Below are 72,089 nucleotides of genomic sequence, written 5' to 3'. Positions count from 1 at the left end.
GTCTTTGGTAGTTGTGTTGACCATTTTTTTAAGGTTTAGACGATTGTCTATTATTACCCCAAGGTCTCTAACGTGCGTACAGGTGATGTGAGCATTGGGCGGTGAAGGTGGAGGAAGATTGTTTTCATTTGAAGAGATGAAGAGAAGTTCCGTCTTTGAGGCGTTGAGGACCAAGTTTAAGCTGTTGAGTAGATTAGTAATGGATAGAAGACAGTTATTCCAGTAGGTGAGAGCTTTTGAGATGGATTCTGATATTGGGATTAGAATCTGTACATCATCTGCGTACAGATAGTGAATTAGGTTGAGGTCTGTCAGTAGTTGGCAGAGGGGGAGGAGGTATATATTAAAGAGGGTTGGAGATAAGGAGGATCCTTGTGGTACGCCAAGGGAAGATTTTGTTAGAGGTGACTCCTTGTTATTGATTTTGACTTTAAAAGTCCTATTGCTGAGAAAGGACCTGAACCAGTTGTGGGCTGATCCGGAGATGCCGATATCCTCAAGGCGATCCAGGAGGATGGTGTGGTTGACTGTGTCAAATGCCGCCGAAATGTCTAACAGAACTAATAAGAAGGAATGTCCTTTGTCTAATCCCATTATAATATGGTCTGTAAGCGAAATGAGGAGGGTCTCCGTGTTGCGTGATTTCCGGAAGCCATATTGCGAGGGGTATAGGATCTTATGGTCCTCTAGATATTCTGAAAGCTGGGTGTTTACCAGTTTCTCTGTAAGTTTGGCAACGAATGGTAGATTGGAGATGGGTCTAAAGTTGGCTAGTACATTAGGGTCTAGATTGTGTTTCTTGAGGAGGGGCTTAAGAGAAGCAGTTTTTAGGCTGTCTGGGTAGCTTCCTTGAGTTAGAAGGCTGTTAATAATATTTGTTAGAGGTCCTGAGATCGTGTCTGGAATAAGCAGCAGGAGTCTTGATGGGATATTATCAGCCGGATGACTAGATGGTTTCTGTCTTTTTAGAATGGATTCAATCTCTTTGGTGGAGATTAATTCGAAGCTGTCCAACCTAGGTTTAGCGAACAAATTGAAATTCTCATCTGATTTGAGAGGTGTTGTATTAGGAGGAAGGAGGGCGAGAGTATTTAGGATCTTCAGTTGAAAAAATGAGGCGAGTTCATTAGCCTTGGATAGAGCTTGTTCGTCTGGAATAGGTGGCGGGGTTGATTTAGTTATTTGTGTTACATAAGCAAATAGGGCCTGGGCGTCATACTGGTAGTGGTGTATTTTGTTGGCGTAATATTCCTTTTTTTTTTGTAGTATGCAGGTCCTATAGCGATGTAAGAAACCCTTGTATGCTGAAAGGGTAGTTGAGTTGGGGGTTTTTTCGCCATCTATTTTCTTTATGGCGTAAGTCCTGTTTCATCTGTTTTAGTTCGGTGCTGAACCAAGGTTGATTCCCCCTTTTTTTTGGATTGATTGTTTTGGAGGTTATTGGGCACCATTTGTTTGCGACTGCTTCAGTAATTGTTTGCCAGGAAGATAGGGCTGAGTCGGGATTAGACAGGTCCAGGTTGGAGAGTTCCTTGGAGAGCTGCTCGCTGAGTATATCAGATGGACATGATTTCCTGAATTGAATGGTGGAAAGGTGCGGAGAGGTGCGAGTCTGTTTGTATGTGGAGAAGGATGATTCTATCAAGAAATGATCTGACCAAGGGATTGGGGTACATGTGGGATCAACCGTGCATGTGAATTTAGAGTTAATGAATATTAAATCCAGGATGTGACCAGCTTTGTGTGTGGGGCTGTTGATAGTCTGAGAGAATCCCATAGCAGTGAGGGTGGTGAGGAAGGCTTCGCAGTTCGCAGATTGATCAGGATAGTCATCATTCTGTTGAACGGAAGGCATCTCTTGAAGAAACTGTATATCCATGACCAGACAAAATACTATAGAGACAAAATCAAACTCGATGACTGCAATTGTTCATTGCCCTTTGGTACACCAACTAGGTGCAAGAATGGAACCGAACTTTACACAAAGAACCAAAAATCCTACCTAATGACAATAGAGGGGAGAAGATAGCACAGAGCCCTGCGGTAAATGATTCCTGCCCAAACTGGAACAGAAAAACCCCAGGAAACAGCAGGAGAGTGAAAAATGGCGACCGGTGGACTCTGTGGAAAAGAAGAACCTGGGGGCCCATGTGAATGTGTGCTGTCATGCCAGCCTGTACATGGTCAGTAGGGCACAAAGTTCTAGAAACCTTCACAAAAGAAGTTTCAGGCCAAGTGCAGAAGAAGGCACCTAATGTAGGGGAAGTAAGACTGGTCCAGCTCAAGTCACCAGTCAAAGAGGAAAGCCTTTGTCATGGTCTTTTATTACAGTATCTAGGGAGAAGGCCCAGCCGAATAGCCAAGCTTGGACTTTCTGCCCGCTAGTGGGAGGGAGGATGGGGAGAGGGGGAGTATTATACTACAATTGAACCCTGCAGCCAGTTGCAAGAAATGGGGCAGTTGGCCCTGATTTCTTCGAACCCATGGCCATCAAGTACAGGTCTGCATGCACTGGAGGGGGTGTAGACTTTCTGTAGCCCCTGTAGATGAGGCCTTTGTGCTAAGGCTACAGCATAATAGGCATCATTTGTACAGTGGTGGCATTAGTGGCACAGCCAGAATTTAACTACCACAACTGGGACTTTATTAAAAATAACACTTTTTTCCATTAGTAACTTATATGAGCATCCAGCACTGAAGAGCAGCACCCAAATACTCCTCTTATGGAGACGCAGTGGCAACCAGAGAGATCCACAGGAAAGAGTGTTGTAACCTGGGGCCATTCAGAGTTCAACTGTCGATATTTCAAGAACTTTGTGGGATTCTCAGGAGCTGAATGCAGGGTCTGAAAATGTGAGACAAGAGCAAAATGCAGAACATGGAGACTAAATTCTTACAAGCTTTCCTGAACTTCAATACACACTAAATACTCCATAAACCATTTTTGCCTGATTCCCTATACATTCCTTTAATCGAATTCCGTTTTCTCAATTTTTTATTACGCTTTTACTTTATTGTCTTAATTTGTATTTACATTGTCAAGTCATGTATTTTGTTTTTATTATGTATTTTATTATGGTTGTTTTATTGTAACCCGCCCCGAACTTTGGAGAATGCAGGAAATAAATACCTTTTAAATACAAAAATAAAATACAGAAAAAATTCCAGCAAAATGCAGAGAACATGGGAGCTGAAAATGTCAGAGACTCCAGCAGCATATCAGTGCATTTCTCACAACTTATACACATAAAAAAAACCTAAGACGTGCTAGCAGGCACGACTATAACCAAGTCTGTCTGGCAGGCCACATGCTCTTCATGCTGATTGAATCTATGCAGCAGGTAACCATTTGGAAAGGCCCAGGGGACCTAAAAGGCCAGATGATCGGCCAACATCTGTGCTGGTATTCATGGCTGTTTGGATTACTGTGGGACTTTTTGGTTAGAAATGGGAAGGGAAGACTGCTTGCTGTAAACTAAAAAGGGGACTGGGAGGCCAGTCTACGGCTGGCCACTCAGATATATCTTTGGCAGCATGGACAGTTATAACTGGGCACATTGAATGGAGCAATTGGCCTTTTTTTGTCATGATCTACTTTGTTACCATACAGAATACAGGAGTGTGTGAGAAAAACTGATGAATTCCAGAGGCAACAGCAGCTCAATGAAAAGAGGTACAGGAAGAAGTTTTGAGGGAAAAGAAATAATTAGGCTCAAATAAGGAAGAATAGAGCAAGCCCGGCAGCTTGATGCATCCTGTGGGGGGGGGGGGGGGGGGGGGGGGGGGGGCAGAGCAGATAACCATTGAAGCTAGAATTGTGTGTAATGGGCTCGGGTAGTGTTGTCATTGGTCATATTGTAATAAAATTGCAGTCTTTTGATCCCATGTTTTGTGATTGTGACTTATTGTGTCATATGTGTGTTCTGAAGGGAGTTGTGGAGGGAGAGGCTTTGTTGCCCATTTTATGTAGAATTAATGTGTTGGATATTGCACATAGGTTCGGTTGTTGCCACTGGCCGTTTTCTTATTCATAGTGAACTTCTGGTCCTTGCATACTGACAATATAATGTGAAAGCCTGTATTTTACTGCACAGACGCTGCAAAAAACAAAAAGATCCTTATTAGCAGCACCTCAGCATCAAGAGACACATGTCTCACCTGGGGGTGGAAGATTAACTTGATGCACCTTCTCCATTTAGCACCGATCTGCTGGTCCATATCCTTTAATTCTGTTCCCATCAGCAGCCTAGATAACGTTTGTGCCCCGTGCCCGACCTGATGAACTTCCCAAACTGTGGATCCAAAAGACAGGCAGGAAGACCACAAAAGCTGCCTGGCCAATGAAGAGTCAAGAGAGACCTCCCTCAACTCCCCCACATTGCTACAGGGCTTTACCCCCTCCTAACCTCATCATATCTCTCCAGAGACTTCACCAACATTTCAGCCGTCTGGGTTCGTTGGGAGAACCGTCCGAACAGCTGCGGCAGATCACGGGACAGATTTATCAAGTGTTTCCTGTCTATGGAATAAACCTTCTGGGTCCTGAGGACAGTACAGGGGCCAGACTTACGAGATGAAGCACTGTCCTTGCTAAGAAAGGCCGAGTCTGATGGTAGCAATCAAATTACGCTAAGGCAGTGACACCTGACCAGTTTTGAAGTCAACCCATATAAAAATCCACCTTTACTAAGGAATCAATGCAAAGAACATATTTATTATGGAAACAAAGCTACGAAAGTGTCACAGACTCCACTTAAATGGACAGGCCGATGCAATATTGGCGGGCAAAAAAAAAAGACAGGCGCTCATGATTGAGCTCCCGCTTTCCTAATGTACGACCATCCGCCTCTTCCGGGCGCGCGACGCAGTTTTCTAATGAGCGGCGGCATTAAAAAGGAGGCCCTAGGGGAAAGTGTGCGTCCCTAGCACCTCCTCAGCATTGGGCGCCCAGGAGACCTGACGGTCAGAGTAGGTCAGGAAAACGGATGCTCAATACGAGCGCCCGTTTTCTCCCACTACCAGCACAATATACACGGCCTGGACCGTGTATATCGTGCATGTATAAGTGGGCTCCCAGAATCTTTTTTTTTCAAAGACTTTTGATGTTTTGCACGATTCTGTTTTCTGTGGTTCCTCCTGCTTCGTATTAAGGCCATACTTTTAGGAAGAACCACAGAAAGCAAGATTTGTGGGTTTTTTTGGTTGAGCCCTTGAGAGCGGCATGCCCTAACACCAGCTCCCGGGCTGTTGTTAAATTTGCCGCGTTACAATGGGCGCATTTGGGGGGTAATTTTCAAAAGGAGTTACATGCGTAAATGTAGCTACTATTGTAGCAATTTTCAAAAGCCATTTACTCAAGTAAAGTACACTTATGTGAGTAAATCCTATAGACAAGTCAATGGCATATATTGTAGCAATTTTCAAAAACCCACTTACTCAAGTAAAGTGAATTTACTCCAGTAAACCTGGTTTTTACTCTAGTAAATGCTTTTGAAAATCAGGCCCTTGCTGCACGGGGCTTTTTTTTTAATTGCAGAGTAATAGCTAATAGCCTCATCTACATGGAATTTACATGTGATGAGCGCTATTAGCTACATGCGAGTTTGGACCCGTGTTTTAGACACGCTAATCCAAGTATTACATCGGGCATAAGTCTAGCGTGTCTTAAACGCGCGTCCAACTGCGCATTTAGTGGCACGCTGACCCGAGCACCCGATATTGCATCAGCCTAAGAATATGTAATACTCAGGGAGCTTTCCTCTGTGAAATTCACTAGTTCAACTGCAGCAAGCAGGCTCCACACTTACGGTGTCATGCTGCCTCTCACAGACAGGGAGAAACCTGCGTCTTGATCAATGCTCACATGCGCACATTCTCAGGGCACGGAACCAGCTCACACAGGAAAACATAGTATTTATTTATTTGGTATCTTTTAAATACCGAGGTATAGCAATCTGCCTTCACTCCGGTTTACAGTTTAACAACTTATTACAAATAAAGAAACAATAAAAACCAAGTAACTTATTAACTGAACGCCTTGTACGTTCTATAGACTTCTATGGACAAGTTAATTGAGCAGGTAGTATAGTGAGTAAAACAGTGTACAAACAGGTAATGATACACATGTTACGTAATAACATAAGTTACGTGTGTTTAGAATTCTCTTGCTAGGGTATAGTTAGGATTGAAAGGGAGGGTATGCGCCATAAAAAGGAATATAGCATGCGCCATAAAAAGGAAAACGTTTCAAAAAACGCTGCACAAAACCTTGGACGTCACGTTGAGCACAAGAACTTTTTTTTTTTTGGGCGCACGGCCCACAAAATATTAGAGGGAAGACTGGCCCCCCGGATCACACACTCCGCGGGAACACTGTAACAGCAGAACTAACCATACAGGTAACAGAAAGAGCAGCCTGTCAGGACCAGCCATAGCAACACTCCTAACCCAGGCTGCATCAGCTCCTGAGGAGGGGGGGAGGTCACAGAGAGTCCAGCAGCAGCAGCACAGCGGTAAAGCCACTCGCCCAAGCCGACTGCACAGCAGCACCTCATAATCCAGTGAATTAAGTTAGCAGGGCACTGGGGACTGCATTTGTCCGCCATGCATAGGGCAATCCATCAAAGCCCCTGACAGCACTTACAGCTACGGAAACAGGAGCGCAACAGCACTTAGCGTCCAGAGAGCTAAAGCATTACGGAGCCCAGAATGTTATTAAGCAAGGGATGCTCACACTTGAGCTGGGAGTCCAGCCCTGCCACTCCACAGCAGCCTCCGGACCTGGGGGGGGGTAAGGGACGGGGAGATATGGTGACCATTAAAGGTGGCGCTTTGCTTTTCAGAAACTAAAGGAGTGTGTGTGGGGGGGGGGGGGGGGGGGGGGAGGGGGGGAGGTTGGGAAAAAATGAGCCTCTCTCCTGCCAAGGCTTTTAATGCATTCTGCATTAGGGGGTGGAAGTGGAGAGAGAGAGAGACCTCTGGGACTGGAAAGTTTATCCCTTCCTCTTTGTTCTACAGGCGTCAAAAGCACCGTCCATTAAGCGGGGTGAAGCCCATTAGCGATGTTCTAACACATCATTCCAAAACTATTAATTTTTTTTTTTGCCTGCTACTAAACACACATAAAAACGTCTATTATATTCTGAATTCATCTATGTGATAGGCAAACCAAGCATATACATAACAATCCATTTTATGCAAAATAAACGAGAGAGAATTTTAGGCCCTGTATAAAGAAGGACCAGCCTGAAATAGGTATAGCGTAAAGAATTAATGAACACGTTTCCCTCCCTTACCCTCACAGCTCTGCCAATGCGCCTCAGTCCTGCTGTTCCAGTCCTAAGACCCACACACCCAGCCAGCGCTGCCAATGCACTTCACTCCTGCCCTGCGGCACCCCCCTGCTGTTCTGTTCAGTATTCGGGGTGAATAACTAATAGCGCTCATCAACATGCATTTGCATGTGATGAGCGCTATTAGTTTCAGGGGGGGGGGTTGTTGGCCGCGCGCTTTCCACGCGCTTTTACCCCTTACAGTATAAGGGGTAATAATAGGGCGTCTAAAATGCGCGGCCAAATGGGGGCTAAATAGTCCGCTCGGCCGAGCGCACCATTCTATACCGGCCTGTTGGAAAGTTAACGAAAGGAGCAAGCCAAGGACAAGAAATATGACTTGTAACCAGAAAAAAAACCCCAAAAAAACACTCTGAAGGAAGTGGAAGGACAAAACCAGGGACACAAAGCGGCAAGTAAACCTCTATTTTCTGAATCGTTACAGAATCAGCCTACAAAAATACAAAGTGAAATATGTGGCGGGATCCCACTGTCTAGGGGCGTGCGTTACAGTACTTCTTGGTTAATCTAGACAGCATTTGAAATTTGTGTTGGAGATTTTTTGGCTCAGTTCTGCGGCAGATGTGAGATCCAGGGATATGTGACTGATAAAAAGTCTTTTAAATCTGTACATGCAGCATTTCCATATCTAGAAGAATGTGTGTTTCTAGTGGTGGTGGGAGAGGGGCATGGTGAGCGTCCTGAAGTCAGGAGGAGAGATAAAGTGGGCCCACTGCTGCTAATTCATGTCAGTATGAGAGGGGGGCTTGCGTTTGCCCTTCTTCCACCTCCTTCCAATCTGACTTCCTTACCCTTTGCCCTTGAGGAGCAGGGATCAGTTGGGGGGGGGGGGGAGGGAAGTACCCACACCATCAACATTTGCACAGGCTACCATGTGCCCTAGAGGCAGCCCTGCTTTTAAGTGTAGCTCCACTGTAAATATGTAAAGTGTGGAAGATGAGAACAGATTGGCCATACCAGTGCCAAGTACACTGAGTGAGTGTAAGGCAACCTATGAGGAACAGGGCCACATGTTTGTGCATTATCCTTATGCATAATTGCCCCCTCACACTGAATGACCTCTGGGGGGGGGGGGGGGGGGGGAGTCCCTGGTGATACACAAGACAACTAGGACTCCAGCCAAAGTAGGAACTCACTGCAAGCCAGCTGTTCTGCCAAATGGAGAAGCTGCTGCGAGCCAGCCTACACTTCAGCCAGAACAAGCAGCAAAAGCTGCAGTGCTGATCAGAGCATTACATTTCCCAAACAAAGATACTAACTCCCAACAAACCTCAGCCAAACTATTCCCACTAACTGACTTCAGGAAAGCACCCCATAAGTAACAGAGAAGATCCTCCAAAGAATCAATCAATCCACTAGATTCCATTCCACCTAGATTCATCTACAACCTGAAGTAAAAGACTTAACCTCATGGCAGTCAACTATTGTAAATGCCATTCTATCTCAAGGCACCTTTCTCCTCTCATTCAAAAGTGCAATCATCAAATCAATTCTGAAGAAATCTGGGTCAGATATAAAAAAAATATTAGAGACGCTATTACCCAGGCTCTAACATCCCCTTCCTGTTTGCGCTAATAGAAAAAGTAGTTTATCTCCAACTCCTCAACCACCTCGAGGAAAACAACATTTGATATTGTCAACAATCCGGCTTAGGAAACGTCATAGAATTGAATCTGTTCTCCTAGCCATCACTAATAGCATCCACTTGCATGCTGATCAAGGTGGCGATTTCCTCGTCTTGCTAGATCTCTGCTGCCTTCAACACAGTTGACCACCAACTTCTGATCCAGCACTTACACAACATTGGCATTGAAGGTACTGCCCTAAACTGATTTGAATCCTTTCTCTCTAACAGAACCCTGTCTGTGACTTGGGCCAATAAACCCTCAAAAGCTCGAGCTATCATGTGTAGAGTCCTCCAAGACTCAGTTCTCTCCCTAGTTCTTTTTAACATTTACATTTGTCTGATGTACGACCTAATTTAGGCCTTCAACATTACATTGACAACACTGAATGCCATCTTTTTGCAGATGTTGAAACGTCTTAAACCTTTGCTTTCCCAAAAAAATTTTAGAACAGTATTACAGGCCCTGATACTTACAGGTCTAGACTACTGCAACACAATGTTACTGGGCTTGCCAAAAAGTACTTTACGACCTTTGCAGATTTTACAAAATACCGCCGCACGTATATTAACGAATAAAAGAAAGAGGGATCATATTACTCCAATTTTGAAAGAATTACATTGGCTCCCGAATGAACAGAGGATAATCTTTAAAGCTTTATGTATTATACACAAGATTCTGTATGGAGAAGGGACAGACTGGCTGAATGCAGCAATAAGATTACACATACCACAACGTAATCTGAGATCATCAAACAAAGGTCTTCTCGTGATTCCGAATATTAAATCTGCCCACTTATGCGAAGTCAGGGAGCGAGCGCTATCAATCGCAGGCCCCAAATACTGGAATGAAATGCCCACTAACCTGAGACTACAGCAAGACAAGAAGAAATTTAGGAAAGATCTGAAAACATGGTTATTCCAGCGAGCATTTGATGCGGAATAAATGGCAGGGTTCCCACCAAAGCAAGTAGAATCTCTTGAAGGGCAGCACCTTTATTTTATTTTTTATTCTACTTTTAATTTTTCTTTTAACTATCTTAACTATATCTGTAAATTATAATTTTATATTCCTAGGGGCGGATTTTAAGTGCCCTGCTCGCCGGTGCGCCTATGTTCAATAGGCCTACCGGCGCGCGCAGAGCCCCGGGACTCGCGTAAGTCCCGGGGTTTTTCGAGAGGGCGTGTCGGGGTGTGTCGGGGCGGGGCCGATCGGCGCGGCGTTTTGGGGGCGGGATGCGGCGGGCCCGGGGGCGTGGTTTTGGCACGGGGTGGTCCGGGGGCATGGCCGCGCCCTCCGGAACCGCCCCCAGGTTGCGTCCCGGCGCGCTAGCGGCCCGCTGGCGTGCGGGGATTTACTTCTCCTTCTGGGAGGCGTAAATCCCCCAACAAAGGTAGGGGGGGTTTTAGACAGGGCCGGGGGGGTGGGTTAGGTAGAGGAAGGGAGGGAAGGTGAGGGGAGGACGTTAGCGAATTCCCTCCGAGGCCGCTCCGATTTCGGAGCGGCCTTGGAGGGAACGGCGGCAGGCTGCGCGGCTCGGCGCACGCCGGCTACACGGAATAGGCAGCCTTGCGCGCGCCGATCCAGGATTTTAGCGGCTACGTGCATATCTACTAAAATCCCGCGTCCTTTTGTTTGCGCCTGGAGCGCCAACAAAAGTACACGAACGCGCCGTTTTTGAAAATCTACCCCCTAGGTTTTATAATTCATATTGAGTTGCATTTTAGAAGTTTAATTAATTTATTGTCTTTTAGTGAATTTTATATTTATGAGAAATTGTAATTTTTCCTTTCTCTCTATGATTGTAATGTAGAAATTGTAAACCGTAGAGATGGACTTTGTCTAATCAACGGTATATAAAAACTGTTTAAATAAAAATAAATAAATGACATTCAACTCTGCATCAAAATCACAGCCAACCAATCACCCTCTATTTCAAATCTCACTAATTGTTTTATGTCAGTGGCACAATGACTCAACAACCAGAATTTAAATTGAAGCCAACTAAATCGGAACTTCTCTTGAATTAGCTGCCAAGGTCATCCCTTATAGTCATCACCATTAGAAATTGTTATATTCCAAAGAATCAGTACAAAGCTTAGTGGTCCTATTTGTTCACAACATCAGTATGGAAACATACATCTCCAAAATAGTGAAAAACTCATTCATGCACCTGTGTCAGATCCAACCATGGAAGTACCTAGACAAACACAATCTGGCTATAGTAATCCACACACTAATCACCAGTAGAATAGGCTACTGCAATTCTTTATTCAATGAAGATTCAACACCTGGCTTCACAAAACGTTATATCAGCTACAACTCAAATAATCAAAAAATGATATAACCAAACCTTTCTTCACAACTTTAATTATCACAATTTCTCACATAGCACATAAATTATATAAATTATATGGTGAAATATTCTTGGAGCATGGTTATCCCTGGAAGGCAGGCATGGTGTCCTCTCAATCCCTTGGTTCCACCCCTCCCTCTCCCCCCGACTCAGTTAAAAACTGAGGAAGACCTCCCCCCCCCCCACACCTCTCCCAATGATCTGAAATGTCCTATGATGTGGCCCTTTTCTTGAAAATTTTGGGAACCCCTGACCTGATGAGATCTAAATCCCTTCCTTTTCTAAGTGCAAAGAAAGGGAAGAGGAAAGCCAGTAAAATACTGAAAAAAAAAATCTCAAGAGTCCAAGAAGAAAGAGGAAACAGAGAGCACTGAAGCCTCTCCAGGACCTGAAATTCCTACTCCCATCTATAATTACTTGGAAGCATTGCAAATAGGGAAGACAATCCCTGCTGAGCTCCTGAGGGCAGCGCATTAGGCCCAGATCTGGATCACAGTCTGCGCTTGTGTGAACATGTATGTCCCTTCTGTAGCCTTCAAGAGGCACTCATCCTTACTACAGGATGAAGCTATATGGGGGGGATGGAGTAACGTGAAGAAATAAATGACCTCTGCTGAAATTATGTGAACACTGAAGCCAGGGAAGTAACCCCCCCCCCCCCCCCCTTTTCCATTGCCACATGGAATGTTAACAGTATAAAGAACAAGCAAGTCATGAGATGCGGTGTATCACTGCCCAAGGAAAGAGATGGACTATAGGCTTCTTGCAAGAGACCGGGCTGCGCAGCCTGAAAGAGATCTCCGTTGCTACGGGGACGTGGAGAGATGGCCTCTCAAGGTGGTCCATTAGGCAGAATGCCTACAGTGGGGTGGCAATTCTGTTCACCTCCACCAACTTAACTGTAGTGAAAATGGTGGATGCGTCCTGATGAATGTCAAACTGGAAGGGATGAGCTTAAGCTTAATAAATATCTATAGCCCTCAAACCAAAGGAGAAAGGATGGAACTGTTCTAGAAAATGAAGCCGTTTCTTGTAACATCCAGGCTCCTGGCGTTTAGAGGTGATGCCAGCTGAGTGTAGAGCAGTCTCCTAGATATGATGCAACTACTTTTACAGCTATGATAAAACAGATCAACCTAACAGGTGTCTACCGACAGCACTTTTCCAGACACATTGGATATTCACCAGTGGTATACAGAAAAAGTTGGATTGACCTTTACACGGAAGCATCTGTCTACACAGCTTAGGTACAGCTTGCACACTCTGCGTTTTTTGATCATTGTATAATAAAGTGCTTATTGAACATTGAAATCACCCAGTTTTGAAGAGGAGTCTGGAGGCTGAGTAATGATTCCCTGCAAAACCCTGAAACAGAACATGGAAAGGTTTTATGAAAACCACAAGCTGTGAGCACTCTTCTATAACTCACCTCATGAGTTATGGGACAACATCAAGAGACCGCCTCTGCTCTCTTCAGAAAAAAAGCAGCTTGGAGAACAGGGAAAGAAAAGAGAAGGGACTCCTACAGCTCATCAGACTGCACTCAGATATGAGCTGTGGGAAACACACAAACCAGTTTGTATACAACCGGCTTAATGCAGAGATGAGAAAGCTACATGCTGTTACCAAACGAGTACTGGAATTCTTGGAGAGAAGAGGAAATAGCAGTCCTGGATTCTCTCCAGAGCTGTACGGAGTCTTTAAAGGATAGAGTTAAATGCAATCTCATTATTTGTCTACAGGACTCGGAGGGCAATATGTAGAACTCTCTGGAAGGCATAGTAGGATACATTACAGAATATTATAAAGACTGTTTAACGCACACAACATGCCAACTCAGGTGATTCAGGCCTTCCCAGGAAAGATCCCTGTACCCAGACAGTCAGGACTGGAATCTCTGTCCCTCATGGCCTTGATCACAAAGCAAGAGGCCAGTGACGTCATCTCCAGCATGAACTACAAGAAATCTCCAGGGAGTGATGATCTGACGGCAGAATTTTACAAGACATCCAAAGCTAGAGCGGCTGGCTAGCATGTATAATCTCTATTTGAAGAAAAGCTCCTGGCCAGACTCTCTGCAGAAATCTCTTCTGCTTTTTTAAACAACAACTATCAAATATTAGCCAAGATTTTGTTAAATCATTTGTCTACAATTGCCCCCGTCCCTCATCTTCCCAGGAGAGGCCCTGAGCTGCAAAAGGCAGGCAGCTTGCAACGAGCTAGCATGTGCAGCTAGGAGACAAGGGATTCCTTTCTACTTGTTGAGTCTGGATCAGAAAAAGGCCTTTGACCCCATTGACCATAGCTACCTTTTCGAGAATCTGAGAGACTGTGGTATCCCCGGGACTTTTGTTAAACGGTTATCTTATCTTTATCACTCTGAGCATGGTGCCTCAATCATCAGAGCATGGTCGGGAGAGGATTTTAAGATCCAGTCAAGAGTTAAGCAATGCTGTCTGCTGAGTGCCTTGCATGTGTCTTCTCCATAGACCACTTACTAAGGGCAGTTCAGATGTATAAGGCCATCCAGGGATCTCTGTCCCCACTGGCGGGGAAGACATGTATGGGCGCCATTAATGTGATGGCATATGCAGGTAACATTACTTGCTTCGTTCCAAAGGCCAGGTTTGAAAGAGCTCTGTGGAGGACAGCAGAGAAGTTTGAAAATTGACACATTAAAAAACGAACATAGGAAAGTCAAATGCCTTGTGGATAGGACCCGAGGAGGCCCATTTCCACTTAAGAAAGGGATTCAGATGTTAACATGCTAGAAACATAGAAATGATGGCAGAAAAGAACCAACTCGTCCATCCAGTCTGCCCACCAAGCTTATGTTGGGGGTCTCCTTTAATGATGGGGTAGACCCAGACTATAGAAACTGATAAGCAAACATTTTAAAGGACAAGCATTGGATGTTCAAACAGAAAAATGTGAAATGTGCACTCTGTGTAAAACTTCGTTATTAAGATTTTTTTGTATTTATATATCTGCTAACCCAGACTTTGGTCCGTTCACGGAGAGTCAGTGAAGAGACCGATCCTTGTTCCAAACGGGGACTGATCAGCTGTTAGCGAAGCAACCAATCCTGGCTGGAGTACAGTGAATGAATATCTAAGTGCCAGTACCTGGCAGCCGTACCAGCAATTAAGACATTCACCACCTCCTCCTGCTGGGGTGCTGGAAGGCTTTTGAGGGTTCGGGGTGCCCCACTTTTTAAGAAGCGGACATTTAAAAAAAAAAAAAAAATTCAACACATTTTTAAAAAGTTTAACAAAGAAGGGAAAATTTTGGGCTGCTACAGCTTGCAGCTTTTTTATTTTTTAATTACCCCGTAAACTTTGACTTCGATATTCAGGGGCAAACAGCTCTCATTAAATATACCTGCTTAGGTTTAACATTATTCAGGTAAACTTACCTGGCTAGCTTTAGACCTGTTCACCACCACGACCAGACTGTTGTAGCTGGGTAGTGTTGAATATCAGAGCTACCCAGCTAAGCTGAAGCCTCATGCCATCTTTTTGATTCAGGTAAGATTTAGCCGAGGAATGACTTACTCCTCTAAAACGTATCCAGTTAGTGGGATTGGGAGAGGTGAGGCACATTTCAAATCCCAGCTTCTTCTGGCTAAGTCTTGAATTTAGCTGGACAAACCATGTTGAATACTTGATCCCTTAGTGTCCGCATAAACATAACTGCCCTTGTCCTGGCTCAGTGTGCTGCGGCAGTAAAAAAGCAAACAGAATGTTGGGAATTATTAGAAAGGGAATGGTGAATAAAACGGAAAATGTCATAATGCCTCTGTATCGCTACATGGTGAGACTGCACCTTGAATACTGTGTACAATTCTGGTCACCACATCTCGAAAAAGATATAGTTTCGATGGAGAAGGTACAGAGAAGGGCTACCAAAATGATAAGGGGAATGGAACAGCTCCTCTATGAGGAAAGGCTAAAGAGGTTAGGGCTGTTCAGCTTGGAGAGGAGACGGCTGAGGGGGGATATGATAGAGGTGTTTAAGATCATGAGAGGTCTAGAACGGGTAAATACAAATTGGTTATTTACTCTTTCGGATAATAGAAGGACTAGGGGACACTCCATGAAGTTAGCATATGGCACATTTAAAACTAATCAGAGAAAATTATTTTTCACTCAACACACAATTAAGCTCTGGAATTTGTTGCCAAAGGATGTGGTTAGTGCAGTTAGTGTAGCTGGGTTTTAAAAAGGTTTGGATACATTTTTGGAGGAGAAGTCCATTAACTGCTAGTAATCAAGCTGTCTTAGAGAATAGCCACTGCTATTATTAGTAACAGTAGCATGGGATAGACTTAGTTTTTGGGTACTTGCCAGGTTCTTATGACCTGGATTGGCCACTGTTGGAAACAGGATACTGGGCTTGATGGACCCTTGGTCTAACCCAGTATGGCCCTTTCAGTGATACAGTGTAGACGAAGGCCACAAAGCCAGGCATACAGTTATATATTTACTTTATTTAAAAGATGTATAATCCACTCACTCCAAGGTTACTAGCTTTCAGAATAGAATGTAAGGAATCAGGCAATGTCCCACACCCTGTGGCTAATCGCTACAGTCATATAACATAAAATATGGTTAGCCAGGTGTGCATTAATATTGAGGAAAAATTTGTGTCCCGATCAATGAGGCGGTGTCTTCAATAATGAGCACAATCTGGAAAAGCAGGAATGTGAAAAAAGAACGTTATTCCCCACAAGACTGGGGAACATTCTGGGAAAACCAGTCGGTAACTGGAGCTAAAAGTATAAGAGTTACACAACGCAATGATTTCAGCCTGTTTACATTCATTATATATATCTTTACAGGACAATGTACGTACGTGGACATCTTGTTCATTAATACATTTGAAGTACCCTGCTCTTCCAGCCCCGAGTCCCAACTCTGTCAATGCTGCTCAATCCTGCCCTGCAGCCCTGTTATTTAATATAATGTAATAATATAACACAGTAAATGTGATTTTCTTTTCAACTGTAAAAGTACCTTCTAGGTACACCTGGCCAGAACCTACATCACTAAACATTTGTGCGTATTTTTATGATTTAATGTAACCGAAACTTAATGGCACCTGTTAGAATGTACAATAGTACGTTTACTCCAAACTTACTTGGGTGCCTACATGTAAACCGTTGTGATGGTATAGAAAAGACTATAAATAAATAAATAAATAAATAAATAAATAAATAAAATAAATAAATAAATAAATAAATAAATAAATAAATAAAATCCAGCAACTCTGCTCGGGGCAGTCAGGGTTCAAATAATTTTACTGGCATCACAATTTGTACAGGAGTTGCCAAAGTAATAATACACAGTGATACAAATGAAAAAGAGAAGAACAAATTATTTACAAAACAGTAGCAATAACAGTAAAATAAAATTACAGGGTACGGAAAGGCCAGCAACAAGGCCAAGCCCCAGATTTTGGGGTTGGCCCACATTGTCCCCGGTCTACATACATTTCTGACCTGGCGAGCTCTCTGCACAGGAGGAGACAGAGGCACCTGCCGATTGGCAACTGCAGCTTGAACTGATCCAGTCCTCTCCGGCCCCACTGAATGGCAGAGCAGGCCCAAAAATCTTACAGTTCAAGTAAAGAAAAGTAAGAGAAAGCAGAGAGATATATCAAGGACAGGAAGGATAAGAGTCCCTACAGTGGCTGATGAGGGTAGGATCTGCATTGGAGGGAGGGGGGGTGGTCCCCAAATTTCACACAGGCCGATGCAATAAGACACACGTTAAAATGAGCGCTCATTCTCCTAATGCAGGCACAGCCACATGTCTCCTGGGCGCCCAGTGCAATATTTAAGTGTCCGTTTTATCCCGCTTCAGGTCGTTTTCGTCCAGTATACATGGCACAATAGCAAGGAGCGAAATTGGCATCCAGAATTGTTTTGTTTTGGGTTTTTTTACAACAAACCTTTATTCTTAAACACCGCAAGCAGTAGATTTAAGTATTGCAATGATACCAAGAGGACAGTATTTTAAAATTTGTAATTAGCCCTTGACTTGAAGATTGACTTAATGCCAGCTCCAGGGCTGGAGTTAATTTTGCCGCATTGGGTGCCCAGCAGTTTTCTGCATTGGAGGATAATGGCTAATACCCCACATCAACATGGCGCTCATCACATGTAAATTCTACCGGCTACGAGTTTGTCCGGGGGCATGTGCTGGACGCGCTGATCTCCTTGTCGAATCAGGTGCCCACCTCCTCCAGGCAAGTCTCTGGCTCCCTCACACTCATTCCCCCTGCCCACCTCTTCCAAGCAAGTCTATGCCCCCCTCACACTCATTCCCCCTCCCCACCCCCTCCAAGCAAGTCTATGACCCCCTCGCACTCCTTCCCCCCTCCCAGCACATCTGTAGCCCTCTTCCCACTTATCTCTTCCCCTCCAGGTACCTATTCTCTTTGACTTGCTAGCCAAGTGCTTCATTCCCTTCTGAATGAATTTCTGAACCTCGAGAAGAGAGGAAGCTTTTTATGCAGCACGGCAGGTTTAAAACGTGTTAAACCTGTGCATTAGGCTGGGCGCCCTTTGCTGCATCGGCCCCCTCACAGGGCGCATGAGCGCAAGCTGGCACTGCCCACTCAGATACCACCCAGCTTCGAGGAACCCAAGCCTCCAGCGGTGAGGGAAGCCTTCGTAATCGCTACCCTTCCCCTCCCCGCCTCAGCGAATGACGATCTCACACACGACAGACACAGAGGCAGGACTGAGACTGGCCGGGCTGGGGGCAGCTGAACAGCAAGGAAGCAGATGAGGAAAAGGAGTCAGGGGGGGGGCGGAAACCTGCTTTGCCTTTTTAAAGGGCAAGCAACTAAAAAATGGATTTACACCCCAGTGCTAACTCCTCTCACGAAACTTCCGTGGTTTGTCTAAAACCCCAGGCCCTATGGGGATCAACCCCAAACCCAATCCATGGCCTAAATTAGCTTACTAGGCCCTGTCCTCTCTATTTAGCTTAAACCCTGTTATGAAATGCATTTGTAAAGTAGTGTTTTGTCACTAAAATTCCCCTGCTGGCAAAGCAGAGGGCATGAGGAAACCGAAAATGCTACTTTCAGTTACTTCAGGATTTTTTTTTTTTTTGCTTGTAACATCTGTTTTCTCCCCCCCCCCCGGTTATTGCACTGCTACAGAACTATCCCCATCTCTGAAGGTAATGGGAACACTGCTTCACACTCTGGCCAGGTAGGAGTCCCACGTCCCCCCTGCAATAAGAGGAGCGGGAAGCCTGTGACCCACCCCCTAACCGGGATGGAGACAATTCAGCAGTTTCAGCTCAAATCTAAAGAAATTCAAGGAGAAAGTTTGGAGAGACCAAACATCTTAGGCCCCTGCTTCACTGAAGTTACCCAGTGGCCCTGCGGAGAGGGGATCTGTAGTGTAGTTGTTTTTTTTAAGTATGTCGATGGGCTCTCTCGGGGAGAACCGTCGGCGAGGCTGGCATTTAGCTCGTCAGGAGTGGGAGGACCTGCAGCTCCTTCAGTTGGGCGCGCACGATGCTGTCCCAGCCTTTATTCGCCTGCGGGTTTCGGGGAGAGGGATGCATCACGCCCTTGACACCGACCTCCATGCCAGCCGCCGCCAGAGCCCGCCTCGCCCGCTGCTCGGCAAACCTCCCGACACCAATCACTGTCCGGGCGCCCAGCACCTGCACGGCTTGGCACAAGGCGTCGTCGCAGAGCTGCAGCAGGCGCTCCCGCTGCGCCGCGGGCAGGTCGCCAGGGGTCAGGTTCTTCCCCGAGCGGGTCATGAAGACGAGAGGGCAGAGGTTGTGGACAAAGCAGCTGCGGAAGAAAGTGTCCGGGTCGCCGCACAGCGACTTGAAGAAGCCCCAGAAGCGGGCGCCGCTCACCTCGCTCTGGGGGCACGCCAGCCCCAGGATCGGCCTCTTGGGGTGCTCCGGGTCAGGCTTGGAGACCTGTCCCTGAACCTGCAGCCACTCCCTGACGTGCTTCACTTCACCAAAGGGCACCTGCATGGCAGGAAGAGAGAGAGAGAGAAGAAACTCATTACAGACACCAACATCTGCTGCGAGCTTCAAGGTCACAACTGAATTCAGGTGACAGTGCAGCTTGGGCCAGCCAAGGAGGTTCTAGAGCCAGCAATTCCCACAGATGAGAGGCATTATCCTGTCCTAGAGGTCCCGAGTTAGTTTTCTGTGAAGGGGTTGCCCTGCTCTCACTCTTAGGAGCATCTATTTTATTACACAGAGGGCAGCGATGTCAACGTTACTCCTCCTACCTGGGGTGGGAATGCTGACATCAGGATAAAATGGGTGCAGCAGCAGCTGCCACAGACATCATTTAAAAAAAAAAAAAGAGAAAAGGGACCTACGTGGTTGTTGCATTATCACCCGGCTTGAGTGAGGAAAAGGCAGAAGGTATAATGGCAGAGGTTCATTCAGGAGCCAAAGCCTGCACGTGAGGTTCAGACAGATACAGAGGCAGAGCTGCTGCAGCAGATGCAGACAGGGAGAACAGGGAGCTCTCAGCTACATTGCCCTCAGCTGCCCCCTAGTGACTGGAGATAAACATTTACATGCTAGGCTGAATATAACTGTGGTCTAGAAAGCTCATTTATTTATTGATTTGATTCATATTCCGCCTTTCAGGCACTTCAAAGCCTGAAAATATGATTTGCATCTTAAATCTATCAAAAGGTATCGCAGCTGCAACAAATCTGGTGTTTGGTCTACCTCAGGAGAAAATGTGGGTTTGACACCCAGCAGTGTTGCCAACCTCGCTTATTTCCCTCATGTTTGGCCTTATTTTTATAGCGATTCACTTTTTTTTTTTTTTTTGCATTCACAGGTTGTTTATAATTGGGCCTTCTTTTTCCTTTTCAATTGTGTTTTTTGGGCGGGACTTGTGCCCTGCTGATCCTGCGATTGGCTGCCGCTGCCAGTGAGGCCTGTCCATAGCAGTGACGGAGCTACAGGTGCGCCTGGATGGGCCTTGGCCCCACCCACTTTTCATTCAGGCCTATAACAAGCAGTCTCAGGGCACTGGGGCAGCCAAGCAGCAGTCCAGTCACTCAGGCAGGATTCCTAGCAGCGTCAGGTAAGCAAGTCAGGCCCAGCCTGGCACAGTACTCTGGCTGCCTTGCACCACAATTTTCTGAACCTCGAGAAGAGAGGAAGCTTTTTATGCAGCATGGCAGGACTGAACGCTGAAGGGAATGAAGCACTTGGCTAGCAAGTCAAAGAGAATAGGTACCTGGAGGGGAAGAAATAAGTGGGAAGAGGGCTACAGATGTGCTGGGAGGGGGGAAGGAGTGCAAGGGGGCCGTAGACTTGCTTGGAAGAGGTGGGCAGGGGGAATGAGTGTGAGGGGGCCGGAGACTTGCCTGGAGGAGGTGGGCAGGGGGAATGAGTGTGAGGGGGCCGGAGACTTGCCTGGAGGAGGTGGGCAGGGGGAATGAGTGTGAGGGGGCCGGAGACTTGCTTGGAGGGGGTAGGGAGGGGGAATAAGTGTGAGGGGGGCCAGAAATGTGCTTGGAAGGGGTGGTGAGGGGGCATGAGTGTGTATAAATACATTCTAATAAAAGTAGTTTTAATCTCACAGGTTTGTTTTGGCAACCCTGACACCCAGGCTAGGACTCTGTTCTCCAGCTTGGCTGGGGCTGAGGCAGAGGCAGTGGCAGGGTTCAGTCTCTGAGAGGAAGGGGAGGTCACAGTCGTTGCTCAATGGCGACACCCACTGGTCAGACAGGGGTCATGACAGCAAAGCTCAGGGGAGAGCCCTTGGCACAGGCAGCAACGGAGGACTGTTGCAGGATTGACTGGGCTCAGTGAGCTGGGAAGGGAATTAATAATAATAATAATAATAATAAAGCTATATAATCATATACTTTTTTTTTTTTGCTGAGCTTTATTTCTGCAGATCTATCCGATTTACCCACATAAACTGAGAGTCTGAATTTGTCCTCTCTCAATGCAGCCAAAAATACCGCTGTGTTCCACAACGGGCCCGCTTTTAAGGGGAGCTTTCCTGGGGGGGGGCACATTTTGGGTGGGAACAGAAAACAATGCAAGCCGATGGTATTTTCAAGTCTCTGTGTCTTATCTTCCTTATAAAATCTACTCTCACACACACACACACACAATATATTTCTGAACTTATTTTCAGCAGTTAAAATTCCCTCCATCGGGTCAAAACAAAGGATGACAATACCTGAATCAGAGACTGCGAACAGTGATGGTGGGAAGGAGGGGGAAATGGGCTGGTGTGCAAGCAGAGGTGACGGGCAGCTCACGGAGAGAGAGCGCTGGAGCGCGCCTGGCAATAATAAGCGAGAAAGCCCCCCCGGCTCTCAAGTTCTTTTAAGGGCGATTTTCAAAAAGGTACAGGCAGGTGCAAAGTGCACAGGTTTTGCAGCGGTGTTGAAAGGGAACCTTACGGGCAGGCTTTCCTTTGTGAAACCTGCCTTGGAAAAAAAACAGAAACAAAAAAAAAAAAATGCCTGCAGCGCTTTGCGCCTCCTTTTCCTGCCCCACCTGCCCGCGCAACTGCAAGAGCGTCTCCGGATTCCGCTAGAGTCTCCAAGATTGTAAAGCTAAAGCTCCTTTTGATCGATTTCAGACCAACGGATGCTTTCAATATAAAATGCAGGGGGTGCTGATCATTTCCATAACTGTGAGGCATGGCTTGTTAAAAGAGAGCCCACTACGGACGACGACGGGTACTTAGGTACCCTTCTGAAGCAAGAACGTTTTTCATGTAAACCAAAAAAGTACAGAAGAACAGAAATTCCACAACCAGCACCAAAGAAAAAGCCACAAAAAAAAACAAGCCTGCATTCACAATACTGACCAACAGCATATCAAGCATCGGACGATCATCACAGTGATCTAAAGCAGTGGGCCCCAACCTTTTCTGCACCAGGGACCGGCTTCAAGCAAGACTATTTTTCCATGGCCCGGCAGGGCGGGGTGGGGGTGGGGCAGGGGCGGGGCTTTGGTCATATGGGGGCGGGGTTATGGATGGGGTTGGATTATAGTGCATACTTAATTAATTATGACATTTATAAATCCTGCACCTCCAGTTCTCTAACTCTGTGCATCCACTGAAATTCCCCCAAACAATGGAGCTTGGATGTTTCCCTTACAGCTCATCATAGTAAAAGATATTTTCAAATTCTGGTGTCACCTCACAGTAACAGCAGCACAAACACCTTCCACTGCCAGACACATTGTGAACTAACACAAAACCCCACAAAAAAAGACACTCAAAATCTATACTGCAATCCCATCATAACATAACAGTAATAACACCAAGGACTCAAACAACAATAACCCTACATGTGAATAAGCAAGGGTAAATATTACACTGGGTCCTAGAATACCAATACTCCACCTACTGAGGAAACAAAACAAACCCGATTGCTATAGATCCCTATGCTAGCAGAATCTCTCATCTCGGTCACAGACACAGAGCAGAGACAGACTCTCACCAAATACAGAATACAAAATGAAGGAGCACAAATTAAAAAAAACTGAAATGGAAACCCCAAGAAGCCAGACTCTGTGTATTAATAATGGAAAAACAGAACCACCATTCCTCATAAAACAATAAAATCAAGAAACATAAGCATCAGTTATAATAATAAAACCATGCTAATAAAAGAATACTTTAAAACTACTGATAAATAGAATTTCTATTAATTAGAATCATATACATTTTTTAGAATTTCCCAAACACCAATAACATATTTCAAAACAGCACATATATCAAATAACACATAATAATTAAAACTAATAAGGATTTTAAAAAGCCCCTGCTGTCCATACGTGGGAGCTCTTGATTTCCAGTCACCCTGATATTGTCGAGGATTAGGTTATCCTCTCTCTCTCACACATACTCACATGTCCATTCTCTCTCACACATACACTGTCACATACATACACATTCATGCTCTTATACCCACCATAACCTCTCGCTCTCACAGACACTGACACATTCTCAGGCTGTAAGATACTCTCTCCCCCTACACACACACACACTTTTACTCCCCTGGATTTTCTCATACACACTCATGCTCTCACTCTCACTGGCTCCCTCACAACTTCAGAGCCTCTCTCATTCCTCTGCTGCCACTGTCACTGATGCCGCATGGCTATTGGAGAGGCGCTGATTGCTGCTACTGACACTGAAGTCCATTCTACTGCCTCCTCTGTGCAGACCCCATGGGCTTCCACTTTCTCCATGCTGATCTCATACATTGTGAGATCCGCATAGAGAAAGTGCTACTCTTGCACAGTCCCAAAGATTACATGTGCCAATCAGTAAAAAGTAATTTATTTTTTTTACATCTGCTGTCTGATCTTAGTTTTCTAATTGGTTGGTCACAGGCTTTTCTTCCCCACCTTCCCTTTCTTATTTTTTTGCCAATTCCTTTTATATTGCCTTTTTTTCTATTTCTTTTCTCTCCATCTGTTTTCTTCCCTCAAACACGGTCAGGTTGTCATTCTCACATGCTTTCTATCTCTCTCTCTCTCTCTCTCTCTCACACACACACACACACACAGAGGCTCTCACTCTCACATGCTCTCTCTCATACAATCATTCATACACACGCTCTCTCATACAATCATTCATACACACAGTCTCTCACTGGCACATGCTGTCTGAGTCTCACACACACAGGCTCTCTCTCACTCAAACATGCTGTCTTGCTCAAGCACAGGCTCTCACTGTCACATGCTGTCTCTCACACACACAGAGGCTCCTCACATGCTGTCTCTGCAAACATTCAGGTCTTCACTCCCACACACAGTCTATCAACTCATCTCATACACACATACACACTCTACAAACCCTCAACCTCTCTCTCACCTCTGGGCCTCCTCTTCACGGGCTGCTGCAGAGCCCGCAGTGGCCCTGGTCTTCTTGGGCCGAGCTGTTCCTCTTCTGCACGTGGCTGATGCTCCTCCTCCTTCCTGCCCGTGCAGCTCCGGCAACATTTTTCTTCCGGGGCCGCGTGGGTAGAAAGGAGGAGATACACCTGCACATTTAGACGCGACTGTTTTCTTCGGGCCGTGGTGACGTGAGCTCCACCACGGCCCTGATGATCTTCTTGCTTTTCGGGTTGTGCCTCCTCCCTTTTGGGGTTGGAGGAGGTGGGTCTCCAGCCTCGCCCCGCCTCCCCACAGCAGCGGCAGCCAATGAACGGTAGCCGGGGAGAGCGGCGCCGCGGACCGGCAAAAAACCCCCAACGGCCCGGTCCGCGGACCGGTGGTTGGGGACCCCTGATCTAAAGGGCCTTTGGGTCACCACAGAAGTCTCAGCTGGATTTCCCATCTCAACATGATTACAGAGCACCTACCTAGGCTCCCCTTGTCTCTTACACTGGAAAAAAGAAACCAGGGATGTCTAAATAATCTGTTGTAGGCACTGGACTACTTTCATGTCTCCATGCCTCCCCTTCCGCTCTTGCTGGCGAGTCCCTTTACATTGTAACAGCGGAAGTGATGTTAATTTCACAATCAAACCTAGAGAATTATAGAGAGGTTTTCTGCGGGAACGCCTGTGTAATGGGCAACAGTACTCTGCACCACGTTACACTACGCGCCCATGCGCAGGTTTGATATGGGATAAACACTCCTTGACTTGAAGGTTCCTACTTTCTCCATTTCTCACCATCTTCGGGCCGATGCAGTACGGATGCGCTAAAACCGTGTGTCCAAGCTGGGTGCCCGCTTTCCTAACGCGCGCCCATCCACCTCTCCCGGGCACGCGATGCGGTAGGCAAACGAGTCACTGCGTTAAAAAAGGAGGCGCTAGGGGAAACTGCGTCCCTGGCGTCTCCCCGGCATCGGGCACCCAGGAGAAGTGGCTGTGCGTGGGTTAGGGATGCGGACGCTCAATTTTAAGAGCGTCCGTTTTTTCTAACCTATGGACAGCCACGGGTTAGGAAAATGGACGCTCGTTAATTGAGCGTCTTCCATAAGCTCATGGCAGGCAAGCCTTTTTTTTTTTTTTTTATACCTTACTCCTTTTTTCGGTTCCTCAGACTTAATATCGCCGTGATATTAAGTTAGAAGAACTACAGAAAAGCTGTATTTTCTGCTTTTCTGTTAACTTTAGGGGCTCCTCAAGACTTAACTCTTGCTCCGGGGCAGGCGTTAATTTTTGAGAGTAAAAACGTACTCGTCGGGCAAACATTTATTTTTCCAAACGTGGGTAACAGCTAATAGCCTCATCAACATGAATTTACATATGATGAGCGCTATTTGCGTTTAACTATGACATGTTATTCTGTTCATTGTATTTTCCTCCTTTCAGTTCAATGTAAGCCGGTATGATGTGCCTCACGAATGTTGGCAAAGAAAAGTCTATAAATAAATAAATATTAGCTACACGCTGGTTTGGACACGCTAATCCCCTTATTGCCTAAGGGATGATGGACACGTATCCAAGTGCCCATAAACCTGTGCGCTAGGCTCAGTGCTCGATATTGCTTCGGCCTGCTTGAGTTCTGAGTTTAACTTTGGATTCTTTTCAGGCTGCAACACCTTTTACTGAAAGAAGGCAAGAATCATCCCACTAAGTTGTATGCGAGCTTTCCAGATCACAAAATCACCTCTGAAGAAAAGAACTAACATTAATTTCAGATGGATGATCCATAATCACATTTCTGAAAGACGTTTAGCATCTTTCTACCCCTTTCAGTGTCGCTAATCTGTGTGGCTCCATCATCCAGATAAATGTCCCTCTCACCCTCTCTGGAAGATCTGCCAATAATTAGCAGATGGACAAATGCACTTTACCAAGATAAAGCAGACAGAAAGCAAAATGCGTCACTGAATAATTTGTTTAGGTGATCTCTTGCCCTCTGACCTCACTAGCGGGGGCATGAGCAGCAGCGGCAGCTGTGAAATGACTCAAGAGGTCACTCCTTCTCCCCCTCTGTGCTCCTTCATGCCACACTCAAGCAGACCATAAGCTCTGAATATGATAACAGAAGCTAAGAGATTAAGGAGAAAGATTCCACACCTCTGCTGAGTCACTACTGGGGGAGATTCCCCCCCCCCCCCCGCCTCATTCCTTGCTGAGTCATCAATTCATGTCATGTTAGTGATTTTCAATGGTCTTCACTGAGGGTTATGTGAGTGGATGACATTGTTAGGAAAGTGACTGACACTCCTGATAAGAGTGGGAGCTGGAAACCGTGGACTAGAAATACCAGGCAGCAGATGAACTGGGAGTGAGAGGGTGTCTTTAGTAATGCCCCGCACTAACAAGAGTTACTCCCCTGACCTGCAGTCTCCACCACTCAAAGGACTTATCTTTCAATAGATTAGTCTTCTGTAATGAAGACGTCATCTCCGAGGAGGCTGGAATCTCAAAACTTAAAAGAAGACCTCTCCCAGTCAATTAATCCCCACACTGCCCAGAGGAGAACAACAAGACTGATGAAGGTCTAGAATAGATAACGTGAAACGTGGAAGAAAGTGGGTTTATTTAAACGAAAGACGACGCGTGATTTGATAGCAAGTCCTGAAAATACATAAAAGGGGGTTATGAAGAGGGCAACGTTCACGTGATCTTCTTCCCTGCTGTTGAAGGTACAAGGAGGAATGAAGGAAGATTTACCAGTACTTTTTTTCATCATTTCTATAGCACTACCAGACGTACACTGCACTGTACAAGTATACGTAAAAGACGGTCTCCGCTCAGTGGCCCTTATAATCTTGTCAAGATACAGTTGAGACAAATAAGAGGCTTCAGGGAAATGTTTTTATTATAATAACATGGCAATAATCTGGAAGGAAAACTGGGAAAGGTGGTTTGTTTGTTTTTTGGCAGGCCTTGAATACTGCCAGACAGGATGCATGAGCTCAGGAAGTCTGTTCTAGGCCTACAGTGCAGAGTCAGGAGGAGGCAGAGGAAGAGAAGGGCTGCTTGTCTGATGAATGGAGATCAAGAGAGGTGTAGAGAGGCATAGGAGGAGAAGTAACCAGGAGCTGCGGATGGAAAGCACTGTAGGTTATTAGGGGTGTGTTCTGCACTGTGTGCAGATGGAAAGCCACATAGTATCTGGAGGGGAGGGGTTACAATGGCGTGGTAGCACTGGCAGAAGAGAAGTCACACAGCTAAATCCGAAGAGAGTGTGGTGTGCGGAGCAGTCTGCAGGAGTGGCTCAGCACGTAGAGAGGTGTGGGATTTCTCTTCCTAGCGATTCAGCAGGAAGAGAGCAGATAAGGGGTCTGCTAAGGTGCTCAAAGGGGAAGGTATGGATTTTGACAATTTAATAGAGAGAGAAAGAAACGGGGTACATATTCAAAAGCCATTTAGACAGATAAAAAACCATCCGGCTAAAATTTAGACAGGTAAGTCAGGGGTGATCCTGGGGTGGGAGGTAGGCGTTCCGGGGAGAAGCGGAGTTAGCCGGTTAACTTATGAGCATCCGCTTTTTCCCGTGACAGCTATTTTACCGACACAATACACACGCACAATATAAATTTTTTTTTTTTTCGTCAAGCCTTTTTTATTTTTTTGCATGGTGCTGTTTTCTATGGTTCTTCCGACTTAGTATGACGATGATCCCATGGACGCGCTAGCGATGCACAATTTATCCCTAGCGCATCTGTTTTAGCGTAGCAGCTCATTTATATTTTGCATCGGGCGCCCAGGAGAGGTGGATGCGCGCGTGTTAAAAAAGTGCGCCCAGTTTGGATGCATGTTTTTTTTTTTTATCTGGTAGATCCTCTGCCACCACTATACTGTTATCACAATGATACTAAGAAGGAGGAACCACAGAAAAACAGGGGTTTTTTTTGTTTTTAAGTTGAACCCTTGACGTGTGGAAAGACCTTACCTATGCTCCAGGACAGGCATAAACATTTGTGTGTTAAAAAGTGCACCTCAGGCGCACAGGGATTTTTTTGCGTCATGGGGTAATAGCTAATTAGACATCTACATCGCATTCGAATGTGATGAGCGCTATTAGCTACGCCTTTGTTTGGACGCTTTGATCCCCTTATTGCATCATGGGTTATGGACGCTTGTCAAACCACTCACTTAGCTGGGCGCGCTTTATTGCATCAGCCCCAGAGTAAATGCAGAGGATCTACCAGATATAGGAAATGAGGAAATAGAATGTAGACCTGAAATCCAAATGAAGCCATCAAGCAGTAAATGGTGATCTACAGTGTCGAAAGAACCAGGTTAAGTCAAGGGTGAGGATTGCTTAAAGGCCTTGATCACGATGAGGTCACTAGAAACTTTGGCAAGAGCTGTCTCCATAGAATATAGATGGATCAAGAATTGCTTGAGATGAAGAAGGGAACTGGTACAAAAGGACAGACAGGGGCCAGTGAGGTTTCAAGATAAAACGAGAGATTTGGGAGAACCTTCAGACTGTGAGGGTGGGGAGGCATTGGGGAATCTCCCTCGCTGGAGGTTTTAAGAGCAGGTTGGGCACACATCTGTCTGGGATGGAATACGTACTGTGCGTCCTGACCGGAGATAAGAGAAGGTGATCTCTTCAGAATCCCTTCTGCTCGATCTTTCTAATTTTAAAACGGAATCTCCAAAAATAGAGGATAACATTTGTGACTGCTCAGGAGTGCTTTGAAATGAGAAATGTTAGGATTACCCCGGTCTGAGCCATTCCAAAAGGGCCTGGGTTCATCCCCAGAAAGAGCACGTCCTTGGCGCTCTGGCAGTACTTCTTCACGTAGTACTGGTGGGGGTCCCAGGCATATTCCAGAGGGTTATAGACATAGTGGATGGGCTCCTGGAAGGATAGCCCCTTCAGTCTGACATTCAGCTCCAGCTCCACCCGCAGGAAGCGCTCTGCCACGCTGTCTCCTTCCAGAAGGGAGTTTAGTTCCTTAAAGCGAACGCCGGGGGCAAAGGGAAGAGAGCCAGAGCGATCTCCCTGCCCTTCCATCGTTCTGACACCTCCTGAAAAGAAAAGCATTTAAAAACAGGCTCATGAAAGACTTCCTGAATGTAAGACATTCTCACTTACACACACAAAAATCTCTCTTTTTTTTTTTTTTTTTGTTGTTTTACATCTAAAAGTCAGGTACACGTTACATTTTACAATTTACTCTCAGATCTGGCGCTATTCCACTGCACCTCAATTCTGCCCACTAACCCAGTACTGAGACTCCCTACACAAGGCTGTGCCAGTGCACCTCAGTCCTGCCCTGCAACACCCCCCTGCTGTTTCAATAGTGGGGGGCTCTCATAGTTATCTGTGGGCTGAGAATATGTAACCACTCTTCCCGTTATGAAAACAGCCCATCATGTAGCTGAAAAAGCTACCAGCAGAATAAACCGTACCAGCCCCGATTTATGGCACCTCACAAGCTAGGCTTCCCAGGGGCGCTCTTATAAAGGAAAGAGGACATCTTTTCTTGCCTGCCCGTCTCACTTATTTTATTTCCCTTCCTAAACTACCAGGAAACAATCTCAAATCTATTAATCCGCCTGGGAATGTGGTTTTATAGCCTGCCGCTTTATATCATTAGTGTAATTAGCGACACCTCTGCTCAAGTACAAATATTTACAGTGAATAAAAGGCTAAAGGTAGCACTCAGCCAAGAACCCAGATTCTGCATTAATTACGGATTATCACAGGCAGGGCCAAGGGGGCCTCAGACCCAACAAATTACAGTCTGAACTTTGGGCAATGGATATAATGGATCGAAAGTAATTATACTTTATTTCAAATTTACTGAAATTGCTATTCGCCTAGCACAGGTCCCTGGGATTAACCCTCGTATGTAAATTTCCAGCAAGCAGACAAGAATGCTCACTCCTACGCTTAGAAACTTAATTAGGTCTTTGCTCCTATTTATTTTTCCACTTTCACCTTAAAAAGTGCCAGCACTTTTCGGCGTGCGCAGAGAACTTACAGCCTGAAGACAGAGAGGCAAGGCCATACACACTAGGGGTGGGGGAGAGGGGCAAGCCGCCCACAGCACAAAGCTCCTTGGGGGGGGGGGGGGGCGGGCGTAAGAATGACTCACGTGCAGAAGAAAAGCCAGGAAGATGCCGCATTCTCGTGCTGTCGCCCGGGCTGAGGAGCACTGGCAGGAACGATGCACGAAATATCCTTGCCCCCGCCCCAGGTATTAAACTGTCCAGGTAAGTCTCTGCAGGGAGGTTAAAGGCCCGAGCTCACAGTCGTGCAGTGAATAGTGCAGACTGGACCCTGGGCCTCTGGTTCTAATCCAGGCCCTTGCTCCGCGCCTCTGCTGCCCGGATCCCAGCGTCACGTCATCAGCAGACACGCTTTGCTTCCTCTTCCAGCCACCTTTCCACAGAGCCTGTGGGCTCCTGGGTCCAGGAGACAGGGGCTCTCCATGGCCATTCAGAAAGTAATCTTCAAAAGCATTGTCACAGGTGAACCGGGGTTTTTTAGCAGCAGAAATGCGCTTTTGGAAAACTGCCTACCAAAGATGTAGAAGAACCTATGCACGTATGTAACGTTCACGTGCAAGTTTACCCAGAACCATTTCTGGGGCTAGTTAGGGAGAAGTCTGGACTTAAATGCATACTGATATATTTTTAAAAAGCATGCGTGTAAATTTTCATAGAAGAAATTTTAGCAGGTGGAAGCTGAATGGGTAGTTTTATTGGGGTGCGCGCAAGTCCACTTTGAAAATTGGTGTAGCTTAAGTACAGATTTGCCAGCTAGCTTATGCGCAATGTTACAAAAATTACTCAGCATCTGCTACAGCTGCCAGCACTTAACTCAAAAGAGAAGAAAGCAATCAGTGAACTCCAGCACCCTGTATACACCAAGCAGTAGCCTCCAGCGTGGCTCAGGGCCACTGGATAATTCGATGCAGGCCTGGTTTAAACTCCCACCCTTACTGCACCCAAGCGCTTGCTTGCGGTCCCGATCAGCTGAGGAAAAAGTAAAGCTGCAAGGTCAGATAGCAATATTTTATTGAAGTTTCTCGCTTTCCAAATAACTTCTACGTTCCGCCTTTTCTAAAGTTCTGGATCCGGCCTGCCCGGCACGGAACGAATGCCATCGCACCGGACTTCACCAACCAGAACTTATTGACCAATTCAACTGGTGCGGGAGCGGGGAACAGAAAGGCACTGCTGCAGATCGCGGGACATGGCACTACATTACACAGTCCGTCTTAGGAAAAAAAAAAACACAAAACCCCTGTCCCCGCTGATTTCACCCAAGCTTGAACTAGCCCTGCCTTGGTTAGCAGTAGCCAGCCAGGGCGCATCAAAGAACAGAACGGTTCGGCAGCTGCAGCCGTGCCGTGCTTGCACGACCTGCGGAGAAGGGTCCCTCTGAAAAACCAGCAGGATGCCACGGCAGGCGTCCCCAGACCACACAGCCCAGCCCCACCCGGCATTAGAATCCGTGTTTAGAGAGCAAAAGAGAGGATGAGGACCGAACGTGGCTGAACACTGCTGATGCACATCTCTGAACAGCAAGGGCTCTGGCCCGCCAGTTCATGGAGAGTTCACGGCTCCGAATAAAGCACCTCGTGTCCCGGTTCCATAAGCAGGGCGTCCCCCTCCCCCCACCCCCACCCCCAGTGTTGGAAGCGGCCCGGTCTCTCAGATTAAACACTTTTTTTGCAGCAAGCGGCTAATCGTCATTAGGATCCTTTAGTCCTTTCCCTGCCGCAGTATTAATCAGCCCTGGCTCATCTGCCGCAAGTCTGGCTGCTGCATATAAGTCTGTCGCAGGGACAATTGTGATCTCATATTAATTAATGTTCAAGTGCTTGGACAGTGCCGTCTGTCCTCCCCATGCTTTCAGGAGGAGGATAATTGAAATTTCCAGGGTCTCCAGAGCAGGTGTCAGGGGACAGCCAGGGCTCGGAAACTCTGAACTCATAGATTTATCTGTCCTCGGGTGAGAGAGGAAGGGGAGGAATCAGAAAGGGCAAGATGGGGTAGGAAAGGCAGTAGAAGTGTCTAAAGCTATTTTATTCATCGCTCAGTGGGGTTCACTGTGGGCATAATGGCTCAAGAAAAAAATCATATCGTTACCACATCTCTGCCCTAAAAAGTCATATCGTTACCACATCTCTGCCTAAAAGTGCATGAGGTCAGAAAGAAGCACTGGCCGCCACCTGAAGGAGGAGAGGAGAGAACCAGGGGTCTCTTGGAAACCATGCCCCTCTTCTGCAAAATCCATAAAGCAAGGGAAGAAAACTAGCTAGAAACCTAGGCACCCATCAAAATGTTATAAGAGCCACAAATTTTGGGGGTTTCTCTTGGTTTGCTCAGTCTTTTAGTTTAGCTTTTAAATTTTGGGGTTTTTTTTCCCCCTTTTTGTTCTCTTCTGCCACTTTCCCCTCCTCTCCATTTCTTCCACTCTCTGCCTTCCCCCCTCCCACCTTTCCTCTCTCTCCTGGCACTCTCTTCTCCTTCCCCACTCCCCCAAACACACTAGTACAGGGCCTAGCTACCCTTAACATAAGGGTTGGGGTAACCTGCACGCAGCTACGGCTACTACCATGTGAAACTTGCTGGTCTTTTTCTGCTGTCATTACTATGCCAGCAACGTGGGGCAGCTCTGAGCCATGGGTCCCACTGCTAGCAGTGGCTTCTCACCCCAGACACCCCCCCCCCCCAACCCCCGACATCAGCACCAGCAGTCATTTCTTGGACCAGGCTAACGCTAGCAGTAGCTTCTTGGGATGGGCCTGGCTCTGGCAGCGAGGGCCAAACTTTTGCCAGCCCTATCCATAAGCATTCAAAAAGTTACATACATCCAGGGGAGTACTCTCTGTGGGCCAGGGCCCGGTATCTCCCTCTTCCTAAGTCACCCCTAAAGGTCTGAGGGGGAAAAAAAAAAGGGGCCAGTATCTACAGCTATCTGGGTACAAACAGAGCTAAGGCCAAAAACCAAGAAATAAGAAAAAAATCTCCAAAAAGTTCCTGTCAAGCTCTTAACCCCTTCCTCCCGCCCCTGAGATTCCAGGGTAAACGAGGAGAGTCACACTGCAAAGGAGGGAGCGCGCCCTGGGCATGCGCTGTACACATGCGCTGTCAGAATCAGTTAATCGTGCCATGGCTGGTGGACCCTTCAGTAAAGTACGTTCTGTAGGAAAAAAAAGCATCCGAAGGAAAAAGGGGCCATGATATAAAGTCAGAGGGAGACCAAGAGTAATTGTGAGAAAATACCTCTTCACGGAGTGGGTGAGGGGTGCCAGGAATAAATTGCCAGCAACCAAATCAACGAACAGACTTCAGTCTTACTGGGGACAGATAAAGGAGGGCAGTGCTAATGGTGAGGGAGATGACTGGAGATTAAGGAGAGTAGGTGGCAACATGGCAGGAGGGCACAAGAGCACAAACTGGGTGAACCGGGAGGTCCTTATCTACCAACAACTACAAAGAGTTCGATAACCCCCTGAAGGACAAATGATGAAAAAAAAAAATCCAACTGTCTAAAACGAGATATTTATTTACTTAATAAATTTATAGCCTGCTTATCTCCAATTCTAAGAGATTTTGCAAAAACAGATTAAAAAAACTGACAAAATATTTAGACAGGAACAGGAATTGAATTAGCAGACGTTTGAAACTTGTGAGCAGTAGCACCAATTGTCAAGACGTCAACCCTGGCTACGTGTCCATTCGTGCATCTTTCATATACATTCATAAATCTATCATCTTAAAAAAAAATAAAATAAAATAAAATATATATATATATATATATATATATATCTCACATTACCTCACGTGTGCATCAGAAATGGATGAACAGAATGTAGGCAGAAACTCTTCATCTTTTTTTCAGATTCAGATAACTTTGTTGGCATGACAATTTTACACGTGGTGCCAAAGTAATATATGTAGAGGTCCGTATTCAAAGCCTAACCAGACTGATTATAGCATCCAGCGGCCTTCAGTCACCTGACCCTGACAGTTGAGTGTGCTGGCGTCTGAGGGTATGACAACCCATTTGGGTGGCTCTAGCAACCACCCCCTTTTGCAGATTTGCAGGTTCTAACCAATCCAGGCTTTTCTTCATCTGTTGACGTAGGGGAAGGGACATGTGTGCCCCAGCCCAAGGGACTAAAGCTAGGATTGTCATCATAAACTCCAGAAGTTAAAGATAATCCCATACTCTGGGGACTTCATGCATCCGGAAGGCGCGAACACAGGCATTTAATTTGAAGATCCTCCAGGTTACTCATGCATTCCTGGTGTCGAACAGGGCCCCTGGAAACTCTATGGACTGCAAAGGTGATAGGCTTCTCCTTGTGAAATTCACCGCCCAATCCTACATTTTCCAAGATCTAGACAGCCACGGCTGAAGCTGATGAGCTCTTTCTGATGAGCCAATCATGCAGATAAGGGTGTACCATTATTCCCTGTTTGCACGGGGTCACTGCTACATCACCTTGGTAAAATGTTCTTTGGGGCAGTCACAAGCCCATAGGGTGGAGCCTGCAATTGACAGTGGCTGCATAGGATGCAGAATGGCAGACACTTCTGATGTTACCTTCCATACAGAAATATGGAAGGAAGCCTCTGCTAGATCCAAAGAGGCAAGGAATTCCCCTTTCCTTACTGCCATAACAACGGATCAAATAGTTTCCATTCAGCAACGGGGTATGTGAAGGACTTCTTAGCAGGTCGGAACCTATGAAAGTCTTGGGGGGGGGGGGCGCTCGCTGCCACCTCGGGGCAGACCTTGTCTTCTGGGAGTCTCTGGGGTTTGGACTCCCCTAAATCCTCTAGTTTCTCCAGATCCTCTCTGAAGAGTTTACAAAGCTGGCCTTTAGACTCAGAGTCTGCAGCCAAAGAACTTCCTAGTTGCCACCCCTGAGGCCGCCCATTCAGGAGGAGATCCTGACCAAATCATACAAGGTGTCTGCCAAAAACGCCACCCCTGATTCTGGGAGCTGCTGAATCCTGCACACTAGTGCTCGGGCCACATAGTGCCCACGTATAGATGCCTGTATTGCCATAGCATGTGTGGTAAAGACCTGCCTCCTATCCTGTGTGGGTGCTTGACGGCTGACCTGCCCTCTTTTACGTTAGCGCTGACACGAGGGCGACCGCTCGGGGAATTCTTAGGAGATTATATCCCCCTTCTGCTGGAAGAAAGAAAAACAAACAGTCTGCTCATTGCCCTTAAGTCCACTTTGAGGGGAGTCCCACTCTGCCAATGCCATGTTCTTGAGGGGCCTCGTGTAGAGGAAAAGCCTTCTGAGACTTCTGAATGCCCAGCAGGATCAGGTCTCCCTCTGAAAGGGTTAACATTTCTTAGTGTTTGTTACCCTGAGAGTGGCTAAGATGCCAGCAGTGAGTGCCGACAGCTCTTTCTTCCGGAAGAGTTTTACGACTGTAGATTCTTCTTCCTCGGAAGAGCATTCATCACCTTCCTCCTCGGAGATCACAGGTGATGGCTAGAGTCCTCCCCTACCTCACAGTCTTCTCTAGATCCTGAAGTGGCCAAGAAGACCGGGGAATCTGATGCCGTCGAGCTGGCTCCCCGCAGAGCCCCGTGCCTCTTGGTTCTAAGGTAAGGGAGGGACCCGCCCTACCCTGCTCCTTCATAGCACAAAAAGGCTTGATGTGTTACCAGTATGAAATCTGGATATTTAGAAGAATTTCCTTAGGCTGCTTCCTGTGCACCTGTCCCTGGCGGGAGGGCCTTATAACTTGCGTTTCCATAGGAGAGGGAGAGGAGTAGAAGAGAGGGGTTTGGGCTCCTGCCTTCTAGGAGCTGCTCTGCTCCCACTTCCGCCTCATCTGGGGTCTGCACTGTGTCACCTCCAGTTTGCTCCATGGGGATGGAAGCCCCAGTGGGGATGGAAGCCCCATGGGGATGGAAGCTCCATGGGGATGGAAGCCCCAGCTAAACCAGCTCCTCCTCCTAGTCACATGCCAGGCAAAAGGAGCCCACAACGCTGGGGAGCCATTTGGTGCCTCAGGTAGTGGACCTGCGACCCTGCATCATCTCTCTCTTCCCTCCCCCCCCACCCCAACGCCAGTGCAATAATTGCTTCCTCCACTTCCACACCACAGGGCCTTGTACTACTGGCAGCACTGCTATATGTGGTATCTGTTCCATTCCACTGCAATGCATCCGCAGTTACTCGCCACCATCGGGGACGACGAAAAAGGCTGCTTTACTTCAGCATTCGGCCTTGCATTCCACGCTCCTGCACAGTGAGAGGTGGGCTCCTCCTTGTTCCTCAGTTTGTTTGTTTTTTAGAACAAAGTTTAACTGGGAGAGGAGGGGAAGGAAAGTGGGTGCGAGTACAGGAGGGAATCTTGAGCACCCACTTGTCCAGGAACATCTGAAAGGTTTCCTAGGTGCAAACACCTGGGAACCCTCCTCCAAGGATAATCAACCAAGTCCCTAGAGGCAGTGGGATCAACCCTGAAGGTACCTCAACCAGGAATCCCCTGAGATGCTAAGCTTACCTGGGGAAATCAGCCCTAAGGATTGTTGTCCCAGAAGCACAGGCTGTTCAACCAAGCCAAGGCCTGGAGGGGTTTTTTTTGTTTTACTTTGTTTTCATTTTTGTAGTAAGACCCCTCAAGTCTCAAGCTTCCTAAAACCGCACCTCCCTTTTAGCTAGTGATGATGTCACAAGGGAAAAGGAGGTGTGTCCTCCATCTCCAGCAACTGTGGAACGAGAAATTCCGCTAGTTCAGACTGGTCCGGCAGGAAGAAAAGGAATTCTTCCTCCATGTAATTTCTTCAGTGATTTCCACATCCCCTTCGCAGTGCCTTACCCTCGGATGTGTATTCATTCACTAACTTCCACAGGAGGAGAAATTGTAACTTTCATCTGTATGTATTTTTCTCATCCCCGTCCTCTGTATTTTTAGTAGATCTGTCCTTGCACATCACATCCCATAGTTTATCTTTTTTTCAGCAGCAAATCCATTTTGAACTTCCTAATTTGATAACTGCTTGTATTTAGTTTAACTAAAGGTGCCTCGAGGTTTATGCTGAAAGCCGTACTCCCTGGCAGGCCAGTGCGGAAAAGTGCATTCAGCTGAATGTACCGTTTCCCTGGGCTTGAATACGCATTTTGTGAGCGTAAATCTTACTGCCAGTGCAGCAAGGAGTTTCACGCTTACAAAATGTGCGTTCATAGATGTGAGTACTGCTTAGCGCTCTCGCGTGGAAATCCCATGCAAATGAGGGCATTAAGTGCTGCTCTCCCATGCTGAGAGGTGCGCAGGACCTAGCCCAGGTTTTGTTAACGCTGGAAATTTTTATTCCTGGTCAGAGGTGGAGGAAAGGTTCCAGCGATGCTGTGCTGGCCCTTAAATCCAAGAGGGATGGGCAAAAACAAAAGAAGTTTTTCCTGCTCTTAGGTTGTCCAGATAGCCAGATAAATCCTGACTTATCTGCCTAAGTGGTGGCGGCTAACCGGGCCTAGATAGCCAGATCAGTCCGTATTTATCCAGCTAAGTGTCAATGGCTGCCACTTAGCTGGATAAGTCAACTCTTACCTGGCTATCTGGCAAAATTGCCAATTAGCCGGATAAGTATTCTTTCTCTCCCCGCGATTTCAGCAATATATTTTTAAGGGACACTTCCCAAGTTAAAGTGTATGTTTGGCCTGTGCTGAACACATAAGTGGTGAATTTTAAAACAGCCACGCATGTAAAACTCGGCACTTACGCGCGTGGCCAGGCCCTGAAAAAGGGGTGGGCTGGGGGGGGGGGCAGGGTGGGACGGAGGCCGGCTAGGACAGTGGCTATTAGCCGCTGTCCCAAGGAAGCACGCGTGGCAGCTGGCCAGCACACGCAAGCTACTTCTGGTCCAGGGGACCAGTAAATAGTCAACATTTTTAAAAAACGTAAGTTGCTGGGAAGGGTTTAGGGGGTGGGGAAGAGAAGGGAAGAGGGAGGGAGTTTAGGTAGAGGGGTAGGGAAGTTCCCTCCCAGTCCAATTAAGGAGCGGACTGGGAAGGAACTGGGGGAGGCTCGAATGTGTTGCCGTGCGTAATTAGCAAAAATTCGCCCCCTTTGCTGCATAGCATTAGTTTACTTCATTTATGCGTTAAAGATGTGAGCTGAAATCCAGCGCACAGATTCTTAATGCAAGTTTATTGCATCGGCCTGTGAGTTAGTTAATGTTCTTTTGTTCTACGCAAAGTTGGTTTGTAGTCAAATTAGCAGGATACCTGCTTCAGGCTTATTGATGCCCTGAGCACCAGCTCTGCTCTGCAGCTTGCTTCAGCCTATCAGTTCCCTGGCTTCTAGCTTCCAGGGTCTCCTAGATCTTCACAGCTTGGGCTCATAACCTCTTTTCTGCAACCCTAGCCTTCCCTTGGGCCCATAATCTACTGGCAGAGTAGCACCGGTCTGGCCCAATCCTGTTCTTGATCATGATAAGAGCCGGGTGTGTGCAGCTGGACCCCCCATGCCTCCAAGAAAAACTGTGAAGTAGAAAATGAATCGGCATTCTTCAGTGCATGGAGCCAGTAGCCTACAGGCAAGGTGAACCTTGTACTCAACCTCTTTATGCTTCCTGATGACAGTTTAAAAACTGCTTTCCTATTTTAGGTGGTATATTTTAAATGAATCATAGGAATATGAATTATATTCAGTGCAGAACTGGTATAATTTGCTAAAAACAGATGTGTCCCACTGAAGAGTGCTGAGACATTTTCCACATCGTAGTACTTCTCCTGGAGGCATGGGGGTGTCTGCTGCACACAGCCGGTTCTGACCCTGAACAACAGAATTAGGCCAGGCTGATGGTGCTACTCTGTCAATAGGAAGAAGGTAAGTCACACAGATGTAATCTGTGTAGACTGTAGTGGAACGAGATGGTTCAGTAGGAGATCTGCGAGGAGCAAGTTGCAGTAGTCTAAGCAGAAACAAGCATATTTTCAAAGGGTCATGCGTGTAAATAACAGGGGTTACGTGCGCGCAGAAATTGTATTTTATAACATGCGCTCACCGACACGTGCATGTTATATAATAGCCGCATCCATGTGCGTGCGCCGGGAATTGCGCGCACAGGTCTTAAAATCGACCCCAAAGTGAAGAGAGAGTAGATAAGGGTTCTGTAGCTGTGTTTATAAAGGAAGGGATGGATTTTGGTGACGTTAGAGAGAGCAAGAACGTGTATTGAGAATTGACTGAGAGAAAGACAGAGACGAGCTGAAAGTTGCAGGCTGAGTGAAATGGGGCGGGGGGGGGGGGGGGGGGGGGGGGAGGGGATGACAGTGTTATGCAGGAAGAGAGAACAAGATTGGAAAGGTATACGCCATAGAGAACACCAAAGTTTCTCTTTTTTTTTAATTTTATATTAATTAAATTTTACAAATAAATTTGTACAGAAAATAGGATTCGTACAGGAAAAAAAGAAAAAAAACCCCAAGAAAAAATAAAAAATTAACACTGCCAAATGTCATCTATGCAATCCCCATTATGCAAAAGAGATCCAAAGAAACTTAGGAAGCCGATCTTAATAATCAATAAAAAAACAAGAAGAGAGAAAAGAAATCACGATCAGGGGTAGAGAAATACAAATTACAGCAATTTAGAACTAGACACCTCCGAACCAATAGTGTTCACATTATGGTTAACAATTTTAGCATCAAGAAAAAATCTAAGTTGTTAGATTGGAGAAGAGCGGTAGTGGTCCCGCTTCACAAGAGTGGGAGCAGAGAGGAGGTTGGAAACTACAGGCTGGTTAGCCTGACCTCAATGGTAGGAAAAGTAATGGAGTCGCTGCTGAAAGAAAGAATAGTGAACTATGTCCAGCCTGAAGAATTGCTGGACCAGAGGCAGCATGGATTCTCCAAAGGAAGGTCCTGTCAGACAAATCTGATTGATATTTTTGATTGGCTGAGTAGGGAATTAGATCGAGGAAGAGTGCTCAATGTCATCTACTTGGATTTCAGCAAAGCTTTTGATTCGTCCTGCACAGGAGGCTGGTGAGTAAAATGAGAAGCTTAGGAGTGAGTGCCAAAGTGGTGGCCTGGATTGCAAACTGGTTGACGGACAAAAGACAATGTGTGATGGTAAATGGAACTTACTTTGAAGAGAGAGGGTGTTAAGCGGAGTGCTGCAAGGATTGGTGTTGGGATCGGTCCTGTTCAATATCTTTGTGAGCGACATTGCGGATGGGATAGAAGGTAAGGTTTGTCTTTTTGCGAATGATACTAAGATCTGCAACAGAGTGGACACGCCAGAAGGAGTGGAGAGAATGAGACAGGATTTAAGGAACCTAGAAGAGTGGTCGAAGATATGGCAGCTGAGATTCAATGCCAAGAATGCAGAGACAAGCATATGGGATGTGGAAATCTGAAAGAACTGTATTTGATGGGGGGTGAAGGGCTGATGTGCATGGAGCAGGAGAGAGACCTTGGGGTGATAATGTGACAAGGCGATAGCTAAAGCCAGAAGAATGCTGGGCTGCATAGAGAGAGGAATATCTAGTAAGAAAAGGGAAGTGATTATTCCCTTGTACAGATCCCTGGTGAGGCCTCACCTGGAGTTCTGTGCTCAGTTCTGGAGACCGTATCTACAAAGAGACAAGGACAAGATGGAGGCAGCACAGAGAAGGGCGACCAGAAAGGTGGAGGGTCTTCATCGGATGTCATACGAGGAGAGATTGAAGAATCTGAATATGTACATCCTGGAGGAGAGAAAGAGCAGGGGTGATATGATACAGACTTTCAGATACTTGAAAGGTTTTAATGATCCATGGTCAACAACAAACCTTTTCCGTTGGAAAAAAATCAGTAGAACAAGGGGACATGATTTGAAGCTCCAGGGAGGAAGACTCAGAACCAATGTCAGGAAGTATTTATTCACGGAGAGGGTGGTGGATGCCTGGACTGCCCTTCCGGAGGAAGTGGTGAAGACTAAAACTGTGAAGGATTTCAAAGGGGCATGGGATAAACACTGTGGATCCATAAAGGCTAGAGGATGGGAATGAAGAGAAGAGCCATGCGGGTGGAGTACTGGAATGGAGGATACTACCTGATGATTTTCACCCTTTCTCAATAAGCCTTCGCAACTCCAACATTGCTCTCTGCTTCAACGGCAAGGAGAAATGTGGAAAACGGGATTTGCATGCAGACAACCACCAACAAGGACTGAACTTCACAATCTGGGTAAACAAATAAGAGTGGGGGTAGCTTGCTTATTACGACGGTTACTACCCTAAACCAATTAAGCCTGATAAATCACTTTGAATACATATACAGCACTGCTCTTTGCTTCAACGGTAGGGGGAAATGTGGAAAACAGGTTTTACATTCAGACAACATCCAACAAGGCATTGATCTGTGCAGTCTGGGTAACCAAGCATCGGGGTAACTTGCTCGATGCGGCGGTTACTACCCTTAACCATTAAGCCTTATGCTCACCTTTGATGTAACTCCAACATTACTCTCTGCATCAATGACAGGGGATGACAGGAAATTTGAATCAAACAGTTACCAACAAGGGCCCTGAACTTGCTGGTAGATGAAACAGATAAGTATGGGAAATAATGAAACAGATAAGTTTGGGAAAATAAGTGTGGGAGCTTGCTGGGCAGACTGGATGGGCCGATGGTCTTTTTCTGCCATCATTTCTCTGTATCTATGTCAAAAAGATATGCTGTACTCCTTTAATTTTCACAATACATTTGCATGTAAAACAAAGAAAAAGTTCACCAATACTGGCCAAGACATTTTGCTGTAAGCAAAAATTATTTACGCCTATTGGGGTAGATTTTATAAATCTGCGCCCGCACGTACTTTTGTTTGCGCACCAGGTGCAAACAAGAGTACGCGGGATTTTAATAGATACACCCATAGCCGCGCGTATCCATTAAAATCCGGGGTCGGCGCGCACAAGGCTGCCCAAAAATCGGCAGCCTGCGCGCGCCGAGCCGCACAGCCTGCCTCTGTTCCCTCCGCCTCCCCCCATCTTCCCCTCCCTAACTCACCCCCCCAGCCCTATCTAACCCCCTCCTCTTGTTGTACAAGTTACGCCTGCCCGAAGCAGGTGTAATTTGAACATGCTGGGCCGGCCGCCGGCGCGCGATTCCCAGGCCTGGGAGCCATTTTGGAGGCCTCGGCCATGCCCCCGAAACACCCCCGGGCCTGCCCGCGGCCCCGCCCCCAAATGACGCACCCCCCCCTGACACGCCCCCCCCCCCCCCAGGAAAGCCCTGGGACTTACACGCGTCCCGGGGCTTGCGCGCGCCGCCGAGCCTATTCAACATAGGCTCGGTGCACTCAGGGGGTACTTCGGCCAGGTTTTCGGGGGGGTACTTGCGTATCTTACTCGCGTACCCCTTTGAAAATCTGGCCCATTGTGTGTCAAAAAAAAAAATAAATCTGTAAAAATACACATTTTTTTAAACTCATAAACATACAATATTTGTTCCTGAAGAAAAGCCACATTATAGAATATTATCAACTTCGAAGACAAATGAAACCAATGGGGTGGCCTCACACACCTCTTCTTGGGAATTCTCCAATAAAAGCAGATAACTCAAGAACATCAGTAATCACTTGATCTTCAACATTTTTAGTACACTTCTTAGATGGCAAATAATACAATTTATTCAAAGGAGGGAGGGACTCCCCAGGGAGCTTCAAAATGTCAATCACAATTCACTAGGGCCAATGAGAGGGGACCGAGGAAAGTTCAGAATTCTCAAATTAAAATTAAAATTCCGGATCTTATTTTCAATTGACTCCAGCCTACACTGCAACTTATAACGCTCTTTCAATAAGCGCCCAAGGAGGGTCTGAATTGATTCTAACTTTTCTTCATGAAGTACCAGTTTCTCAATATGCTCTTTAACCGTTATTCCACTCCTGCAATTTGATCACTGTTATCCCTCAAAGTCTTAATGCTTTTTAACCTCTTAGACATGGTCAAATCCAAACTCCTAATAGCACACCAAACAGATTCCAGGGTGATAACTTCAGACCCCCTCTATCATGTTTACCTCATGTCCAGAAGGAAGCTAAGAGCCATGCCCTCCTGCCTCCTAGGACACTCCCACTCCTCCCAATTTGCCTGATGTCAGCGGAGAACCTCTTCAGAGTATCCTCAAGAATCTCCCAGCCTCCTTGGACCCCAGAGCAGCCATTGATGTTACCACCACTCCATTCACAGCGTCTGAGGATCTCTCTGGAGTAAACACGTTGCCCTTGGATGAGTTCTCTTTCCATGGTCCTTCGACTCCCAATCTGGGGGAGTCTGCTGCAAACCTAGGCTAAGCAAAACTTCAGTCCTAGTTTGGGGAGAGGCTATTTCTATCCACCAGCAACAAGAGGAAACGGCCCAGAGGAAGACGCTGAGAACTTGGATGAAACGAAGTTCAGCATGGTCATCTGGGATGCCAAACCCGTCGGAAGTAAGGAGGGTCGCATTCCCCCTTTTCTCTTCTTCCCCATATCAGTTCAAAGCAACGGAACAGTAAAAAAACTGAACAGAGGCAGGAGCACAAGATCTCAGCTTCTTACCACTGGAACACCATCTTAGATCTCCCCTCCCACAAAATTCTTTACCATGTGCTAAGTTTGTGTTTCTATGTGCTCTTTTTTAACTTATGTGCCTTAACCCTTAAAGTTAGGTATGTAACTTTTTCCACATATGCAGATGAAAAGTAACACAAATAACTAAATAGGCGCACAAAGTCTTCCATACTATACATACTATAAAGAACATCTATAAAGAGGGAAGAGGCAAAGTGGCAGAAGTGGGTTTGCGAGGAAAGATAAGGCAGCACTGGGACATTGTCAAACATTACTCCCAGGCTGAGATTTGGGACTGGTTTCGTGGTGAAATTTCTGCTGCAGAGAGACAGATCTAGCAATCATCAGAATAAGGATGATACTGAAAGCACGGGAGGAGATCACAGCGCCAAGGGAATGAGTGTGGAGAAGAGGGCCTAGGATACAGCGCTGACACACAGTGACAACGGGATAGCAGTAGAGAGGGAAGCACCACAGGATACACTCAAAGTGGAGTGGGAAAGTAAAGAAGAAAAGCAAATTAAAATGGGGATCTGAAATCCAACTGAGGACTCGATGTCAAGCAATAGATGGTGATCAATGATTTTGAAACCAGCAGGTAGGTCCAAGAATATGAGGATCAATAAAGGCCTCTGGCCTTGGTCATGAAGAGGTCAGTGAAGACTTTGACAAGGGCTGATAAAACTTACTTGTAAAGGGAGCCTCTTTCCCCCAAATTAAATGCTATCAAAACTGGGAACTCGGCATACAAGATGAGTGGACAATCAAATTGACTCATATAGATTTTAAAAGACAAGATGCATAAAGACTCCCACGTCAGTCCAATCATCAGTTAATACCACTGGCTCTCTCTTCCACAGTATCGCTCACAACGAGATGCTGTTATGAGTAATGTAAAGAAGCATCTCTTCACAGAAAGGGTGGTAGGGTTGCATGAAAAAGTGGTCGAGGCAAAACAGTAACAGACTCCAAAAAAGCCTGGAATGCGCACAAATGATCTTTAGCAGCAGGGAAGCGAGAATGAAGCCAAAGATTGAGTAGCATCTGCTGTATCGCAACAGGAGCATACGAGATGGGCCTGGAGGTCTATATCTGCCATCATATTTTATTTATAAGAATTTATAAACCACTAGATCTAAAATTCTCAACTGGTGCACAATAAAAATTCATAATTACAAAAATAAAACAGACATCCACTAAAATACAACAGACAACGCAGGCAGTAAAACCTCGCCTCCTGTGTTTGAGTCCAGAGTGTAAACTTGGACCTTCAGCGGTCTCAGCGATCATAATTGACTTCAACACCTGTCGAGTGCAAGCATAACAACAGTCAAAACGCTTCTTTGAGAAGAGAGGTTTTAAATCCCTTTTTAAAACTCTGTGTACAGTCAATGCCTCTGATATCATGGAGAGCATTCCACAGTTAAGGGCCAGCTATAGTAAAAGTTCTTGTTTGTGGCTCCTCCAGGAGAACAAATCGCATTCAGGGGGATATCCAATAAATTTTGATCCGAAGATCTGAGCGCTCTTGAGGGCTTACATATTTTAAATAACACAAAACATATATATAGGGTTTTTCTCCGCTCACAGCTTTATGGATTAAAGTCAGGATTTTGAAATTAATTCCCCAGCTGATCGGCAGCCAGTGTAGTGAACATAACACTGGGATGACGTGATCTTTAAGCCGAGTCCCCATCACAACCCTTGCAGTCCATGTTCTGCACTACCTGCAGCGGTCGTAGAGTCCATCCAAGCAGTCCCATATATTACGAATTACGGTAGTTTAGGTTCACAAGTACTAGAGTCTGTAAAACGGCAGGAAAAATAGGCTTTAATCTCCTTAAAATACATGTACTCTAAAAGGCATTATGAACTACTGCTTTTACTTGCAGGTTTAGCGATAAATCGGATTCAAGCTCCTTACTTGAGTGGAAAAAGGAATAATCCCATCAAAGCAAAAGGGAGGAAGGGGCTGGACCTGTGGGGAAACAATCTAAGATTGCCACCTTGGTTTTGCCCAAATTTAAACTAAGCCCTGTTAGCTGTGAATCTAGGTTTTTATGAACAGCTTGAAAGCTGCTCAGATGGGTGGAGGAGCGGGGCCCATGGGAAGCCCACTTCTTGGCAGGATCCTGGGACCCTTGGGAGTCTGCAGCGAAGAACTTAACAACTATGAGTGGTTTACCCGGTATGGCAAAAATGTGTGTCCAAACCCTGAAAGCACAGCTTGTTGCCTGCCCAAGAAATAACCTTTTGCATCTCTTTGGTGTGGTGGAAGCTGCAGTGATTGCTAAGATGGGGTCTGTTCAAAACGGACATGAAAATGAAGGAAACGTCAAGATGTCTATGAAAACGGAGATGAGAAGAAGCTTGTAAGATTGCAGGCTATTTTATAATAATTGATAAAGGTAATGCATCATGAAGAAGATAGGCTGAAAAGATGGAGAATTTAGATTTGTTAACGTCCCAAAAGAGAGAGAGAAGATTTTTTTTTTTATATGGATTGAATTAAAAAGCACATCCGCAAACTTTCACCTCAAAAAGGAGAGCTACCAGAAAGAAATCAAGAGAAAAGAACTTAGTTCATTTCTGATACGCCCCTGGATCAGATATCCGCATGCATAAATATTCCCACAAAGGACACTTTCTCTGAGTCATTCACTTTGGGATGTGTTACTTCTGAGATTAATTGAAGAGCATGTAATGTGGTGGTGAGAAAATAGCTTTTTGCGGTTTTGGAGCCTGGTACTAATTGGTTATTAAAAATGTCTATAGAATAAAAGATAAGGATGCATTTAAGGATGTTTTTACTGTAAGAATTTTTTTTTTTAAATTCTAGATGAGAAGTATTTGATTTTGGAGATGAATTTTTCTTTGATTGCCTGTATTAAGTGTGGCGCAGAATATAAAGAAAATGTCCATACATTTTATGATCCGAATCGGATTGCTTTCTCTTTGAACAGGAAATCTAAACTGCCTCTGAAAATGAAAAGGAGTTGTCAAGCTTTGCTCCCATCATCATTTCTGGGAATTTAAAGCTAAGGCTGATGTGGTTTCAAGGCTTATTTATATCTTTTTATCCAATATTTATTCTAAATGTGAGGCATTAAGAATTTTGGTTTTCCTGTATCTGCACAGTAAACGTTTGAAAGCCTTGCATTATAATGAATTGTTGGATAAGTTTGCAGCGTTGCTGGATATTTTATAATCTCATTCCTCAACAATCTGTAGAAAGGCTAGAGCCAGAGAAGCTGATATTCAAAACAAGTTGAGCACCTAAATTTAGGCACCCAATTTCAGCCAAACTTGGAAACATTGCTTTCCAGCTGAAAATTCACCTACATTTAGCAAACTATCACTTAGGTATCTAAATTTAAGCTGGATTTTCGTTTGCCTCGATTGAGATGCTTAAGTTAAAGGCCTTAGTGCTGAAAATCAGTGCCAGGCTCCTAAATATTTTCCCCACCCTAACTCCAGCCCTGTAACCCCGCCCACTTTTTAGGGACCTAAATTCAAGAGCCTAGTGAAAATGGGCACCTAACGTTAAGCATTCCATCTTCTTACATTTATAAATAAATAAATAAATAAATAAATAAATAGTTAAATAGATAAAAAGTCAATTTATTAAACTAAATCCAAAAGTTAGGAGCTGAAACCCTTTTGGAAATTGAGCTGCAGTTTGATTGTGGACCGAGATGCTGGAGAGAAGGACCTGCTTATTTATCAGCCGGCCTTGTTTCTTGCCTCGGAAGACTGCAATGAAACAAAATGTTAAAAAGATGTGTTCTGAAAGTCTATTATTATAAAAGGTAAGAAAGCCATATCCCTTTTGGTGCATGCATGTGATGAAATCATGTGTTGCCATGGAAACGATGGCATGCAGCCAGCAGCCCATAGGCAAGGGGGAACCTTTCGTTCCACCTCTTTGTGCTTATTGATGGCAGTTTGCAAAGTGTGTTCATTTATTCAGTGTTTTTAAGAATGCTTTCCTATTTTAGGTGCATTTTTTAACTGGATTCCCAGGAATACAGTTCACTGCAGAAGTGGTACAGTTTTGCTATATCAGATGTGTTAAGGAGCGCGAGGGGGGATTTTTCAGCTGGGCGAGAGGAGGAGAGATGGAGGAAAACGTGGCAGCTCATTTCAGATGGAAGTGGCAGAGGATATCGGGTCAGAGAGAAGATGGGAGGTAGAAAGGGAGACAGGAGAGCATGAGGGATAGAAACAGATCAGAAAGGTACTGCAGGGAGGATTTTGCGACTGAAGTGGGCATGGAAAACCAGATGCCTAAAACGGTGGATATGATGGCAGCTAAGGACCTCAAGGTCCATCCAATCTGCTCAGTGCCACAGACCCCAGTTGATATTTTTGGCATTTCTCTTCAGAGGAGCAGACCTGGTCTCTGTATAAGAAAGAACTGCAGCAGGCTCGAGGAGTAACTATCTCAGAGGGTGGGCCTTCAACCCTCACTCAGGCCAATACAGAACGGTGCGCTCTGCTGAGCGCACCGTTAGCCCCCGACTAGACGCGCGTTTTCGACGCGCTATTTTTACCCTTTATACAATAAGGGGTAGTAGCGCGAGGAAAACGCGTGTCCAACCCCCCAAAAACTAGTAGCGCCCGCAACATGCAAATGCATGTTGATGAGCCTATTAGTTATTCCCGCGCCATACAGAAAGTAAAATGTGCAGCCAAGCCGCACATTTTACTCTCAGAAATTAACGCCTGCCCAAAGGCAGGGGGTAATTTCGGCCAGCACCGGGAAAGTGTACAGAAAAGCAAAAAAACTGCTTTTCTGTACACCCTCCGACTTAAAATCATAGCGATATTAAGTCAGAGGCCCCAAAAATAAAAAAAAATCGTTAAAAAAAAAATCAGCCCGTGGCTCGTGGGTTGAAGATGGACGCTCAATTTTGCAGGCATCTGTTTTCCGAACCCGTGGCTGTCAGCAGGTTCAACAACCGACGCCAGTAAAATTGAGCGTTGGCTGTCAAACCCGCTGACAGCCGCCTCTTCTGCCAATAAGGAGGCGCTAGGGATGCGCTAGTGTCCCTAGCGCCTCCTTATCACCGCGGGCCTTCATTTGAATACAAAATCGCGCGCCCAGGAGAGTGGCTTGGACGCGCGTCGGGAGAGCGGGCGCTCGCCTCGGAGCGCCAGCTCTCCCGCGCATTTTACTGCATCGGCCCGACTGTCTGACAACGAGCTTCTCCATTGGACCAGGCTGGAAAGAAGAGGGCCAGCAGACAGACACATCCTCAGTCCTTTTCACGTCACCCTTACAATCAGAACTTATTCACATTCCAGACACAAGGTCTGCATTTAAGCAAAAAAAAAAGACAATTAAAAGGCAGATTCTGAAAGAGCACAACAAAGGATTCTTCATGGGTTACTATCTTGCCTCAGACTTCTTACATAATCTAAGTGATAACTATAGCCTTTATACACTAAGGGGTTCCCTTTTCAGCTGCTGACTGGTCAGCGGTTAGCTAGATAAACCTATCTAGCTAACTTTAGTGGTGCATTCAGTGGCATAGCTGCACCTTTGAATGCGCCCAAAATATTTTAAAGTCAACCGGATAAGTTTATCTGGTTAACTTTAGGACAGCTCTATGGCATCACCAGAGTTAGCAGGATAGCTTACCTTGCTAATTTAACTCCGCCCTGGGATGTCCCTACATTATAGCTGCAGAAATACTGAAAAGTTGACATTTAGCCGGATAACTCACATTATATCCAGCTAAATGCCACTGAACATGAGCCCCAAAGTAAAGCCCATCTACTGCCAGACAGCAGGTAAACACAAAAGGTTAAAATATTCTGCACCACACTCAAGACAAGCCAACTTCTTGTTTAAAATGATGAAAAGGGTTCAATAATAGAGTCAGCTAGAGAGGGAAAATACTGTATAATTTATTTGGTTAAGAGGAATTCTTGTTGCGTTGTCCTCAGCGGAGCACCTTCTGTTTTCTGGTAATTAATTTCAGATATCACATTTGAACAGAAGTGGTCCCTTTTTCAAATGCCAGCCAGAACAACTCTACGTGGGATCATAAATTTCTGTCAGTGAACATGCCGCCTGGAAAAAAAAAACGTGAAGTCTTAATAGGCAGATGAACAGCAACAGAACAGTGCAGGGTCATGCATTTCGGGTGCAAAAATTCAAGGGAGCATAACATGATGGGTGAAATATGGATGTGCCTCAATCAGAAAAGAAATCTTTAAAGGAGCAAAAAAAGTGTGATTATGGTGGTAGCCAGCGTCAGGGGGATGCTAGGCTACATAGGGAGCGGCATAACTAGCAGAAAAAAAAAAAGGAGGTGATTATGACCCAGTACAGGTCATGGGTGAGACCTCATCTGGAGTACTGTGCCCAGTTCTGCATGCCATACCTCCAAATGGATACAGACAGGGTGGAAGATGCCAGAGAAAATCTACCAAAATGGTCAAAGTTCCAAGCAAAAGCCTTATGAGATTTAAGGACATAAATATATATGTACACTAGAGAAGAGGCAGGGAGGACATGACAGAGACATTCAAATTCCTCAGCAGTTTTAATAATGCATAACATTGTAAATGCTATACTGGGCCAGACCAAAGGGCCATCAAGCCCAGCATCCTGTTCCCGACAGTGGCCAATCCAGATCACAGGTACCCGGTGGGATCCCAAATAACAAATCCAGTTATTCTTCCGGGATAAGCAGTGGCAGGTTCCTCGGGGGCTCCTCCTCCTCACATTGTGATCTCTGTCACTGCTCCTGCTGCAGCCTGATGCGGTCACTGGCTTACTCCTCTTTTTCGTGGCATGCAGGCTCCTCACAGCACCTTGGCCTTCCTCCTGCGGGCGTTTTCCTGCACAATCGCACCTGCACTGGGCCCTTTCCTAAGGGCCGCTTCAGTCTCAGCTGTTATTCCAGGATCTCTCTCAAACACACCACTAGGCCTCTAGCAATCCTTGGTAGCCGCATGGAGAGCTGTCACTTGCTTCGGCGTCTCTGCTGTCACTGCTTCCAGATCATCTGTTTTAGGCCCCTTCAGCTTTGGGATCCTCCTCGGTTCCCTTCAGGCCTTAGGTAAGTTTTATTTTTAATTTATTAACTTTTGGTACCCCCTTTACACCTGCAATGCAAGGGTGCCACGGGAGACCATCCCTGTGGCAGCAGAAGAAGTGGTTTGGGGGTGAGGCCCATGCATGTGAGAATGGAAGCCTGTGTGTGTTGGTGGGGGGTAACAATGGGAGGCTGAGTGTGGGTATTTGCGGGTGAGAATGGGAGCCTGGATGTGTGAGTGAGAGAGTGAGCTTGTGTGTGTGGTAGAACATGTGAATGTGAGAGCTTGTGTGTGTAAGGGAATCTGTGAGAGAAAGCATGAGTTTGTGGGTATGAGGGAGGAAGGGGAGAGGAGAGAGAAAAAGCAGAAAGAGAAGAGTGACCCTGGAGAAGGAATTAGGAAAAGACTGGCAAGGGAAAAAAAGAGACCAGGACCAACTGATTAGAAAAATAAAACGATCAGATAAAGGTAAAAAAAATATATATATATATATATTGACTATTTAGTGACTGGAATATGCCATCTTTGGGTATGTTACTCCTGGGGGAGTTCTGTGCACAAAAACTTAAAATTCTGCAAACTTTATATTGGTCAAAATAACACAATTTTCATGACAGTCTTTAATTACATTTTAAATTAATAAAGAAAAATGTTATTACTTAGAAATGCAGAAATTTAAATATTTTGAGCAGAATTTCCCTAGAAATTCACTGTAAGAATGTCCTTTCCACTCGCTCTCCCTACTCCCCTGGCCACTTTGCCCTCTCAGGCCCCAACTCCTCCACCTGCTAGTATCTCTCCCCTCCACCTCTACGCTCAACCCCTTCCACTCCCAGAGTTTGACCCTGTTCTCAGTACTGCCCCTCACACAGGCTCCCTCTGTCCCTCCCTCTTTCACACACATGCTCCCTCTCTCTAGTGCACACACACACACCCTCATACAGGCTCCCTCACTCTCTCGTGCACACCCAACCCCTCATACAGGGTCCCTCTCTCTTGCATACACATACACACAAGCTCCCTTTCTCTCTCATGCATACATTCTCTCACAGGCTATGTCTCTCTCTCATGCACTCCTTCACACGGGCTCTGTCTCACACATACACAATCCTGTCACACAGGCTAGCACCCTCACATACATATGATACCTTTTTCATACACACGAGCTCCCAGTCTCTCACACCATACCTACACACTCCTTCACAATCTCCTCATATAGGCTCCCTCTCTCTGGCACCCACACTCAAGCATCCCCCCCCCACTCACCTCCCAAAGGAAGGCCAAATGATTGCCGACATGATTAAAAAGTGAGGTAAAAGAAGCTATTTTAGCCAAAAGATCTTCATTCAAAAATTGGAAGAAGGATCCATCAGAGGAAAATAGGATAAAGCAAAAGCATTTGCAAGTTAAATGTAAAACATTGCTAAGACAGGTTAAAAGAGAATTTGAAAAGAAGTTTGCCACAGAGGCAAAAACTCATAATAACATTTTTTTACATATATCCGAAGCAGAAAGTTTGCAAGGGAATCAGATGGACCATTAGATGATCGAGGGGTTAAAGGGGCACTTAGGGAAGATAAGGCCATAGCAGAAAGACTAAAAATATTTGCTTTGATGTTTATTGAAGAGGATATTGTGGAGATACCTGTTCCGGATACTGTTTAAGGGTAATGATTCAGATGAACTGAACTGAATTATGGTGAACCTGGAAGAAGTAGTAGGCAAGATTGACAAACTGAAGAGTAGTAAATTGCCTGGACCAGATGGTACACATCCCAGGGTTATGAAAGAACTCAAAAATGAAATTTCAGACCTATTAGTAAAAATTTTAACCAATCATTAAAATTATCCATTGTACCTGAAGACTATAGGGTGGCCAATGTAACCCCAATATTTAAAAAGGGCTCCAGGGAAGATCCGGGAAACAGTAGACCGGTGAGCCCGACTTCAGTGCTGGGAAAAATCATGGAAACTATTATAAAGAACAAAATCACAGAACATTTAGCTGGACATGGTTTAATGGGACACAGCCAGCATGGATTTACCCAAGGGAAGTCTTGCCTCATAAATTTCCTACGTTTTTATGACGGGATAAATAAACATGTGGATAAAAGTCAACCAGTAAATGTGGTGTATTTGGATTTTCAGAAGGTGGTCAACAAAGTCCCTCATGAGAGGCTTCTAAGAAAACTAAAAAGTCATGGGAAAGGAGGTGATGTCCTTTTGTGGATTGCAAGTTGGTTAATAGACAGGAAACAGAGGTTAGGATTAAATGGTCTGTTTCACAGTGGAAAAAAGGTAAACAATGGAGTGCCTCAGGGATCTGTAGTAGGACCAGTGCTTTTTAAATTATTTACAAATAATCTGGAAAGGGGCACAAAGAGCGAAGTGCTTAAATTTGCGGATGATACAAAATTATGCAGAGTAGTTAAATCTCAAGCGAATTTAGACAACTTGCAGGAGGATCTTGTGAGACTGGAAGATTTAATTTAATGTGGACAAGTGCAAAGTGATGCATATAGGGAAAAACAATCGTTGCTGTAGTTACACGATGTTAGGTTCCACATTAGGAGTTACCGCCCAGGAAACAGATCTAGGCATAGAGGATAATACATTGAAATCGTCGGCTCAGTGTGCTGTAGTGCTCAAAAAAGCAAACAGAATGTTAGGAATTATTAGGAAGGAAATGGATGTCATAATGCCTCTGTATCGCTCTATGGTGAGACCGCGCCTTGAATACTGTGAGCAGTTCTGGTCGCTGCATCTCAAAAAAAGATATAGTTGCACTGGAGAAGGTACAAACAAGGGCGACCAAAACGATAAAGGGGATGGAACGGTTTCCCTATGAGGAAAGGCTGAAGAGGTTAGGGCTGTTCAGCTTGGAGAAGAGACAGCTGAGAGGGGATATGATAGAGGTCTACAAAATCATGAAAGGATTTGAATGGGTAAATGTGAATTGGTTATTTACTCTTTCAGATAATAGAAGTACTAGGGGGCACTCCATGAAGCTAGCAAGTAGCACATTTAAAACAAATCAAGGAAAATTATTTTTCAATCAGCGCATAGTTAAGCTCTGGAATTCATTGCCAGAGAATGTGGTTATGGCAGTTAGTGTAACGGGGTTTAAAAAAGGTTTGGATAAGTTCCTAGAGCAGAAATCCATGAACTGCTATTAATCAATAAGGATTAGTAGCTTGGGATCTATTCATTTAATGTTTGGGTACTTGCCAGATACTTGTGACTTGGATTGGCCACTGTTGGACACAGGATACTGGGCTTGATGGACCCTTGGACTGACCCAGGGGTCCTTTGATCTTATGAGTCTAGCCACCACCACAGACTCTGCCTGCTTTGGTACGTCAGTGGCAGATTTTTGTCATACTGCTGACTTTGTGGTGACCAGCTGTACAAAGGGTTCACTCCCTCATGGCACTATCCCCAATTACTGCTGCCATGGAGCCCAGGATCTGTAGATATCTCCACACATATGGGAGTGGGGCTTGTGACAGGGCCTGCACATGCTCCTGCAACTTCCCTATCCTTCTGTCTGTTAGATACACTCTCCCTAACTTGAGCGTTGAAAAGTACCTCTAAGTACACTAGCGTCTGAAACTGGCACTTTGCCCTCCCTGTTCACCATCCAGCCCAATTTCTCCAGAACATTAATTGTTCTCTCTGTGGCCTGTTGGCCTTCCTGCAGGGAGTCTGCTGTTATTAGCAGGTCGTCAAGGTAAGGGTGCACTTTGACTCCTTAAGAAGGCTGCCACTACCTACCATCACCTTTGTAAAAGGTTCTTGGTGCCGTGGCCAGTCCAGAGTGGAGTGCCCTGAATTAGTAATGCTGACCGGCTATCTCAAAGCATAAGTAACACTGGAAATCTCTCCTGCTGGGAATGTGAAAATATGCTTCTGATGCACAATAAAGCTCTGGAATTTGTTGCCAGAGGATGTGGTTAGTGCAGTTAGTGAAGCTGGATTCAAAAAAGGTTTGGATAAGTTCTTGGAGGAGAAGTCCATTAACTGCTATTAATCAAGTTTACTTAGGGAATAGCCACTGCTATTAATTGCATCAGTAGCATGGGATCTTCTTAGTGTTTGGGTAATTGCCAGGTTCTTGTGGCCTGGTTTGGCCTCTGTTGGAGACAGGATGCTGGGCTTGATAGACCCTTGATCTGACCCAGCATGGCAATTCCTCATGTTCTTATCTAAGGCTGCGAAGAATTCCCCTGTCCTTATTGCCGCCTTCACTGTAGCCAGTGATTCCATGCGGAAATGGGGAACTACCAAGGCCTTGTTTACTCGTTTTAGGTCCAGTACTAGCTGAAAGCTTTCTTCCTTTTCTGGTACTAGGAAATAAATGGAGTATACCCCGTGAACTTCCTGACCAGACTGTACCGGAATAATGGCTTGCAGCTGAACTAACCTAACGTCTGCATGACTGCACCTCCCCTGCTCGCCTTTCATGGGGAGGAAACTAAGAAATCTTCGAAGGGGAATCTTAATTCTGGGTGATATCCTTTGTTTATTATGTCCAGGACAGGTCCTTTGTTATTTTGGCCCACTCCTGATAAAAGATCTGCCCCCTACCTGGGGAATCATGGAGTGGACCTGCTCCCCATCATTGTGCGGTTTTGTCGCTAAGGGGGGCTCAGGGCTTCCCTTCCTTTGGAAATCTTCTATTCCCCTGAAAAGGCTCCGGGATCCTGACTGGGCGAGAGCTCTGGCCTTTACCGCCCCTCTGTCTGTACTCCCTGGGCCACTGTCTCCAGTTGCCTCCCCTCGCAAAACCTCTGGGCTTTACTTCCAGTAACCTTTGAAGCCTCAATCCTCCCGTCTTTGACCATCTTCTCTAGGGCTTCTCCAAAGCTTCTCCAAACTCTAGAGCTTCTCCAAAGCTTCTTCCTTAAAGGGAAGCTTTCCTAACCCGGTCTTAGACGCTGAATCTGCTGCCCAATTCTTTAGCCATAAAAGCCACCTAGCCATGACCTCTGTGCTGCTAACTTCGCTGAAACTCTATTAAGGTCATACATTGGATCTGCTGCGAAGACTGCCACCAATTCCACTAGGGATGGCCCCGCCCTATCCTCCGAGGGTCCTGCATCTTCGGGACCCTGGATCTCTTGTCGACACCAGATTAGAAGGGCTCTGTCTACATAAGCTCCACAAATAGGTTTTGAGCTTTCATCCCTCCAGGTAGCTTTTTTTAGTAACGTTTCCACTTTCCTGTCCTGAGGGTCTTTCAGGGCTGCTCCACTTTCTACTGGTATAATCGTTTTCTTTGCTATGGCTGAGATCGCCGCATCTATTCTAGGCAGATCTGGAAGCTTATCCTTACCCTGCTGTTCTATTAGATACAACCTCTGCATAGTTCTACGGCTTCTAAGGGATCGCCCACTGAATGGATGGGATTGCTGAATGGATGGGAAAGGCTTTGCAAGGCTTCCTAATCCCCATCAGAATCGGATTTCCCTTCATTCTAGCCTTCGGCATTTGCTCTTTCAGACTTAGGACCTGCGAGATTTTTGTAATTAGGGCCCCCAGCTCATCTGCCTTAAACAAACACAAGTTGAGTCCCAAGCCTCCAGTTCTTCCCCCACCAAAAGTCTCTTCCTGGGAAGAGCCCTCCTCCTCGAACCCCCCCCCTCTCCCGGGTTCCACTCGGGACTCCAATCTTCCCAGCCTGAAAGCGGCTTGGGCTTTTCCCCTGAAGAAGGAGCCTTATTCTGCTTATCTTTCAGCTAGAGATAGGCTTGGTGCATAGCCAAGATGAAGTCCAAGAAAAGCTCAGACACCTCCTCCCCTGGGGGGGCTCTAGTCAATGACGCAGCTTGCCTGGGGCTGCCCCACCCTCCGAAGCGGCGGAGGAATGCCTTGACTGCCCCGAAACTTGTTCCAGAGGCAGAGGAAAGGATGCGCTCCCTGGCACACGCTGTTCAATTGGCCCAGTCCTGCCCCCTTCCTCCACAGAGGCCTGTTTTTCGCCATCACAATTGCAGCAGAAAGACCCAGCGACGCTAGTAACCCACCAGGCCCACTTCCTCCCCTTCTCCATACCTGGGGCAGGCAGCAATGGTTCGGGCTGGGCTGCTTCTCCGCCCTCTTTTTTTTTTTTTTTTTACTGACAGGCGACTTCGTCGGGAAACCAGGAGACCAAAACAACTGGTTGCCCTGGGGAGGGAAGATCAGACCCACAGAGGCTCTTGTCCCACGGGATCCCCAATCCGGCCCTGGCTCCTAGGGAAAGTGACCTTAGAGAAGGCTTGTGCCCTAGGGCCCTCCTTAACATTGCTGGACCAGCGACATCTGTGCTCCATCCCATCTGTTGGAGGCAGAGGCTACTGACTTGCCCTCTGCTGGGCCAGCCTTTATGGTAGTGATGTCAGAGAGGAAGCTTTCGCACTCTGCCCCCAACTGCTGGTGGGAGGGACTTGAATGGGTAAATGTGAATCGGTTATTTACTCTTTCGGATAATAGAAAGACTAGGGGGGCACTCCATGAAGGTAGCATGTAGCACATTTAAAACTAATCGGAGAAAATTCTTTTTCACTCAATGCATAATTAAACTCTGGAATTTGTTGCCAGGGGATGTGGTTAGTGCAGTTAGTATAGCTGTGTTTAAAAAAGGATTGGATAAGTTCTTGGAGAAGTCCATTACCTGCTATTAATCAAGTTGACTTAGAAAATAGCCACTGCTATTACTAGTAACAGTAACATGGAATAGACTTAGTTTTTTGGTACTTGCCAGGTTCTTATGGCCTGGATTGGCATCTGTTGGAAACAGGATGCTGGGCTTGATGGACCCTTGGGCCAGGGTGGTTGTTAATGGGTATTCTTCTTCTTCTTCGTTTCCTGTCCTCTGGGGAACCCATCAGGAATGTGCTTTATTACTTCTTCTCTTCAGTTTAGTGACTGAACTTATGGCCCAGCTCCTGCAGCAATCTCAGTCGGTCCCCAGTTTTAAGAAAGGCCTCTCAGCACAAGATTTCACTGTACCCTGGTCGCTCAGCTCCCATTATTTTATCTCAGTATTGGGTTACAAACATTCTCAGCAAGTCTTGAGGTTTTTCCTCTTGGACCCAGATTGGATATTCCTCTCTGCCTTACTGATTTAGAAAGCAAAACTCCAGATTTAGATAGATATCACCATTACTAGAGATTTTAAAAATTTTATATTCAGTAAACTTCAACCCAGTTATTACCAAACGTTAAAGGCTGACTTGAAATCCTGCTGCAACCCTACTGGCAGCAAGATCTGGCAAGATTAATATAATGAAAATGTTGCTGCAGTTAATGTATTTATCAGCATATACAAACTCTCCCAGGGATTGAATATGGTAAGGACTTGAACGGGATTATATCCAGCTTTATTTGAGCGAATAAACTTGCTAGGACAGGGCTCAATGTCCTTTGGCTACCCAAATTCAGAAGTGGCATGGGCTTACCTACTCTTCAGCTTTACTAGATGGCTAGGCTGCAAGACTGGTTGCAGGGAGTCAAAGCATGGGGAGTGGCTTGCTATCAATCAGACAAGGGGCTGTCACACTTACTCATCTCATCTTCTTCTCACCCAATTGTTAGGAAGGTTTGTAGAAGCTGCCCAGTTATATCTCTCATACTTTGTCAATATGGCATTTTTGTAGAAAGCTGGGAGATCAAAGAGGATAACATTTCACTTCTTTCCTTATTGGTAGTAATCCTATTTCAATGTGCGTTCTTTTTGACAATATGGGTCACTAGGAATCCAGGGGCTTGAAATATACTGTGTGCAGGTTTGGATCTCAAATCAAAGGATACCCTTTGACCACCTAGTCTGTCAATATAAGATTCCAGCAAAAACTTTATCTACCTGTGAGCTGCTTCAGAGGTCCTTTAATAGATTGAAAGACTGGGTGAGCTTCCAGACCTTTTAACGATTGCTCATGTCGAAAGGCTGTCACATTCTCTTAAAAGGTACTCACATTACACAATTCCATTTCGGGCAGGTTTGATCCCACCCGTCTGGTTCATCTTCAAAATATCAGTCAACAATCTTGTTGTAAAGTTACGAAGGCTTAGCTTGTTTACCGTTTCTGTCATAGTAACGGTGCTTGTTATACGACGCAGCTTATTTATAGCAATTTTTACCTCACCCAATGACCAGACATCTGTTCTTTATTTTCCTGACGTACTGATATTAAGTTAGTGATTTGCCCTTGTCACTGCTGTGCTGTACTGGTTTGGTCACTCACTGGATGATGTGTTATTTGCTTATGTTTGCTTTTTTCTTAAAAAGTTTAAAAAAACAAATATTGGCTCGTGGGACATTTCTGAATGAAACATCCACTTCTTATCATTAAACACAAAAGGGAGATATTGTACACTTTGGGGTAGATTTTAAAAAAGTACGCCCGCGCGTACTTTTGTTCGCACGACCGGCGCAAACAAGAGTACGCCGGATTTTAATAGATCCTCGTGGATCCGCGCGTATCTTTTAAAATCTGGGGTCGGCGTGCGCAAGGCTGCGCAAAATCGGCAGCCTGCATGCGCCGAGCCGCGTAGCCTGCCTCCATTCCCTCCGAGGCCGCTCCAAAATTGGAGCGGCCTCGGAGGGAACTTTCCTTCCTCCCCACCGCACCTTCTCCTCCAGCCCTATCTAAACCCCACCACCACCTTTTTTTGAAAAGTTACGTCTGCCTGAGGCTGGCTGGTGGCACACGATTCCCCGGCCCAGGAGTAGTTTCGGAGGCCTCGGCCACACCCCCAAAACACCCCCGGGTCGGAACCACGCCTGCGACCTCGCCCCCAGATGACACGCCGCCGTGACACCCCCCCCCCCCAGGAAAGCCCGGGACTTAAGCGCGCATCTTACGTGCATACCCCTTTGAAAATCTGCCCCTTTATATTTCTTCATACACGTCATCTCGCCTGTGGAGTGGAGGTGTAGCAGGCTGAACCCAGGGTTCAAATCCCACTGCCGCTCCTTGGGACGTTGGGCATGCCACTTCGCCCTCTATTCAAGTATAAACTTAGATTGCGAGCCCTCTGGGGACGGGGATACCACCACCCAAGGCAGTTTTTTCCAACACTCTCCCAGAAGCACACCTATCCAGTCGGTTTTTCTGGATTGCCACAGCGAGTATGCCCAAGATAGATTTGTAAACAATGAGGGCAGAGCATACAAATCTAGCACATGCGTATTCATTGTTGCAACCCTGAAAACCCAACTGGATAGGTATGCCCTCTGGGAAACACTGACCTACAGTACCTGAATATAACTCACCTTGAGATACCAATGAAAAGGCCTGAGCTAAATAAATAAAAGCACATGATCTGGTAAACAAAAAGAGCAGTACAGACAACCTGGGGAGGAGTTTAGGCAGCAGAAACTGGGAAAACATCCAGCCACTCAGAGAAAGCCCGTTTCCTAGTAAGTTACAAAAAAAAAAAAAAAAGTTCTGGACAGGATCTCATAGTCCTGAAAAACTGAATTTTAAAATATGTTAGCCTAGTGTTTCTCAGCCTTTTTACATCACACCCTCCTTTTCTTATCTAATGCATTTTTCCCTACCCAGAACAAATCAGCCTCTGCAGAGCACCCCCAGCACAATCATTCTCAAGTTGGCTCAGTGATACTGCTGTGCACTGCCACACAGATGGACCTGGGTTCAATTCTCAAGTGTGGGGCTCACACCCAAGGGAAGTGGTAAGGGAAAGATCGTGCCAGGGGTGATGGAAGAAGCTGTCAGCACTACCAAGGCTGGCAACAAACTAGCACGTATCTGCTTGCTGCAGCCAAAAGTTGCTAACATGTAGTGGTGCACTGGCACAGGGGCCCGTGGGGTCTCCCCCATTGGCCTCCTCACGCCCCCATCCCCCATAACAAAATGATAAAATTAGTTTACAAACTGCAATACAATATTGAAGTTATGTCAAGCAAAAGATCTCACATTCCCACCCTTCTCCATCCCATGGCAAGTACTGCATTAGCCTACTAAAGGTGTCAACCTCTATCCAACTACTCGGCTCTATTAGTTACCTTTTACATTAAGTTTTTCTTTTCGAAGGTTAACACAGCTTTATTTTTCTTTATTTTCCACCAAGTCTGTGAAGATAAGTCTGCGCAGGAAGCGGAGATTCTTTCTCCTCCTCAAAACATCCCCCCTTTTCTCAATGCTACCAAAATAGTATCTGGAGCTACTGTCGGACCAAGTGCCTGGAGTCTTCTGTCTGTGCCTGCTCTTTGTAGCCTATTACACTACGAGACCCATATAGTTCCGTGAGTGTTGGAACCTGAGGTGCCGAAGCAACCCTTAAGCCAGGCATCAGGTTTACATTATACACGAGTCAAAAAAAACCCCAATCTTCTGCATCCCACTCAACGTATTGTTCCACCTCCCGGAACTTGTCTAAACTGCCTCTCCTGATGTATGTATAATATTGCTAGATTTTTTTTACAGCTTTTTTTATATATCTTTACAGAAGCTTTCTCTCACTGTTTTACTTTCACACTCGTATCTTTTTCTTTGTCCCACTGCAGCATTCACACCGCCTACTTTCTAAAATCAAACGTGCAAATAATAGAGCTGTAGTCTTACCTCACGGCCTTTTTATCAGCACGCTTCCAGGTCACTACTAAGGGATGCCGGGAATTGTAGTTTCTCAGAGAGGCGAGTCCCTTCCTTCCCTGCCCCCAGCACTTCCAGAGGCTGGCTTCTAAGCCTTCTGGGGGATGTAGTTTCCTCAGGCAGCCTTCTTGCCTGCCTAGTGGAATTTTCGTTGGCAAGACTGAGAGTTGCGGCTGAATTGTCTTTTTCTCCTGACTCCCTGCCTTTCAGGGGAAAGCTTTTTCCACGGGCTTCCTCCTCCTAGGAGGGGAAGAAACTCGCTCTTTTGGTTTAGGTTTCTTTCTTCTCTTGAGAGGAGAGCTGCTGCTTACTGAAGCTTTTCCTGCAGTCTGGGCATCGGGCAGTGCAGCGGCAACCTCAGCTCGCCTTCTCCTCCCCCCCCCCCCTTTCGTTTTCTGTTAGGTGAAACTTTAAGGGTTGTTTTGGGTTTTTTTCTGGCATTTGTGAGGCTTTTCTTTCCCTTAGTCCCCAATGTTAGCGTTTGTGTTTAAAGTTAGGAGTCTGCATTGGTTCTAGTTCAGGGTTTGCTATGTTTTTGGTAGAGTTTGTTTGAATATTGTTTCTTGTTTGCTGGTTAACTTCATACTTTCTAGCTCTTGCAAAGCTTGGTGCTTCTGAAAAAGCACTTTTGGACCAAGCACAGAAGCAAGAGTGGCCTGCGCATAGTGCTCTTCCCTAACCCCCTTATTTTTTTTTTCTTTACTCCCTCCTCCCCAACCCTTAGTCTCCTGAGCTTCCTTTTTCCCCTTGCTGATACCCTTCCTCTCCTCCCCCACTGCCGAATAAAGACCATTCGGCCCTAATTTTTTTCCTCTAACCCCCTTCCCATCCTTTTATTTTTCTTTTTTTCCTTTTTACACATACATACACAAAGGAGATATAGAAGGGTTGGGTATAGCAGAGGAAGGCACCAATACAATATCAAAATTAAGGTCCTTAAAGGAAAAGTCTCTTCCCCACAACACAGCCAGAGGCTTCACCCGTATCTTGGGCCACCTTAAGAACAATCAGGCCTCGGAAAGGCCCAGTGAGATGGAGGCACAAGGACTCCAAGAAGGAGAAAAAAAAACAACCTGCTAGTAAGCACAGGTCAACATCTGCCTCCACACCAGGCCCAGAAGAAAGCCAAGAGATCATCTAAAGGTCCCAAGCCTCACTAGCCCCATCATGGGAGGACTGGAAAACATCCAGTGAGGCTGAGAGCCCAGAGGAAGGGACGTCTGACAGCTTCAGACGCCCACCAGAGGTGTCAATAGCCCTGTTGGTTAGTAGGATACAATATTCCCACTACTGCAGACAGAGTAGGGGAGGCCCCTTAACTCTAAGAAAATTAATATGATGGCTAAGATACCGGACACAACAATCACCAAACCCTCGGGAGAGATTCCACAAGATGAAGTTATACTCCAGGGAGGGAACCCAAGAGACAACGCCAGCCCCCAGGGTGGGAATCTTGTGGGTCGCTCCCTGGGTGGTACCTTTATAGAGATCCCCAACTCTCCGTAAGTAAGACCACTGGATAAAGTTATTCCTAAGGGTGGCATTAACCCCCAGGGAGAGAATAAGTCCATCAACCTCAAATCCCCAGGGAAGAACAACCTATCATTCCCAGAACCCCAGGGAAAGGTCAGCCCGGGTGTTCAAGGGTCAAGGAGAGAGACCCAGGGGATAAAAAGGAAATCCAAACCCAGGCTTACGGAAGGGGAGGAGCCGAGCTCAAGCACCCAATCCCCGGCTGTGAAACCAAACTCGTACGCGGCCATAGTAGCCGAAAACCCCCTTCTCCAACCTACAGCGACCCAAAATATCATTATGGGTAGACGCTGCGGCTTGAGCCAAAAACACGCTGGGCGTTGAGAGATGCTCACGTCAGGAAACATCCATGTGTACATTCTGGAAGCCGAACAGGTAGTGGGGACAGAGTGTGTCCACTCAACCAGCAAGGCGGATGGCAAGGCAGTAATTTACCTGCGTTCTCCTGCGGCAGTTCATAAGGTCTTAGTCATCGGGCTGGTGGTGGTGAACATGTTCCACCCTTTAAAACCCCTCTGCACGTGGGGTGAGAATAGTGCTGAACCAGAAGACCAGACGTATCCCAGCCCCTAGGGGGAGGTCCATTTCTCCACACAGGGCGGAAGGGGATGAGGGTCACCCCACTGCGAGAGGGTCAATGGATTGTGCAGAATCTTTTGGCCCTCCTGTGGCCCCTGAATCCACTGGCTGAACTGATCCTCCTCTTGTCATCTGAGGAGGTGATCGACCAGCCTAGCTGGTTGGAGATAGGAGGACCAATATGGTGCAAGAGACCCTTTGTAAGTTGCCACCCATTTGACCGCATCCTTGCTACCAGAAAATGGCTTTGACATTTGGCACCTTTAATGTCAACGGCTGCAGGGGGGATCTCCAGAGGCACTGAGTGCTCTCCTTCCTTATGACAAGTGGGGGTACTCTGTGTCTTGCAAGAGACCCATTCCACCCTGTGATCTGAAGCAGCTTGGCTCCTGGGGTGGCATGGCAGGGTGGAGTCTAACCACTCCTCTGGTGGAGTGGCTATCCTGCCTGTAGAACCCCTGCAGACTGAAGTGCTGGATGTCAGACCTGTTGTGCAAGGTCAAATGCTTCACCTTCGGATCCAGATTAAGGGCTGCAGAGTTAACCTGGTTAACGTGCATTCACCAACCATTGGGTCCAAACGAGGAGCATTCTTTCACCATATATCAACTTGTTTGGATACTTGACACCAGCGAGATGGTCGTGCTTAGGGATGATTTCAATTGCACCCATCGAGCAACGCTACTGTTCTGGTTGCAATTCTTATCCCTCCTTGGTGGCCCGTCCTGGGGGAGGCGGTTCGCCACCTCTCCCTGGTTGATGTCTGGTGAAAGCATCACCCTGAAGCATCTGATGGCCACACCTCTATTAGGGTGTGGCTTGTGCAGGCGTCCCACTCATGGATCAATCGTTTTTATTTCTCCTTCGGGTTGATGTCACAAGCTCTTTCTAGTGCCAGTGAGGTGGTAGCCTTCACCGATCACCATGCAGTGACCGTGAGGGTGAGGCTTGTCTGTGCTAGCATATGTGATTCACCCTAACCAGTCCTACCCGATCCTGGACCAGACCATCTTAGACATCATCTTTTTGGTCCGGGACCTTATTCATTATTGTCACAGGACTGTCCCTTGATCAGGAGAAGGCCTTTGACAGGGTGGATCACACATACCTCGTGGAACCTCCAGGCATTCTTATTTGGCCCCCGTTTCATGGGTCTTCTCCATGTCCTGTATTCTTCTGCAGAATGCCTCAAGAAGGTGAACTGGTCTTTGACAGTGCCTCTGGCATTCGGTCGAGGAGGTCCAAAGAAACAAACCGGAAACCGATCCAATATTGCAAGTAACGACCAAATGAAGAAGGAGATCAGTAAACACCAAGGATTTTATTAATATATTCTGTTATAAAAAGCCCGACTCAGGCCAAGTTTCGCTCTATCGAGCTGCTTCAGGGGCTGTTGATTAAAGATTATCCTGTTGGCTTGCAGAAGTTACAGGACGCCAGGGACGTGCAGAGGGATGCCATATGTTGCATTCGGGATTCGTATTCGTCAGGGGGCAGATATGTTGCATTCGGTAAGGGGGGCCCCTGATATGTTTATACGTTAATTCTTATTCGTTTCCCGGCTAAAATTAAATTAACTACAACCCCCCATCCTCCTGACCCCCCCAAGACTTACCAAAATTCCCTGGTGGTCCAGCGGGGGTCCGGAAGCCATCTCCTGCACTCACACCCTCAGCTGCCGGCATTCAAAATGGCGCCAATAGCCTTTGACCTACTATGTCACAGGGGCTACCGGTGCCATTGGTCAGCCCCTATCACATGGCCATCAAAGGCTATTGGCGCCTTTTTGAATGCCGGCAGCCGAGGGTGTGAGTGCAGGAGATGGCTCCCGGACCACCAGGGAGCTTTGGTAAGTCTTGGGGGGTCAGAAGGGTGGGGAGTTTGTTTAAATTGGCTCCTTTAGACGGACGAATAATTCGGCGAAGATTCGTTGTATTCGTGAGGAATCGCGATACGTTTTGCTTCCCCATGAATACAACGAATATGGCCCTATATGTTGTGGATTACCAATTCGTAGAGAATGAATGCACACCCCTACAGGACGCTTGGTTCATAGGATTTTAAGTCTCATAGCAAGGAATTCATATGGACTTCTAATGGACCAGCTTTTTAAAAAACTTGCTTAAACAGAGTTATTTAGCACAATATATGGAATATAAGGACTTTACATCCGCATGAGGTGCTGCATACAGGAAAACACCGCTTTCATTAATCAACAGCCCCTGAAGCAGCTCGATAGAGCAAAACTCGGCCTGAGTCGGGCTTTTTATAACAGAATATATTAATAAAATCCTTGGTGTTTACCGATCTCCTTCTTCATTTGGTCGCTATTCGGTCGAGGAGTACTTCAGGGTTGCACGCTCTCCGGACAGCTGTACACGCTGGCCATCGAGCCATTTCTGTGTGTCTTGCTCAGGCAGCTCGTTGGACTGGTGCTGCAGATCACCCCGTCAGCTTACAGCAATGACGTTCTCCTGATGGTCTAAGACCTGGTTGATTTGGATAGGATGTGAGCCTGCCAGTGAGTTTTTTTAATCTGTATTTTCAGCCCGAATAAACTGGGCTAAATGTTCTGGACTTTGGGTAGGGCCGCAATGGATGGACGTACTCCCTAGCCAGAGTAGTAATTTTTTGTGGATTAGGGAGACCCTCAAATATCTGGATGACCACTTATCCACTGCGAAGACCGTAACCCCGGCGAACTGGAAGGAGTTGGAGGAGAAGATTGCAGTTCGTTTGAGTGCATGGAAGGGTCTAGTCCATCTGATATCCTTCCGGGGGAGGTCCTTGGTGGTAAACCAGCTGGTATCCAGCATGCTGTGTAGTTCATCGCCCGGATCCAGAGAAAGTTGCTGGACTTCTGGGCCAGGAAGTGGCACAGGGTATCTGTGGGTGTTCCGGGCCTCCCCCTAAAAGGGAGGGCAGGGGGTTAGTAGACATCAAATGCAGAGTCCACATCCTGTGTCTCCACACCCTGCAGAGATTCCTGTACGCAAACTCACCTCAACTCACAGTGAAACCCACTGAGAGAATACTTCCTCCAATAGGTGGGTGGGTTGCGGTACAACTGGCAGCTTTTGGTAATTGAAACAGAAGGGTACGCATGCGACGTCTCATTGCTGCCGGCCTTCTACCAAGTTATTTTCAAAGCCTGGCGCATGGTCACCGGAACAAGAGACCCCTCGACGCCCCTGAGCCTGGACAATCCAGAAGAACTCCTTCACAATCTCGCTCTGGTTGTGAAGGCCCTGGAGCCCCCTCTGGTGCGCAGATGGCTCATAGAGTCCAGGATCGCAAGGGTCAGCAATCTCCTGAGCAATGACTGGCTGCATTGGGTGTCCTGTGAAGTGCTGGCTTGGCGCAAGGGCCATGAGGCACCCTCACATGGCTGATCAACTGCTCCGCGAGATAAGGGGCCTTTTTACCCCCTGAACCCTCCAACCTGCCCAAGGGGGTCTTTCAGGCCAGGTGTCCCCACCTCGCCCCCTCAACTCCCGGACCTGATCATTGGCCCCCCCCCCCCCCCCCAAAACATCAAGGATCCCCTTGACCTCCCTGTTCCCCTCCTCATCCCCACAGCCTGAGCAAGCTGGAGGAGATCCCTCTAGTGTATTTCTGCACTGAACCGAGGAAGGTGGTAGCCGGACTGGTGCGCCATTCGGTGCATCGAGCCAACGTGGGTGGTGAGATAAGTCCCCAGTGGGAATCATTCTATTCGGAACTAATCCCAAAACCGCTGGAGACCTGAGCTGGCACATAGCACCATAGCGACCAGCCTTCAAGATCACATAGCCAGGAGTGGAAGGGAGTGCAGGTTTATGAGGCCTTTGACGGCTGCCCTCGCAAAATTGGAACCAATGCCTTGAAATAGGTCTCAGAGAGGAGGTTTTCTTGATTAGGATTCTGGAAAATGTAGTCTTGATGAGGCCTAGCCCCCATTCTTCTATTACACATCCTGTAGCAGCAAACTACAATTCCCAGAGGCAAGGTGGTGCTGGGGGAAAGTGGAATTTCGTTGCAATAAATAACACTGCAACTTATGTAAGAAATAAAGACGTTTAGAGTAATTAAGCAGTGGTTAGCAGTTAGCGAATAAAAGTAAGTCCTACTTCATCTCCACATCTTAGCCCCAAAATAAATATTAGCATTTTTCTGTAGGGTAGTCAACTGTTCGAAATCTCCGAATCTGTTTTTTGGAAAATAATTGAGACTTGTGCAGTGGTGGAAAATGAGAGGACATATTTTAAAGCTTTAGTATAGTGTATAGCACGTGGCTAGTTATGCAGGATAAAAAAGGAATGTTTTTAGTTAAAATAAGGAACCTTCTCTCCAAATATAGGTCTTCCTGTGAATGCCAAACCAGAATTTCCTTGTGTGAGCATACAGTGAGAGCTGGCAGTGTTCCACAACCTACACAGTCACTGGAGAAAAATCACTTTATCATGAGGGATCCAGATCATGATATTTTGATGCTATATACCCTACAGAAAGCCTCCACTTAGATGACCTGTAACTGATTAAGACAGTAACGGAGTGAAAGAAAGTGTGCTGATAGCTGGCAGGGTACGTATGGTAGAGGAGTTAGGGTTGCCAGTCGCCTGGTATTTGGCTGGCTTGCCCGGTTCTAGTGAAGAGGACAGCAGGCTGTAGGCTCTTTAGACAGACAATATAAGTGCCAAATGTCAGCCTTCGCAGCTGCTGCACTGTAATCCCTTCCCCTACGCTGCAGACCTGTTCGTGATGCAGGGGCGATTCTGAGGCTTCACCACAACAGCAGCAGTATCGTATGTCTGGAAACAGTGTGGGCCCAAGGATGGAGCCAGAGTTTGCTCTGCTTCCAGCAAAGAGGGAGGGCCGTGCTTGAGAGTGGCACGTGCCATTGGCTCAGTCTCCATCCTGTGCACTTTTACAATGTGACAATACCACTGCACCAAGCCTCAAACCTGCTCCTGTACCAAGAAGAACAGGTCTGTGGGGAAAGAGAGAAGGTCCGGAAGGGGAAGGAAATGGGTGGGGAGCCTGGCTGGCCAGATGGCTTTGTTTTTTTAAACTGGTAACTCTTAACGTGGGGTAGATGCCGCACCATTTACAAAAGAGAGGGTTTATATATTCACATTTGATTTCACACTTACCATTTGAAGTGAATGATGATACCAAAAATGGGATCAAATGTCCACAATGCATAAAATATTAGATATATTGGTTGCAGTATTGAAAATGAACAAAGCTATGGGGCTGGATGGGCTACATTCTGGGAATGCAGAGAGATGCTGTCAGGATCATTGACAGATCTATTCAAATGGTCTTTGGAGACAGGAGTGGGTCCACAGGACTTGAGAAGTGTGGATGTTGTTCCCCTTCATACAAATGGTAATGAGGAAGAGTTTGGGAGCTACCTGCTGTCTGGTTTGACCTCAGTTTTGGGGAAAAAATAATGGAGATTCTACTAAAGGAAAAGGACAGTGAAGTATCCAAAAACCAACATATAGATAGGCATATAGCAGATAAAGACTAAAATGGCCCATCTAGTCTTTCCATTTGATTTCTTGCACTTGGGTAGGTGTGCGTATGAGTTCCCACATGCAACTCATCACCAATTCCCTCTCCCCACATCCCCCAAGCAACCTCCCTACCCCTCTACTACTCCATATCCTCCAAAGCACATCCAAAATCCACTACAAAGATGGCCCTTCACCTTCTCTGCTAGTAGGCCCCTTGCATGTTACATTCTGGCTTCCCCATACTTATTGAATTTTGGGTTTATCTGCGGTCCCCCTGTGTAGCTTTCCTAGCCTTCCTGGAGGCTGAATTCACTTAAACTACTTCCATTTAGGCTTGTAAACACCACTCCATGCAAGTTACTTGAATGTCTTCTAGGAAGCACAAGGCATTGCCAGTGCTCCTTTTGGGCTGTAATGTCTGCTCCATACGGTTTCCCCTCCCCCCATTGCCATCTGGGAAGTACAGTGTTCTGGGCTCTACCTGCCACTCCATACAGGTTATCCAGTGCATCATTCCTATTAAATACTGCTTCCAATTGTTGCTGTCGCCACCGCTTTCCCCTTACTACCTGTAGTCAAGGCTCTCCTCCGAGGCCGGGAACGCCGCCTCCACGGCTCTGCTGAGGATTCAGGATGTCCGCCATTGCTGGGCCGTCTGGCTGCCGCCCCGCGCGCACGCGGGGACGCGCGTTATGGACGTACGCTCACTGGAAGCCTGACCCCGCCTGAGCTGGCCACGCCACGCCTCAAGCCCGATATAACCGGCGTTCCTCAGTCCTCTCATGGCCTTGCAACGAGGGTCGCTACAGTGTGTAGTTCTTAGTTGCACTTCCGTTGTTCTGCTTCAGCTACCAACCTCTGCTTGTTCCTGACTCTGCTTCTGCCTGCCGCCAGCCACCGACCTCTGCCTGTTCCTGACTCTGCTTCTGCCTGCCGCCAGCCACCGACCTCTGCTCGTTCCTGACTCTGCTTCTGCCTGCCGCCAGCCACCGACCTCTGCTCGTTCCTGACTCTGCTTCTGCCTGCCGCCAGCCACCGACCTCTGCTCGTTCCTGATTCGCCCGCTGCCTGCCACCTGCCTCAGCCCACGGCTTCTCTGCCGCAGCCCCTGCGCTCCTGTCCTCCGGACTGCACCCTCCGCAGGCCTGGGCTGGAACTACTGCCAGACTGTCTTGGGTCCTGATACCTTCTACTTCCTGCCAGGCTCTGGCCTACTCGCTGCTGGCTCCCATACTGCACCCTGCAAGTTCCATTCAAGCCTTTTATTTATTTATTTATTTATTTATTTAACAACTTTTTAATATACCGACGTTCGTATGGCACATCACGCCGGTTTACAAGTAACTCAAAAGGAGGAAATTACAATGAACAGGGGAAGGGGGGTGGGAGCAGGCGAGAAAGAGGAGAGGGGTGAGGGAGACAGGAGAGGAGGGAAAAGATAGGTAGCATGGAATGGAGAATAAAAGAACAACTGTTAAAATAGCAGGAACTTATTTACAGAAGGATCTATTTACAGTGGTTGCAACTAAAGTAAGATTGTTTACCTCAGTTTAACTGTATAATTTTGTAAATTGCAGTACGATAAAGGGAGGGGCGGAGGGGGGATGGCAATGAGATATTGCCTTAGGATAAGGGGGGAGGGGGGAGTAGACAAGGAGAGGGGTACTAGGGGGGCATCTAGGTTTGGTTGGTTTCAGGATAGGCCTTTCTGAAAAGCCAAGTTTTTATACCTTTTTTGAAGGTGGCCAGGCAGGGTTCAAGGCGGAGAAAGGTGGGAAGGGAGTTCCAGAGTGTAGGGCCCGCTATGGTAAAGGCCCTTTCTCTCGTGGAGGTGAGGTGAGCAATTTTGAGGGAGGGGGTCTGTAGGGTACCTGCGAGGGAGGATCTGGTTGGACGGTTGGTTATGCGGAAGTGAGGCGAGTCCTTGAGCCAGGGGTTGGTTCTGTAGAGCAGATTGTGAAGGATGGTGAGGGTTTTATACTGTATACGGAAGGTGATGGGTAACCAGTGGAGGTCCTTAAGTATGGGGGTGATGTGGTCTCTTTTTCGGGTGTTAGTTAAAATTCTCGCCATGGTGTTCTGTAGGATTTGTAGGGGTTTGATGGTGGACTCTGGGAGGCCAAGGAGGATGGAATTGCAGTAGTCCACTTTGGAGAGGATAGTGGTCTGCAGGACTAGTCGGAAATCTTGTGTGTGGAGCAGTGGTTTAAGCTTTTTCATGATGTGGCGTTTGTAAAAGCCCCCCTTTAAAAGGGATTTAATATGAGCTTTGAAATCGAGGCGCTGGTCTAGTTCAATACCAAGGTCTCTAACAGTCAGTGGTGTAGCGGGGGGAGAGAGTATGTTATTGGGGGATGTAAGTTCAGGTTGATTAGATATAATGAGTATCTCAGTTTTTGAGGCATTAAGAGCAAGGTGGAGGTTGGATAGAAGTGAGTTGATGGCTGTAAGATAGGAGTCCCAGAGTTGGAGGGTTTCTGACTTGCTCCCGCTTGCTCTGTGCTCCCTGGCCTATTGGCCCTTGCTGCTGGACTCTGTGTTTACTCCTTGCCCGGGGCTTCCTAGAGAGACCGACACTGTGCTTAAGTCCCAAGGGACTGGGACCCTACGGGCTCCTCCTGGGGGGTCCTGGTTCCCGGGTGAAGAGCTTACCAGCACTCCTAAGTCCCAAGGTTCTGGGACCCTATGGGCTCCTCCTGGGGGGTTCCCAGTTCCCGGGTGAAGACCCCTACGTGTGTCTCCTAAGTCCCAAGGCTCCAGGACCCTACGGGCTCCTCCTGGGGGGTTCCTGGTTCCCGGGTGAAGACCTGTGCCTGTGGCTCCGCCTCCCGAGCTACTCTACCCAAGGTGGTTCGGCTCAAGGGTCCACACTCGAACCGCAGCTTCCCAGACTGCAACACTAATGGGATGCAGGCTTTAAGGCAGCATGGGTTTACCAGAGGAAGACTCAATTAAAGAGATAATTATCAATTTTTTTGATTAATCAAAATTAAATCAGGGGCATGTGGATATAGCATACTTGGATTT

The 72,089-nt window shown here is 46.5% G+C and overlaps 1 protein-coding gene across 1 annotated transcript; it reads right to left on the bottom strand.

The window, feature by feature from the left end:
- Positions 1–18,442: 18,442 nt before the first annotated feature.
- On the bottom strand, positions 18,443–61,504 carry SMUG1 (single-strand-selective monofunctional uracil-DNA glycosylase 1). Its single transcript, XM_029595182.1, has 3 exons — positions 61,420–61,504; positions 28,972–29,282; positions 18,443–19,345 (listed from the first exon to the last, which is right to left on the bottom strand). The coding sequence occupies exons 2-3, from the start codon at positions 29,266–29,268 to the stop codon at positions 18,818–18,820; spliced, it is 825 nt and encodes a 274-aa protein (XP_029451042.1). The 5' UTR covers positions 29,269–29,282; positions 61,420–61,504; the 3' UTR covers positions 18,443–18,817.
- Between the last annotated feature and the right edge of the window lie 10,585 nt (positions 61,505–72,089).

This window comes from Rhinatrema bivittatum, chromosome 3 (genome assembly GCF_901001135.1).
Source record: "Rhinatrema bivittatum chromosome 3, aRhiBiv1.1, whole genome shotgun sequence".
NCBI lineage: Eukaryota > Metazoa > Chordata > Amphibia > Gymnophiona > Rhinatrematidae > Rhinatrema > Rhinatrema bivittatum.
This window is presented reverse-complemented; position numbering and strand designations above follow the sequence as displayed.

Coding starts and splice junctions, on each gene's coding strand:
- SMUG1 (XM_029595182.1), bottom strand. CDS start 29,268: ATGGAAGGGCAGGGAGATCGCTCTGGCTCTCTTCCCTTTGCCCCCGGC. Junction 19,346..28,971: donor TTGGAATGGCTCAGACCGGG/GTAATCCTAACA, acceptor CCTGCCATGCAG/GTGCCCTTTGGTGAAGTGAA.